Here is a 72,089-nt window from a genome sequence, read left to right on the forward strand (position 1 = left end):
TGTCCCTGTCCCCTGATTAAGATGTGCTCAGTGGTGTTCTTGAAAAGAGAGGTAAATACTTCTGAGCACTCACCTTCTGCTCAGGATGTAAAGCTGGTGTAGAAATCAGCTGATACACAGGCAGTTGATGATTTACACACAGTTCACTGTGAGAAGAAAAACACACAATCATACATATTATAAGGAGTATAAACATACATTTAATGACTTTAATGACTAGAATAGATAGAACCTGAACAAAAGCCCCTTTTCTTGACTGTTACATACATTGTGTAAGCACATAACTAACTATTCAGAAGATCTCTAGCTATGATAAAACCACTACATTATACAGCAGTATACATTATATGGCACTCAGGAGCTCCAATAAACTACATACAACAATTCGTTAACCATCTGTAACATTTAGCACATAACAGGAGCAGCTCAGGGATAATTAGCAATAGTTGATAGGCAACAGTTAATAGTCTGCTATCTTAGCTCTTTTAGTAAGCTAGTGCTAAGCATAGTTATATTAACTTGCTTATAGATTCATATTTGGACAGGCATTTTACAGAAACAATGGAGCTAACTGTTAAGATCATGTATATGTGTCCAAATACACTATTAACCTAATGTATGTTAATGAACAAGCTAGTTTCTGTGTGCTAAGCCCTAGCGGTTAGCATAGTGATATTAGCTTGCTAATTCACTATGTGGATGTATATTACAGAAATGCCATGGAGCTGATGGTTTACATCAGTGTTTAATGGTCTAAATGAGATGATATTCACTTTAATTATCACCATTTACACTCGGCTCGGCATTTCCCCAGAATCCTCCAATAATATTATTTATGCTAAGGTTAAATTGGATGTGGTTTTTGTGTGAATATGCTGCTCATATCCCCAGCCATTGCATTGGGCAGCATTTTAGCTAACTCGTCTCTCCAACATCTTTTTCCCGCGGATATACATTATTAAAACGCTACAGTATTAACACTGCTACAAAGTTATCGTTAGTGCCTAACACAGTAACATCTGATTAATTTTATATATAAACATTACCTGGTAAGTGTGTGCATTTGAAAATTTGTGAAAATTATAACGTTATCACGCTATAATTCACTGTACACTCCATAATGTTGAGTCCTGGTGCTGATACTCAGAAAGGTTCCGTGTTCAGTTGTGTTTTTACCTCACTCCCATAGTCCTTTGCGCATTAGCTTTTAGCTTGCAAAATACGCAAGTGGGGATAACTCCAGGCTTTAGCAATAAGGCGTGCCGAAAGTTGGGGCATGCCAAAGGGTAGAGGGAATGTCAAAAGAAACTGGTGGGTGAATGGAGCTTTTGCTTTGTCCAATCACCATGCCGAAAGGTAGGGGGCATGTCAAAAGGTAGGGGGCGTGCCGAAAGGTATGGGCGTGCCGAAAGGTTTCTCATTGGTGAATGGAGTTCTGCGTTGGACAATCAGCGTGCCGAAAGGTAGGGGGCATGTCGAAAGCTTTCTCATTGGTGAAAGGAGCTTCTGTGTTAGCCAATCAGCGGTAATCCTATTTATATCCAAGTACCTTTATTTTAGCTTGGAAGAACATGGCGGCAGTAAGGCTTGGTGTGGTTAGTCAATATACAGTGGTGTGAAAAACTATTTTTTCCCCCCTTCCTGATTTCTTCTTCTTTTGCATGTTTGTTACACAAAATGTTTCTGATCATCAAACACATTTAACTATTAGATAAAGATAACACAAGTAAAAACAAAATGTTATTAAATGTTTTTAAATTATGGTTTTTATTATTTAGGGAGAAAAAATAATCCAAACCTACATGGCCCTGTGTGAAAAAGTAATTTCCCCCTAAACCTAATAACTGGTTGGGCCACCCTTAGCAGCAATAACTGCAATCAAGAGTTTGCGATAACTTGCAACGAGTCTTTTACAGCGCTCTGAAGGAATTTTGGCTCACTCATCTTTGCAGAATTGTTGTAATTCAGCTTTATTTGAGGGTTTTCTAGCATAAACTGCCTTTTTAAGGTCATGCCACAACATCTCAATAGGATTCAGGTCAGGACTTTGACTAGGCCACTCCAAAGTCTTCATGTTGTTTTTCTTCAGCCATTCAGAGGTGGATTTGCTGGTGTGTTTTGGGTCTTTGTCCTGCCGCAGCACCCAAGATCGCTTTAGCTTGAGTTGACGAACAGATGGCCAGACATTCTCCTTCAGGATTTTTTGGTAGACAGTAGAATTCATGGTTCCATCTATCACAGCAAGCCTTCCAGGTCCTGAAGCAGCAAAATAACCCCAGATCATCACACTACCACCACCATATTTTACTGTTGGTATGATGTTCTTTTTCTGAAATGCTGTGTTACTTTTACGCCAGATGTAACTGGACACGCTCCTTCCAAAAAGTTCAACTTTTGTCTCGTCGGTCCACAAGGTATTTTCCCAAAAGTCTTGGCAATCATTGAGATGTTTTTTTAGCAAAATTGAGACGAGCCTTAATGTTCTCTTTGCTTAAAAGTGGTTTGCGCCTTGGAAATCTGCCATGCAGGCCGTTTTTGCCCAGTCTCTTTCTTATGGTGGAGTCGTGAACACTGACCTTAATTGAGGCAAGTGAGGCCTGCAGTTCTTTAGATGTTGTCCTGGGGTCTTTTGTGGCCTCTCGGATGAGTTGTCTCTGCGCTCTTGGGGTAATTTTGGTCGGCCGGCCACTACTGGGAAGGTTCACCACTGTTCCATGTTTTTGCCATTTGTGGATAATGGCTCTCACTGTGGTTCGCTGGAGTCCCAAAGCTTTAAAAATGGCTTTATAACCTTTACTAGACTGATAGATCTCAATTACTTTTGTTCTCATTTGTTCCTGAATTTCTTTGGATCTTGGCATGATGTCTAGCTTTTGAGGTGCTTTTGGTCTACTTTTCTGTGTCAGGTAGCTCCTATTTAAGGGATTTCTTGATTGAAACAGGTGTGGCAGTAATCAGGCCTGGGGGTGACTACAGAAATTGAACTCAGGTGTGATACTTTTTCACACAGGGCCATGTAGATTTGGAGTTTTTTTTCTCCCTTAATAACGTAAACCTTCATTTAAAAACTGCATTTTGTGTTTACTTGTGTTATCTTTGACTAATAGTTAACGGTTTTTGATGAGCAGAAACATTTAAGTGTGACAAACATGCAAAAGAATAAGAAATCAGGAAGGGGGCAAATAGTTTTTCACACCACTGTATATATTTAAATTCTAATGTCTTCAAATGTAATTTCCTTTATAATAACAATAGACTGATACAATCAGAAGCTATATAACAGTTCATTCTTTGCTGGTGAAATTTTTTAACTAAATTACCTAGTTAATTATTATTATTATTTTTTTTACAAGCCTTTGAGCTGTTGTTAGTGCTTGTTTGGCCAGTCAGTTTTCTTGCTTTTTTCCATGATGCATTCATAATTATTAGTTTACTTTTGCTGGTGCAGTGTTTCTTAACCCCAGCCCCGTTAAAACGGCGTATTCAGGGGCTCGCCCACGAGAGGTTGTGCGCCCGCGGTCCACTACACAACAAAAACATGTTAGTATATTACAGGTATAACTGAAATAAAGCGTCTCACATCGGCGTGCGTTTCGCGAACATTTTACATTTACTAAAAGCCTTATTCATAACCACATTTCAGCTATTCACACACATGCATTGTGCCATGTTGTTGTTACACACCTTCATTTTTAATTTCCCCTTTGATAAAAATGCTCCCGATATGAGCCAATAATATCAATCATAAAGAGAAGCGACATATACTTGCTGATTAAACTTTACTTATATATATATATATATATATATATATATATATATATTTTTTTTTTTTTTTGTTAATATATATTTGCTGATTAAAATTATTATTATTATTATTATTATGTTCTTTTGCTGTTTGGGTTCAGCGTTAATTAAAAAGTCGCATGTGCAACTCACTTTCACTTTGCACAAGGCAGTGTTTATTGTTAAAGGTGTAAATTTAAAGCGCATAAACACAATAAAACAATAATGTTTTAGGCTAACATATACATCTTTGTAGTCTTTTTGCACACACGTGCGTTACAATAATAATAACAATAATAACAATAATAAATTTAGAGCACTACTACTAATAATAATAATAATACTGAATTGAGAAAGCGCAGTTAAAGAAGTATCATTATAGAAGGAGAGAAGAAAATGAAGAATAAATACATATCAGTATTTACAGTTTGAGCTCGATACGTTTATGAGATCTGCTGCTTGCTGTCAATAGGGGCCTAAGAGAGAGAACACATTTTTGGCTCCATAGACACACAATACTTCAGACTGAAACACGACTGCCCCCTACAGGTAATAAAGGGCATTTTCACAGCTTGCCGCGCGATCCCTTTACTCGAAACGTGCGTTTTTAATGGCGACATCTGTATAACCTGCTGGTGAAGACAGGGCTATATCCTTGGTGCCAGAAGGTGCTGCTAGGCTAGGTGTTTGGCTAAAACAGTGGAGAGTACAATTAGGGCATAACAATGCATAACTTGCAGAACAGGTCACATGTTCATTTTAGTATGGGCACAACCTGACACAAAACAGGGCATGATTCAGAACAGGGCACAGGTGACGCAGAACAGGACCTACAGTAGGTAAGGTAAGACCTTTCTCTGAGTTAATTTATGGGTCAACAAAACTAACAGGAAAAATCTCTTGACTATCGGGAAACAATCCTTGTGCTATTAGGAAATATCTCTGGGCATTACATAACAGGGTATGATTCTGGAGAAAGTAATCTTTTGTTGAAACTCATTGTGGGAAATCTCCTATTGATCTCTGCCTAATTTTGGGCAAGATGAGCAGCAAGTAATGCCCCTGCTCTTATGATCCTACAGTCACTGAAGAGCATGTCCAGGTATTATATTTGATTGATGATGTCACACAATTGTTGTCAATGGCCAGTGTTGTTTGCCCTTTGTTGACGTGGCATGAGTACAGTGTAGATTTGTGTTAAAGGAAGAGGCAAAATTTTAAATTTTAACCCCATCGGAACTTGAGAGGCTGCTGTGAGGGCCTTAGAGGAAGACTTGATACCAACACAATATTAATGGGTGGCACTGAAATTCTTGAAGTTAGATTGCAAAGCAAGCAGTATTAATTCAAACATCAGCAAAGTTAAGATGCCTTATATGTCTTTCACTCAGCTGCGGGCCTTACAGATAGATAGATATTGTATGTAGCATAGTCTGTATATTGTATTGTGGTTGTTTCTTTTTACAGATTTTATTCAGATTTTATTTAGATTTATACTATTTTATTTACTTTTATCTAATATTGTTTTTGTGTCTCTGTGTCTTTGTGTGTTATGGCAGTCATCAAATAAGCAATTTCCTGCGGGATCAATAAAGTTTTCTGATTCTGATTCTGATACATAATGTTCTGGAAATCCTGTTGGTCCTCCAGCATGATACTCTCAAAGCTGGAATGTGCTGTAGGCATAAACTATTGGAAAAAAAAAAAAAAACTGGTGTGGCTCCAGTATACGACTCTCAATATCTCTGTAACTGTCTCCACCCTGTAAAAAAATCCAGAAGTGAAAGTGAACTAGAATAACTATTCGAGAGTGCAGATTTGTGATAAAGGAGAAATAGTTTTAATTATTGTAAACTGCTTTTACAAAGCATAAAAAAAGGTAAGAGGTGAAGAACAAAACGTTGAACTCGTTGAATAACGTTGAATATTTGTTGAATATTTGTTGAATATTTGAAAACGTTGAATATTTGTAATTGAGCCAGGAAGCAGGTCAAAATGAATGATTGACAGAGCACAAAGTCTGAGAATAAGAAAGTATTATTCATATATATATATATATGCAGAGCATGGAATAATCTGACAATGAAGTAAAGTTCATAAAGAGTGTTTAATATTGAAAATGAGTAGGGTCAGGTGTCCAGAGAATTATCAGTATCAGAGAAGGTGAAGAACCGGATCTGCAATATGGGTATGGAAGGCCAGTAAAATGATAGGGTATGGAAGGAGTTGGGTGATTTGTGACAAGGGTCACCCCCCGGTATATATATATAGTAGCGTTTTACCGCCGGAAAGGATGTTGAAGAGACGAGTAAGCTAATTGCTGCCCAATGCAATGGCTGGGAGTACTTTATTCACACAGCACTGTATCGCATGAGCAACACATTCACACGAGAACCCATCCAATTCATCCTTAACATAAACTCAAGCACATTCAACACACACTCCTTAACACACACCCCTGGCCGAAGCCACTAACCCAAACACCCTTCCCTAACAGGGTGAACACATTGAAAACCCCCCGCAATAAATGATGAATGACAGCCACCGCTCCGCCCACGCCACACTGCCCCCACCCGAGCTGTGACCGTCCCCGGTCACCATGACTCTCTCAGTCTCGGAGGTGTGAAGGCGGTCGGCGCTGGCACTGTGAACGCTGGGGTGTTTTTGTGGGGGAGGGAGGAGCGCAAACATTGTCCTGAGGCGATCCGGCCTCCGCAGAGCACGAAGTTTCCCCTGCGTGTGTCCATGCCCATACGCTCAATAGGTGCCCCCACCCAAAGTCCTGCAGCGGTGCCTGCGGGCGCTGGATGGGGCCCTTTTTTGCCATGCAGAGGTCGCATTGGGTGACAAAGAGTATACTGTCGGTATTACAGCCCAGCCCGTAAAAACGAACGCGCAAACTCAGCAGAGTTTTATTTACCCCGAAATGTCCCGAACCGGAATGTCCATGCACGAAACCCAGTACACATGACCGCAAAGCCCTTGGTACCAGCAGCTGGAAGCATTTGCCCACGCCGCGCGGCTGTTCCTAGCGGCGGTAGAGTAACCCTTCATGCAACGTTAGGTGAGTGAACTGGGAGCGAAGAGGTTTTACCTCTTGCCCTAGATGAGCAACTGTCGTGTAATCGGGTCTCACGCTCGCTGAATCTAGCACCCTATGCAGAACCAGATCCTTCTCCTGCTTGGCAATGAGCTGATCATGGTCCAGCTGTGATACAGGCAAAGCGACTACGGGTGATGCTCTAGGTGAGGCAGTAACTCGGCTGCACGCCGGCTCGGACGGCTGATTACTGCCGGTATGTGGCACGCACGACTGCACGGGGAGAATGTTCGGAGTTGAGGGTTCTACATTGCAACGGCGCTCAACTAGCTTGCAGTACCGACCACGCGCTTTGCTGCCCGGCCATCGGGATAAAGCGCCGGTGTTAGCGTGTAGGTTTCCCGCTCGGTCTGCTACCGAAGTTCCGCCCCCCGGGTGTGTGCTACTAACATATCCGGCTGTGGTTGGGGTATTAGCAACCTGGCGACCCCGAAGTTACCACGCAGAGTTCCGTTATTTAAGTCTAGCACCGCACCCTATCTTTCTAAAATGTCCAACCCCAAAATGCACTCCTCCTCGATATTACCTACAAATTCGGACCGCGCAACACGCCTGTACCTTCACATAGCTCCCAGTAACGGTGCGGATGTTCAAGGCGGGATCAGTCTGCAAACGTGCTCGCATTTCCCCAGTAATCCACAGCGCAGTAGCGAAACAGTGGAGCCGGTGTCCACGAGCGCCAGTAGTAAGACGCCGTCCAGGACACAGTTTACATAGATCCCAGCGCGGCTTCCCAAACGTCCCGACCGGAAACGTGTTCGCATTCCCCGGAGCTAGTTTACCGGCTGCTGGGGTACACTGTCTCTCAGGACTGAGATTGTTGCAACGGTAGTTTTGAGGTCCTGTGCCTCGGCATCGCCGCGAAACCTCAGGGACTTGTTTCTTGTCTAGCCGCAATGGGTAGCCCTGTCCCCGGCTAGGTTCACCTTCACATTCATGAGGTCACACACACTTCTTAACACACACCCCTGGCCGAAGCCACTAACCCAAACACCCTTCCCTAACAGAGTGAACACATTGAAAACCCCCCGCAATGCATGATGGATGTCAGTCGCCGCTCCGCTTACGTCACAAAAAAAAAAAAAATATATATATATATATATATATATATATATATATATATATATTATTTGGAGTTGAGGCACAACATAAGTGCAACATAACTTAATTAAGGAGAATTTGAATTATTAAAAAGAAAAACTTAAAACTTTTGATGTAAGACACCAACTAAGGAAAAAATAGGGAGTTTACATAATGACTGCTATAAAATTTATTTACACATGTGAGGCACAAAAGTCCACCAACTTGAATTGTCTTTAAAAGTTATGTCTGTTATGCTCAGAGGACGATGACTCTGGTTATACTGCAAATAGGTTTCCTTCATTGCTACAGCTACAAAAATAATACAGCATACAGTATATTATTATTATTATTATTATTATTATTATTATTATTATGAAGTATCTAGTTAAAAAGTTGTAAATCTAGTTTCACTGAACTTGTACAATAACAAAGATATTCTATTACAGCTCAGGTTTTTATTCATTAATATAACCGATAATAGTCCAAAAAGCTAAAAGTGAAACTAAACTAAACTTAACTGAAACTAATCTTGACATGAAACATAAGTTAACAAGTGCTACAACATGTGGCCAAAATATAAAAGTAACCCACACTATAGACACTCTCTCTCTCTCTCTCTCTCTCTCTCTGTCTGTAAGAACATAGGAAGTGGTAAACCCCTGCTCTGTCAGTCAGTCATTATAGAGACAGGATGGAGTTCAGTCCTCTCCCTGTGATGTTCTGTGAGTAAATGTTCTCTTTGTGTCTTCATTAGAGTGAGTGTTGGGTATAAAGTTGTTCATCTGCAGTCTGAATGTCCTGAGTGATGAGCTTATTGTGTGATTAGGACATTGTGTGTACTTCAGCATGACTGCTCAGGTGGATCAGTGGATCCATATCTGTTATGAGAAGGGTTTAGTTTGATGTGTAACTACTCTCAGTAACTATGATAGTTCAACAGGTACGAGTACAAGTAGAGCGAGTTTAAAACACAAGGTTTAAATAATCTAATGAGTGTAAATGAGTCTGTATTGTTGGAATCTGTAGCTGATCTTCTGTGTCCTGCTGCTCAGTGACAACCTCTCATCATCATTTGATCTGCTGAAAGAAAATGACTGGATGGTGTTTGTACTTTGACCAATGAAGGTTGTGGTTGTGTCTAACTGAAATTTACTGTATTTAGCTGCTGTGGTGGTGGAGCCTCTGATTGTGTTTCCTGTGGGTTTAACAAAATCATGGTAACATTAACAAGACTGTTACAGTACTAAAAGAAATCCTTCATAACCTATGTTTCTACTTTTGTTACATTCTTGTGTTTCTAGTGTTGTTATGGTCCAAACAGAGAAACATTTCAGTACAGTGTAATACATATTAATACCGAACTGTACACAATAAGTTTTTATTTTGATCACTAATTATCATTTAACGGTGTTATTATTCATCTGTATTAAAAATAAAACAAAAATGTGTAAATATTTCTCATTAGTCCTGTACAGACAGAAGAGTGAGAGTAGAGACAAGGCCATGGACGTGGTTTCCTCTTCTGCTTTTTTTGTAGAGCTGCAATGTGAAGGCGTGGTGCAGCAATGAAGGTGTGAAAGTAAAAGAAATTTACATTTAAAGTAAAAATTAAATTCCACTGACGCTCACTGAAGCTTTTTAAAGCCAAAGTTGTTGAAGCTGAATCGTTTATTAAAGATAAAGTCTCCACATCAGGGCCAGTTGGCGATTAAAAAGACTATTCAGATTGGATAGATTTCTGAATAGAGTCTGAATACATTTCTGAGACTGAATTAGAAACACTACACTATTTTTATAAATCAGTTGGGAAATAAAAATCACTTCACATTTTTAGGGTAGCACTCACTCCATTAACTTAAAAAATCAACAGATGTGTAAAGTCTATATATACTGTACATACATATATATATGTGCATGCTGAAAGATTACACGAAAACACAATGTGCATACAATATTTGCATCCTCTCTCTCTCTCTCTCTTTAAATGTTCTCACACACAATGTACTGTATAATGTCTGTAAAATACATCATTTCTCTGTCACTTAGTCAGTCATTAGAGGGACAGGATGGAGCTCAGTCCTCTCCCCGTGATGCTCTGTAAATAAACATTCTCTTTGTGTCCTCTGTACCTGATCTTCTGTGTTCGCTGTCATCTGCTGCTCAGTGAGAACCTCTCATGATCATTTGATTGCTAAAAGAAAATGACTGGATGATGTTTGTACTTTCACCAGTGGAAGTCATGGGTGCTACTAACTGAAATGTAATTGCCTGCTGTGGTGGAGTCTTTGGTGGTGTTTCCTATGAACAGAAAGCAAAACCCTTAACTATGCCTTCTTGAGAAAACTATTTAAAGACGTACATCACCATTTCTATTATTATGGTCTGCGAAACATCTTAGCACAGAAAGTTTACTTTGAGGACAATATCCCACATTTCCTAACGTTACCAGACCACACTGAAATGTCCTGAATGGAAATTCTTCATGGTTCTTCATTGCTTGACTTTATGACCTGCCTTTAATTAACCTATGAACTGGATACACATTACCAAAAAAGAAATGTTTTTAGAATTTAAAAGTAATCACCTATAACTCTACTATAACTCTACTGTCAAAAGACTTACACACACTAGTGTTTGACCTACAAACAGGAGTACCTACTACACCACAAGATTTGCTACAATTAGGCAAAACTTGTTAAAAATGCTGTGATTACTTTTTACAGCGACCTGGATACCTGTGTTTTGAATACCTGAAATTCTGTAAACATCACCACACACCATGTTGGATCCACTAAAACATGGTGTTTCTTAGTTTAGTGCAAAGGATTGGATTTAGCCGTTTTATCAGGTTTGCTTCACCCCTATGTGAGAGGTTTTTAAAATGGCTCCAATAGTAAATGCTCAAAGCTGACCATGTCAAAACTACAAATCTGGCACATGTTTGGACTCTATGATCCATTATGTAAATTACAATTTACTACAATCCAGCCACAGCCACAGCCAGATGGCCCTATATGTGGATTATGGATGCTTTGTAGGGCCCCACAAATTACCCAAGGCCCCGTTTACTTCTCATCTCAAAGCTCATTTCAGTATTGACATTTTGGGTGAGATGATGAAATGGGACTAGTTCTTTCTTAACACCTACCCACAAACACACACACACACACACACACACACACACACACACACACACACACACATTTTAAAAGATAATGTCTGGCAGTTAAATAAAGAAAAATAAAATTAAATGCATTTAAAATTAAAGCCAGAAAAGCAAGTAGTTAAGTGATCTATTAAGAAGCACAATTATTGAACATGCTGTATTTACTTAAATAGCTGAAATAACACAGACTTTTTAAAATGCAAACATTTACACTTACTGTAGAAAATTTTCCATGTCTGTTTATTAGACCTACTTCACTGGATTTCCCTAAAGTACATAAATTCTATCTGTAACCGGTTAAGTATTCATTTGTATTGGGTTAACCGCTTTGGGGTTTCCTTTTTTGGGGGGTTTTCTCTTTGTTAGTATTTAACCCGTGGAAAGACATGTCTGATGGCATGGAGCAGCATCAGAAAATGAGCGCACATGAGCACAATTATTCTAAATAAAAGTGTTTTTAGTAGCGTACAGCACTTCTCTTACCGATGTTCCTGTTCTATCACCAGCAATAGTAGTTTCCAAGATGGCGCCAGTAAGGCCTCAAGGGAAACGAGTCGGCGTCAGAAACAGGCTGAGAGCCCGTGCAAACCACACACCTCTGTCTAGCATCCTGCTCGCCAACGTCCAGTCACTGGAAAACAATCTCGATGACCTCAGAGCCAGGGTAAAGTTTCAGAGAGACATTCGGGACTGCAATCTCCTCTGCTTCACCGAGACATGGCTGAACCCAGCAGTGCCGGACCACGCCATTCAGCCGGCCGAGTTCTTCTCGGTTCACCGCATGGACAAGACACGGGACTCGGGGAAGTCAAGGGGAGGCGGCGTGTGTTTAATGGTTAACAACAGCTGGTGCAACAGCGCGAGCATTGTTCCTCTCACACACTCCTGCACACACAACCTGGAACTACTGTCCATCATGTGTCGTCCTTTTTATCTACCTCGGGAGTTCACACGGACACTGCCTTATGCGAGCTGCATGAGGCACTCACACAGCACCAGACACAACATCGGGACGCCTCGCTTATTGTGGCGGGGGACGTTAACAGTGCCAACCTCAAACGCGCATCGCTGAACTTTTATCAGCATATCACCTGCCCCACCAGGGGTGAAAGGACACTGGACCACTGCTATACAACGGTTAAGGATGGCTACAAGGCACAATCTCGCCCTCCGTTTGGTAAATTCGACCACGCCGCCATCTTCCTCATGCCAAAATACAAACAAAGACTGAAACAGGAAGTTCCGGTTCAGAGGGAGGTCGCGCGCTGGACAATCCAATAGGTGGCCGCGTTGCAGGACACACCTGATCACTGGGACATGTTCTGAAACAGCTCCGATGACGTCAGCGTGTTCACGGAAGCGGTTGTGAGATTCACTGGGAAACCAGCGGATGATACCATGGAAAAAAAGACTATTAAAATGTTTCCCAACCAGAAGCCGTGGGTGGATAAAACCATCCGCGACGCTCTGAGATCTCGCACCGCTGCCTACAACACGGGACTTGCGTCGGGGGACATGGAACCATACAAGGCTGCGTCATACAACGTCCGGAAGGTGGTAAAAGAGGCGAAGCAGCGCTACGGGAGAGAACTAGAGTCACAACTCCAACAGAGTGACTCTAGGAGCCTGTGGCAGGGATTAAGGACAATAACGAACTATAAAACACCAACAACCGGTATAACGAACGCGGACGTGACTCTGGCAGACGAGCTGAACAATTTCTATACTCGCTTCGAGGCTGCAGCTAAAGACACTAGCGATGCTAATGCTAGCAGTGCTAACAGCTGCAGACAGGAAGACACTGACACAGACACTGCCAGCACCGGAAACGTGTTTATCATCACCGAGCATGAAGTGAGGAGAGCTTTCAAGAGAGTGAACACCAGGAAAGCAGCAGGACCAGACGACATCTCAGGACGTATCCTCAGAGCCTGTGCAGACCAGCTAGCACCTGGGTTCACTGAGATATTCAACATCTCTTTATCTCAGTCGGTGATCCCCACATGCTTCCATCATTGTTCCTGTCCCGAAGAAACCTCATCCTGCTTCACTCAATGACTATCGCCCTGAAGGCCTCACCTCAGTAGTGATGAAGTGCTTTAAACGCCTGGTCAGAGACTTCATCATTTCTTTACTACCTGACACACTAGACCCACTACAGTTCGCTTACCGTTCAAATCGTTCCACAGACGATGCCATCTCTCATCTTCTCCACACATCACTCACTCACCTGGACACTAGAAGGGGGAATTATGTTAAAATGCTCTTCATCGACTACAGCTATGCATTCAATACCATAATTCCCTCCACACTCACCACCAAGCTGGAGCACCTGGGACTCAGCTCATCTCTGTGTCAGTGGATCTCCAACTCCCTACCTGGCAAACCACAGGCAGTAATGATGGGCGGACACATCTCAGCCTCAATCACTCTTAGCACTGGAGCCCCCCAGGGTTGTGTTCTGAGCCCCGTGCTGTACTCTTTGTACACATATGACTGTGTGGCCACTACCAGCTCCACCACCATCATTAAGTTTGCTGACCACACCATCGTGGTGGGCCTGATCTCTGATAACAACGAGACGGCCTACCTGAAGGAGATTAGGTATCTGGAGAACTGGTGCCAGAGGAAGAACCTCCTTCTAAACATCAGTAAAACAAAGGAGTTGGTAGTGGACTTTAGCACCAAGCGGGGGAGGAACTACCAGACCTCCGTCATCAATGAGAGCCCAGTGGAGAGAGTGGACAGCTTCAAATACTTCGGTGTTCACATCACGCAGGACCTGTCATGGTCCTGTCACATCAACAGCGTGGTGAAAAGACCACGGACATTTGTTTACACTATTGGCCACTGCACAACTACACTTCGTGGTCATCAAATCGAATCACATCAACTCACTCCATCACAAGTCACTTTAAACAAATCACTTTAAGCATATTTGCACTGCATAAGTCACTTTTAATATGTGAATTGCACAACCATGGTCATTACTATTCTTTTATTACCATTTATTCGGCTGCTCTTATTGTTTTACATTTTTTTTCATATATTCTCCTTATATTTTCTATATTGTGTTACAGTTATTTTATTTTTAACTTTTATTTGTATATTTTTATTTTATTCTTCCCTAGTTAAACTTTGGTCCCAGCTCTCTGCAGGTCATTCACAAGGCCCCCCTGTGTGGTTTTGGGATTTTTGCTCACAGTTTTTGTGATCATTTTGACCCCACAGGGTGAGATCTTGCATGGAGCCCCAGATCGAGGGAGATTATCAGTGGTCTTGTATGTCATCCATTTTCTAATAATCGCTTCCACAGTTGATGCGTGAAACACTGAGCTACCTGAGACTTAAAGCAATAAAATACTTGTAAATAAGTGTAAATCAAGATCCAAGAAGCAAGGCAGGAAATGTTGCTGAAGGATTAGGCATTGAGGCACACAAGAATCTGGATATTTTTATTTATTTATTTATTGTTATTTAAATACAGCAGAGTGATGAATGAGATAAGGAACAGGTGTGCTCGAGCCGGTGACTGAGGTGGAAAAAAAGGAGCAACGAACTGAAATGTGAAATGAAGTCGCGTGTGATCATGGCTCGGTTTGACAAGTGCTTGTGATATGGCATGCCGTGACATCCGGTCTACCTCCGATAGGAGCACCTCCAATTCACATTCTGTGAAATTTCTCTTCTTGCTTGCTTTTGCCATTGCTTTTTCGTTTGGTTTTGCCAAAGTGGAGTCATTAACATATTTATACGGAGAAGGAGGCAGGGAGGGGTTTTGCACTCGTGCACGTGCGCTCAATTTCACGTTAATTCGGATGTACAAAGAGAATATGCGTGGGAATTAACAGCTTTGTCCGTACGCAATGTTTTAGTATGAAATCAACACAAGTCTTTGTACATGAGGCCCCTGGAGAGCTGTCGTGCCTTTTACTGAGGAGTGGCTTCTGTCTGGCCACGCTACCATACAGGCCTGATTGGAGGAGTGCAGCAGAGATGGTTGTTCTTCTGAAAGGTCCTCTCTTCACAGAGAAACACAGGAACTCTTTCAGAGTGACCATCGAGTGCTAAGATAACCTCACATTAATAATAATCTTTGCTACATATTTGGTTGCAGGGCAAAAATTTGTATTTCTTACATGTGGAAGGTTAGATTTTTAAAATGAAAAAAAAAAATGTATTTTGTGAGATTCTGGTGGCTACAGTGTGATGTTTTCATTAACAGACTAAACATTTTTTGTTCTTTTTCTGTTTCCTTTTAGTGCTGATTTCACTTATACCAGTGGCCCATGCTCAAGGTGATTTATTTATAGTTTATCTTTCATATTCTCTGCATGTTTGATTTGCATTGGGGCTGACAAATTTTCGTCAGTTTGTTACTACTTCATTAATGCAGCTTTTTTTTTTACTTTAAACAAAGGAAGTGACATTAACCCAGTTATTAATATTATTTGTTATTTTGCCGTCTCTTGTCTAGATTCACTATTTTCTCTCTGCGGGTTCTTTATTAACTGATGAAATGCCTTAATATTAAATATAGAACTATTAATTTCTAAGATTAATGACAATAAAACATGAAAGCAAGTAACACAAATAATTCAATTCAATTCTTTTTTTTTTCTAATGCATTTAACAATGGTCATTATTGCAAAGCATTCTTACAGAACAAAAAAAAAAAATAGAAAAATGTGTATGAAAATATGTATACTGGGACGGCAATAGGAAGAAACCTTAAGAGGAACCAGACTCCAGAACCTATCCTAATTTGGATTCTCTTTGGGTATTTGGTACATTTGATGCTAAATCACCATAACTGGGCAAAGTGCAATTTAAAACATTTAGAATATTACTGTAAATGCCTGTCATTCACTCTCTGTATGTATACATATATTCATTGAGTACAAACATTACTTAGTCAACTGTGTTTACTTATAGTCTAAATATATATTCAAGTAAATATTTTTTACTACACAGATGTCCATATTTTATAGCCAGAGTGTATAGTATACATTTATACAATTAGTATTTGTTATTTTATTTGATTTCCCTTATTTTTTATCTTATTTTACTTTGTACTGTCCACTTGCTGCCGTAGCAAAACAAATTTCCCACTTGTGGGACTAATAAAGGTTTATCTTATCTTATCTTATTTTATCTTATCTTATCTTAAACAAAATATTCCCTGATTCACCTGATCTCTAAATTAAATTGATGCTCCCTGTGACTGTGCATGCAGCCTTTTGCTGTCATCTGTTTTGCGTGTTTCTAAACCTTTTAATAACCCCTGCACTTATATGCTACATTTTGTGTTCTGGAAGATGAGTCACCTAAACTGGACTTCTTTCCTGTTAGGTTTCATTACTTATCCAATTAGAGTAAGATCTCCAACTCCGATGAGAGAAGGATTTTCCATTTACACATGGCTGGCATCTTTTTTACCCCTCTCTCTCGAACCATCTATCCTCTCTGTCTAAAATTCTATTTAAGACAACCTGTGTCCTATCTGTCATGTTCCCTTTTCATCCATCCATTCATCCCCAGGAAGATCAAAACCTCGAAGATCAAGACCACAAAGAAAGCCACACCAAAGCCCACCCCCTCTCCCAGCTCTCTAATGACTTTTCCTCCTACAGTCCCCTTTTCCATTGGACATGTAACAAGTCTTTTCAGACATGGGAGGATGATTTCACCTTGGAGGACTCAAATATAAGAAACTAAACAATTTACCTCAGACTGGAAAAGCTACTTTAATGAGTAGTGTAACGTTTGTACCTAAAAAGAAAGAAGTCCAGGTGACATGGCTTAACTTCCAGATAACCTCACCTGGATTCTGAGTATCTGCACAGATTTACATTTTGCCCTCAGTAAAAATTCAGGCTCGTTCCTCGTTTCATAGTGGGACTGGATCAGCTAGATGGATCTGAAAATATTATTCAAAAAATATCTATGTTCAGATGATGTTGTAGGATTTGGGTATGAGCCATAAAAATATTTAGTTAATGCAGTGTTTTATATGTCAATCCAATCACAGATTTTGTCACATGACAAGTATATTAAATATCAGTACGCAAAATAAATTAACTGGAAAAACAGCAAGAGCAACACACAAACCAACTCTGAGAGTGAATCCTTAGAGCTTTATCTATACTGGAGACACCGTCGCTCTGACCTGTGAGCTGGAGCTCGGCACAGGATGGCTGTTTATCTGGTACACAAATAATCAGCTTCTGAACAGTGAAAAGGCAACACAGACAGACTTAAAACAACAGTCGATAATGCAGGAGAAACAGAGTACCAGTGTTAAGCACACAGCGAATGCACTATACTGGGAATTGATTTTAGGCCTTCTGCATGGCAGGCAATAAGCATAACACTTTAAACGTCCTGAACATAATTACTTCCATGGGTCCAGAGCGCCCTCCAGTGGATCTTCCTGACAAACACCACATGCATACAGTATACCTGAGTATTCCAGTATATCTGAAATTCTGAATTGTTGTAAAGTCATAAGGCGCCAGTCCATCTAATCTGTATGTCTTTGGACTGTGGGAGAGACAGAACCTGGAGGAAACTTACTAGGCCAAGGGAGAACATGCAAACTCCATACACACAGAGACGGGAATTAAACCTGGTCAGGAATTTAACCCGGACCCTGGGGATGCAAGGCAACAGTGCTAACTACACCACTGTGCTGCCTTTATTATTATTATTATTATTATTATGTTTTACAGAAGGGCCTAAAGCTGTGATGACCATAACGCCAGATACACATGTGTTTATTGGGGAGCGTGCTGCATCAATGCATGATGCATCAAAATCCTTTAGAATTAGTGATCATATCTACATTTAAATAATCTTTAATAAAGTTATAAGGGGGGGAAGCTATAAATGAACAGTAAACATACTGAATTACAGACAGAATTCTATTACCAACCAGATTGTAAAAAGTTTCATAAATTTCATGCAGTCTAATACAATGATTCTTGCATCTTACTGTATCTACACCTCGCGCTGCAACAGCTGTCTACAATGTATAATTGTACTACAGACACAGATTATTTAAATGTAGATATGATCACTAATTATATTTAATAATTCAATAGTTAATTAAAATGCAACTGTGGTTTGGTATAACTGTATTCCCCTACAGGGCTCTATCCTAAAGATAGTGGAGTGTTAATATGTCTGACTGTCTGGATATATAATGGACACCTCAAAACTGTTCCCCACTCATATTCCTCTGGGACATAAGGGTAAACCATATAAACACGTTGTTTGAGGTCTCGGGAGAATAGAGTAAATTGACCGATAGCGCCATCTGCTGTTTTGGAAGAGGAAGTTGCTCCATTGCATTTGTGAGAAAATACGGTGGGTGCATTTGTGAGAAAATACGGAGGGTGCATTTGTAAGAAAATACGTTCGGCGCATTTCTGAGAAAGCAGATTGTGTTGTTTGCAAAATGCTGCATTTGTGAGAAAGTGGATTTTTTTTTCTTTGCAAAGTAGATTGTGTTTGTTTGTTAAATTTTGGCACATAATTGACTCCATATTGTGTGTGCTTAGTGACTGGAATGAGAGAGTGGGGAAGCCTCCAGGGACGATTGAGAGGGGGCGGGGCTATCACATGAGGGAATCTCCACAAATCCGGGAATCCTCTCCGGTTAGGTAAGCGTTTTTTCGCTGGTGAGCGGCGTAGCGCGCTGTGGGTGAACAGTGGAATGCAGCAGCTTGATTTCCCCGGTCGAAACAGGGGTCGGCTCGCAACGCGTGCGATCTCCACGGAGTGCTTGTCTCACGGGATGAAAAGCTGGCTTGTGGGGAAGTATACTTAGAGGAATCGTCTTACCAGGCGGGGTTCAGTATCCAGTAATCCAGCAGCGAGAGTACTATTTTATAACAAAGTCCAGAGAGCATGCGGGGTCGTAAACGTTAATCAGTCCGATAATAGCCGAGGTACCAGGGGGCGAAGACGAGAGAAAAATCCAGAGTACAGGCAGGGTCGAAACCGGGCTAGAGGAAACAGGGAAACCGGGCTAGAGTAAACAGGGAAACCGGGCTAGAGTAAACAGGGAAACCGGGCTAGAGTAAACAGAGAAACCGGGCTAGAGTAAACAGGAAAACAGGCTAGAGTAAACAGGGAAACCGGGCTAGAGTAAACAGGGAAACAGGCTAGAGTAAACAGAGAAACCGGGCTAGAGTAAACAGGGAAACAGGCTAGAGTAAACAGAGAAACCGGGCTAGAGTAAACAGGGAAACAGGCTAGAGTAAACAGGGAAACGGGCTAGGGTAAACAGGGAGCCTGTTTACAGACAAGACGCGAGACACTGCGGCGCTGAGTGGTTCTTTCAGTGTGCTTATAAACCTAAGAAATGATTGACAGATAGGGTTCAGGTGTGTCTGAGCGACAGGTGAGCCAGTAAGGAGAAAAATCCGGAGAGGAATTTAGGATCTGGAGGTGCTGGGTTGAGCTAGGTGGGTCGTTACAGATCCAACATTATTACGTAGCACAAAAAATAATAATAAAAAAAATCATTATACTTTTTGTACAATATATTAATATATTTGTAATCATGTATTTTTTTAGACAAATGTCTACTACTAGGAAAATTTATATAAACTGTATATATGTAAAACTCATCTTTTAATCCAAACCGGATTAGGCAAAGCACATGTTAAAATACAGTGCAAATACATGTTTTATTGTGAAGCTAAAAGCAGCTCTGACTCCTCCATCATTTCACACCAACAGTAAAACCCAAACCGACTCTGAGAGTGAATCCTCCGCACTCAGTCTACACTGGAGACACCGTCACTCTGACCTGTGATCTGCAGCAGGGCACTGGATGGAAGTTTATCTGGTACAAAATTGAACAACCTCCACGTCGTGAACAAGAATTCACAAACACACTGACAGTAACAGTTGATAAAGCAGGAGAAATAGAGTACGATTGTTGTGCATACAAAGGAAACTACTACACATACTACAGTGACCGTGTCAAGATTACAGTGAAAGGTACATCATGATTTTCTCCATTTTTTATCATGTTTGTGTGTGTGTTCTTTTGTATGTGTAAGAAAGTCAGTTGTCCAACACAGTAACCCCACAGTAAAGGTAAAGTGATGGTTAAGTGTAAAAGAATCCTGTTGACTTAACATAATCTTTATCATTTACTGTAATAGCAATTGATTGTGTAATTGTAATGTAATTGAATTATGTCTATGATACTTCATTATCATTGAAAAGTCTAACAATTTCTTAGTGCTTACATTATTCAAATTTTTAATGTAATTTTGATTAAAAAATAATCAGTCAAATTAATTTTATCAGGTTCATTTAACTTATTTACTACAACTGCATCCAACATAATTTAATGCTGTTAACATAAATAAATAGCGTTGGTACAACTCAAGTAAATTAAAAGCCTTGGTCAACAGAATTCTGTGAAGGAAGGAAGCATAAGACAAATGAGATAAAACGGAGATTTTTTTTTTACACCAGCAGCAACTTACAAATGAGGTCTCAATTTAAAAAGATGTACAAAACATAAAACACCACTAATAAGTATTAATCATAGAAAAAACTATTTAACACCAACAGAAAGTTTTGTACTTTATAACTGTCCGTTATGACTTTTAAATATGACCGTTAGAGACGGTTGGTCAGGAAACTCCTGAAGTCAGATGCAGACGGGACACTTTCACTCACAAACTCCTGTGAAAAAATACAGAGATAGATTCAATTAAAATTCATGATACTTAATTTATCAAATGAACAATATTTATACTTTCTTCCTCTCGCTTCACAACTCATGAGAACAGACCGAAACCAGAACCGAACCGCAGATTAAGCACGCGCATATAACCGTCGGTATTTTAAGTGTGATTAAAAATACAAGAAATAGCTTAAACCAAAATAACGTGACTAAACATCGCTAAACAGCAGGTGACATTTATGTTCAGTATTTCGTTTCTATTTAGAAAGACGGGAATTAATTCCTGCTTACCTTTTCCACATGCCCACCAAACGTTTGTCTTCTCAACAAACTGTGTTATCTTCTCGCGATGTTTGATCTGATATCTCGGTTTTCATAGTGACAAGATCTCTTTGGTTTATCTCAACATGATTGAATCTAATACATGTTAAGTTGTTAAATTTCATGCAAATACAACATAATTTATTCATGTTCATCTTGGAAACATGAAATTATTATGTACAAAACACATATTACATTTTAGTAGATGTAACAGGTTCATTTTTTTCAGTGCATTATTATTTCTTAATAGGGAATTTTTTTTATATATATATACACGAGTGTTTTGATATACAAACACACTTCCAAAATAAATTATGCTCCAAATCCAAGGTTTAACTGTAGATGAATAAAATCCACACTAAGATAAAATTAATGTCACGCTGCGTCAAAAAAAAATATAATTTTGTGTTTGAGTTAAATTTTTCATGCAGTCTAAATACCAAATACTTTTGGCCTAATTCACTAAATCCAGCCACAATCATGTGGAAGTCAGAGGTAACTACACCTTTACAGGAGCAGAGAGGAAGCTCACACTCACACTCTTCAGTGATGCTCTTATGTAACAGGTCATTGTGGAGGTCTTTTTAAGACACATAAAATGTGACATTAGACGTTTATGAAGAGCTATGTTCTATGTTCCATAGCGACAGTCATGTTCCATGATGCCCAAGTTTTAAATTATTAAGTAGATTAAACATCCATATCAAAAACTAACAACAATGTGTACTCATATTTGGTATAGTAACATAAATTTTAATAAACATAATAACATCAGTTTTTTCATTTTTTACAGAGAGACCTAAAGCTGTGGTGTCCATAAAGCCTGATACACATGTGTTTATTGGGGAGAGAGTTACTGTCAGATGTGACATACAGGGAGGAGGAAGAGGCACTCAGTGGACATACAGCTGGTATAAAGATAAACGCTACACAGGCAACATGAATCAGGAGTTCACAATCTCATCTGTTACTGACGGTGGTGTCTACACCTGCACAGGACAAAACAGTAACTCTCAGAACTCAGAGATCAGTGACGCTGTTACACTGACTGTATCAGGTGAGTCTGTAAAAGATGGAGATCAGGATCATTAGACATTTTCTATTTTTTTTTTATTTTATTCATCACACACACAACCATACACAGTATGCCATGCAGTGAAAAGCCTGTTATAACTGTCTGTGACCAAATAAACAAAACAAACACACCAAGAGACTTAAATAAAATTACACTAAACAATAACATTGAAATTTCATTTTAAGGCCGAAGTTTACAGAAAGTAATAAAAAATATACAGAAATAAAATGTACACAAACTTACAGTAAACTTTATATATATAAAGCATCTACTTTTTAATTAAAACCTGACTGTACCAAATATTACAAATAAATAATAAAAGAAAAAGTAAAATAATAGTTCATAGACAGATGACTGACTCCTTCATTTCACACCAACAGTAAAACCCAAACCGACTGTGAGAGTGACTGTGAGAAACTGACCTGTGATCTGCAGCAGGGCACTGGATGGAAGTTTCTCTGTTACAAATATAATCAGCCTGGTGGTGAACAGAAATTCACAAAGACACTAACAGGAACAGTTTATAAAGCAGGAGAAATAAAGTCCAGGTGTTAGGCATACAGAGGAGACTACTACACAGAGTACAGTGATTTTGTCAAGATTACAGTGAAAGGCACGTCATGGTTTACTCCACTTTTCACCAGAAATTTGATAGAAAAATAAATAAATAAATAAAAAATAAAAATAAAAATAAAAAAAAATATATATAATTTTTTATCCATAATGTTGATGAAGGTCTGCATGTTTAAAAGTGTTGTACATGTGTGATTGGTGTGATACTAGAAATTGGCTAAAAACCATAATATTTACCAAAAAATATAAAAAAAAAAGGGGGAAATCTACAACTTTGTTTTTGAGAAATAACACACAGGGAGTGCTGTACTGCTGGATATAGCAGGGCTGTGATGCTGTCATCTGTAGAAAATGTATAAACTCTCCTCTCTGTTATGATCAAAATCAAAGTGGCTTTTCTTTCCATTTCACTCATACAGTAGGTTCAGTACACAGTGAAATGAAGCAACACTCCTCACAGTGCTGCAAAAAACCAAAGAGAACTACATGACATGACACATCTAAAGTCATTATACTGTACTTCAAGGACCTTAAACTACGTAAACTGCACCAGTGCTAGAATGTGTAAAGCGTGTAGGACAATACACAGGACAATGTGAAAGACAGAGATGATGAGATTGCCCCCGGAACATCATAGACATTTTCAAATTTAAATTTAAATGTTATGTATCACACACACACACACACGCACGCACACACACACACACACACACACACACACACACAAATACATACGTACAAACATAAATAAACAGATAAATACAATCAACACTAAGATAAAATTAATGTCACGCTGCATCAAAAAAAATATAATTTTGTGTTTGAGTTAAACTATTCATGCAGTCTAAATACCAAATACTCTTGGCCTAGTTCACTAAATACAGCCACAATCATGTGGGAGTCAGAGGTAACTACACCTTAACAGGAGCAGAGAGGAAGCTCACACTCACACTCTTCAGTGATGCTCTTATGTAACAGGTCATTGTGGAGGTCTTTTTAAGACACATGGAATTGTGCAATTAGACGTTTATAGAAAGCTTCTTACTGTCTATTAAATATAAAAACAGATGTTCCATGATGCCTTGTTTTAAATTATTAAGTAGATTAAACATCCATATCAAAAACTAACAACAATGTGAACTTATATTTGGTATAGTAACATAAATTTAATAAATATCAATAACACCAGCTTTTTTTTTTACAGAGAGACCTAAAGCTGTGGTGTCCATAAAGCCTGATACACATGTGTTTATTGGGGAGAGAGTTACTGTCAGATGTGACATACAGGGAGGAGGAGACACTCAGTGGACATACAGCTGGAATAGATATAAACGCTACAAAGGCAACATGAATCAGGAGTTCACAATCTCATCTGTTAGCGACTCTCACCGTGGTGACTACACCTGCACAGGACAGAACAGTAACTCTCAGAACTTAGTGATCAGTGACGCTGTTACACTGACTGTATCAGGTGAGTCTGTAACAGATGGAGATCAGGATCATTAGACATTTTCTAATTTTTGTATTTTTTTTTTTATTTTATTCATCACACAAACAAATTTAAAAGAAAGGGGAAAAATATATATACACACAGTATATATACAGTATATATAAAGATATTAAAAGTGTTGTGTGATTGGTGTGATACTAGGAATTGGTTAAAAACATGTGATTAATTGAAGAATATAAAAAAAAAGGGGGGGGGGGGTCATTCCTAGTATTATATAAAAGTAAAATAATAGTTCATAGACTGATTTTTGTTCTTAAGCTAAAAGCAGCTCTGACTCCTCAATCATTTCACACCAACAGTAAAACCCAGACCGACTGTGAGAGTGAATCCTCAGCACCCAGTCTACACTGGAGACACCGTCACTCTGACCTGTGATCTGCAGCAGGGCACTGGATGGAAGTTTATCTGGTACAAATATAATCAGCCTCTAAGTGGTGAACAAAAATCCACAAACACACTGAATGTAACGGTTGATAAAGCAGGAGAAATAGAGTACGATTGTTGTGCACACAGAGGAGACTACTACACAGACTACAGTGAACCTGTCAAGATTACAGTGAAAGGTACATGATTCACTCATTTTTTTTACTATATGTTTGATAGAAAGGGTAAAACAATATATATATTATTTGTTAATCCAGAATGTTGAAAAAGGTCCACATGTTTAACAGTGTTGTACATGTGTGATTGGTGTGATACTAGGAATTAGTTAAAAACATGTGATTTACCAAAGAATATTTTAAAAAAGGGGTAAAATCTACAACTTTGTTTTTGGGCATGGGAAGTCACTCCCAGTAATATATAAATTGTTACTTTCTTTATTAAATAAAATAAATTGAGAAAGACTGCTGAAAAAAAAAAAAAAACTTTTATATCTTCTATAATGTGAGTGAGGGCAGGAAATAACTTGTTCTGCAGACATTCCACAAGAATTAATGTAACTATAAATGGGTGAAATTATAATGTTTCAATTATTAATAAATTAAATCTAAGTAATCACTGGCAAACTGCTGTAGTTTATTAAGAATGAACAGATACAGACATGCTCTTATAAGTGAACAGTCTGTACTTTAGGGTGAAAAAAGTAACTTGGGTTCAAACCACTAGAGCTGTGAATCACCGGTGGACACAATTTAATATCATTTTTCTGATCCACACTCCAGTCCAGTAGGTGGCGGTACAGTAGGTACAGTACAAACCACACATAGGGTCAAATAGTATTTCTAGAAATTGGAAGCAGTGGGTATCCATTTTAGATAATTTAATGTTTAAAAGTTTACCTAAATTATTTAAAATGTGTGAATTGAGTCTAAAATAAAAAGTAATCAATGGTAGATCCTATAAAATTTAAATGTTATGCATCTCTCTCTCTCTCTCTCTCTCTCTCACACACACACACATACACACAAATACACAGTTATTACTGAGAGAATAAATGAGTGATCAGAATAATTTCTGATCCTTCAGGAAGAAATAAGGAAAGGACGGACAAACATAATAAACAGATAAATAAAATCCACACTAGCATAAAATTGATGTCATGGTCCATCACAAAAAATATAATTTTAAATTTCGTTAAACTATTCATGCAGTCTAAATACCAAATACTCTTGGCCTAGTTCACTAAATACAGCCACAATCATGTGGGAGTCAGAGGTAACTACACCTTAACAGGAGCAGAGAGGAAGCTCACACTCACACTCTTCAGTGATGCTCTTATGTAACAGGTCATTGTGGAGGTCTTTTTAAGACACATGGAATTGTGCAATTAGACGTTTATAGAAAGCTTCTTACTGTCTATTAAATATAAAAACAGATGTTCCATGATGCCTTGTTTTAAATTATTAAGTAGATTAAACATCCATATCAAAAACTAACAACAATGTGTACTCATATTTGGTATAGTAACATAAATTTAATAAATATCAATAACACCTGCTTTTTTTTTTTTTTTTTACAGAGAGACCTAAAGCTGTGGTGACTATAAAGCCTGATACACATGTGTTTATTGGGGAGAGAGTTACTGTCAGATGTGACATACAGGGAGGAGGAGACACTCAGTGGACATACAGCTGGTATAAAGATAAACGCTACAGAGGCAACATGAATCAGGAGTTCACAATCTCATCTGTTAGAGACTCTGACGGTGGTGGCTACACCTGCACAGGACAGAACAGTAACTCTCAGAACTCAGAGACCAGTGACGCTGTTACACTGACTGTATCAGGTGAGTCTGTAACAGATGGAGATCAGGATCATTAGACATTTTCTAATTTTTTAATTTTTTAATTTTACTCATCATACAATCAAATTTGAAAGAAAGGGAAATATATATATATATATATATATATATATATATATATATATATATATATATATATACAGTGGCTTGCAAAAGTATTCGGCCCCCTTGAACTTTTCCACATTTTGTCACATTACAGCCACAAACATGAATCAATTTTATTGGAATTCCACGTGAAAGACCAATACAAAGTGGTGTACACGTGAGAAGTGGAACAAAAATCATACATAATTCCAAACATTTTTTACAAATAAATAACTGAAAAGTGGTGTGTGCGTAATTATTCAGCCCCCTTTGGTCTGAGTGCAGTCAGTTGCCCATAGACATTGCCTGATGAGTGCTAATGTCTAAATAGAGTGCACCTGTGTTATCTAATGTCAGTACAAATACAGCTGCTCTGTGACGGCCTCAGAGGTTGTCTAAGAAAATATTGGGAGCAACACCACCAAATTCCAAAGAACACACCAGACAGGTCAGGGATAAAGTTATTGAGAAATTTAAAGCAGGCTTAGGCTACAAAAAGATTTCCAAAGCCTTGAACATCCCACGGAGCACTGTTCAAGCGATCATTTAGAAATGGAAGGAGTATGGCACAACTGTAAACCTACCAAGACAAGGCCGTCCACCTAAACTCACAGGCCGAACAAGGAGAGTGCTGATCAGAAATGCAGCCAAGAGGCCCATGGTGACTCTGGATGAGCTGCAGAGATCTACAGCTCAGGTGGGGGAATCTGTCCATAGGACAACTACAGTATTAGTCGTGCACTGCACAAAGTTGGCCTTTATGGAAGAGTGGCAAGAAGAAAGCCATTGTTAACAGAAAACCATAAGAAGTCCCGTTTGCAGTTTGCCACAAGCCATGTGGGGGACACAGCAAACATGTGGAAGAAGGTGCTTTGTTCAGATGAGACCAAAATGGAACTTTTTTTTTTTTCAAAATTTTTATTGAACAATTGTCGAACATAAACATTACAGAAGCAACTAATTAAATGTATTATTATTATCAAATGAAAAGAAAAATGAAAAACTCCCCACCCACCCAACCCCCAACACACACACACACATACATCCTGGCATCCTTCGGCTCAAACCAATCTGTGTGAATTAGATTGGTCATACATCCAGTCCAATGCTTGACCCAGTCCGGATAATCATTCAGGCAGTACCTGTAAACTTGCGAAATAAGCAATAAATGTTTGCCATTTGTGAAAAAACATATTATTAGAACCTCTCAGTGTATATTTTATCTTTTCTAGCTTAAGAAAAAATAATAAATCTTTAATCACCTGAGAGATTGAGGGACAATTAACGGACTTCCAGTGTAAAAGTATTGTACGTCTGGCCAACAAAGATGAGAAGGCGACGACGTCTTTTTGTGCAGAACTTAATGGAACTGAAACATCTGTCATGCCAAATATAGCAGTTAATGGACATGGCCTCAACTGTACCCCAAGTATAGTGGACATGAGATTAAAAAAACCTGTCCAAAAGTTGTGCAGGTTTGTGCACAAAAAGAACATGTGACTTAAGTTACAGGGAGAGGCGTGGCACCTGTCACATCTGTCCTCAACATCAGGGAATATTTCAGCCAGCCTTGATTTGGAATAATGGACTTTGTGCAAAACCTTAAACTGAATAAGACTGAGACGGGCACAGGAAGAGCTGGAGCGTATTCTGTCTATAGCCTTCTCCTAACATTCCTCACTCAACTGCAATCCCAGTTCATTTTCCCAAGCAGCTCTGGTTTTAGCGATTTTACAATCACCATAAGATAAAATAAAATTATAGATTCTTGATATCACACCTTGCTGATATGGATTAAATGTAATCAGATTTTCCCAGGGCTGCCTGGGAGGTATAGAAGGAAAATTTGGAAAACGCTTGGATACAAAGTTGCGAACTTGCAGGTAACGGAAAAAATGAGATGCAGGCAGCTCATACTCCGAGGACAGACTAGCAAAACTTTTAAATACTCCATCTTCATACAAATTATAAAAATTTGTGATGACTTTGTCGTGCCATGATAAAAATGCTGAGTCTAAAAGTGACGGGGGAAACAAATGATTTTTATGCAATGGACCCATTGCTGATGCAGATCCAAATTTAAAGTGGCGTCTAAACTGATACCAAATCTTAAGTGTATTAAGCGGGTTTGATTGAAAATGAAGTGCAAAGTAGAGCTAATATACAGGATGGTTTACAAGACAGTAACTCCAATTTGCACCATGGGGATTCAAATGAGTGTATCCAAAAATTTAATTTTTGAATATGTGCAGCTCAGTAGTAAATTTGAAAATTAGGCAGAGCTAGTCCACCATCTCTGTAGTAAGAACTTACGGATTCTAGGAGGTTTCCCAGCCCAGAGAAAAGGGATTATGATTTTATCTAAGGAATCAAAAAAATACTTAGGAAGAAATATAGGAAGTGATTGAAAAAAATAAAGAAATTTAGGAAGAATGGTCATTTTAACTGCATTGATTTTTCCGGTTAAAGAAAGAGGCGGATTGCTCCATCTCTGAATATCAGATTTAACATCAGCAATAAGAGAGGAGAAGTTGGCATGAGAAAGGTCAGACAGAGAATGAGTCACTGTAATACCAAGTTATTTAAAGCCTGAACAATTGAATTTACAAGGCAGGTTTAGATGCTGAAGTTGTAAAGCACTATTGTTAACCGGGTAGTGTTCACTTTTATGCAAATTTAGTTTATACCCAGAGAAAGAACCAAAATTATCCAAAATGGTTAAAATAACAGGAATAGAGGCTGCAGAATCAGTCACATAACAAGTCATCGGCATATAGGGATAATTTATGTTCCAACCCATTACGAATAATACCTTTAAAAGCAAGAGAAGATCTAAGCTTAATAGACAATGGTTCAATAGCAAGGGCGAAAAGCAGTGGTGACAGTGGGCACCCCTGCCGGGTACCACGCCCAAGAGTGAAATAATCAGAGCTTATATCATTTGTATGAACACTAGCTTGTATTAAAAAACAAATGCCGTCCTTTTATGAAACCGGTTTGCTCCTCAGATATAGCATGTGGTAAAACATCTTCTAAACGGGATGCAATTACTTTAGCCAAAACTTTCACATCAGCATTTAGCAATGATAATGGCCTATATGATCCACACTGAAGGAGATCCTTTCCCTTTTTAAGAAGAAGAGCAATTGAGGCTTGGTTAAAGGTAGATGGTAATAGCCCTGATCGAAGGATTCATTGAACACACCAAGAAGCAATGGTGCCAATTTATCTATAAATTTTTTATAAAATTCAATTGGAAAACCGTCTGGACCTGGAGCTTTATTAGACTGCATTGCCTTAATTGAAACTATGATTTCTTCAAGAGATAATGGAGTATCCAAGTCCCTTACAGATATAGTATCAATAACAGGAATATCAATACTTCGAAGGAAATCATTTGAATTTTATATAATCTTTAAGGCATTCAGATTTATAAAGGGAGGAGTAATATGATTTAAAAACTGCATTGATCTCTATAGGATCAGCAGTGATAATATTTAAGTCATTTTTAATTTGTGGTATTAGGCGTGAGGCATGCTGTCGTTTTAGCTGATGTGCTAACAATCTACTTGATTTATCGCCATATTCATAATACGTTCCCCGAGTCTGTAACAACATACGTTCTGTTTCTTTTGATCAAATTCTGATTGTAAGTCAATGCATTGCTTGTACAACTCGGGAGAAGGATTAGATGCATAATAATGGTCGAGTTTGCTAATAGCTGATGTGAGTTCATTGAGCCTAGTCTTGCGACTTCGATTTAAAAAAGCAGAGTATGAGATGATTTGCCCTCTAAGATAAGCCTTGAGAGTTTCCCATAATACTAAATAAGAAGTGGTCTCAAGATGGTTAAACAACAAAAAATCATCAATAGTGTTAGAAATGAATGTACAAAACTCTTTGTCCGCTAAAAGAAGTGAATTAAACTGCCAAGACGATGGGGTCTGTTTATGCGTAGATAATTGGATATCCAGTGATAAGGGAGCATGGTCAGAAATCATAATACTTAAATAATCTGAAGAAACAACAGAAGAATTAAGATGACTGTCAATAAAAAAAAATTATCAATTCTACAGTATGAATGATACACCTGAGAAAAAAATGAGAATTTTTTATCTACAGATTACGGAATCTCCATGGGTCTACAAGGCCATTCTGTGACATGAAATCAAAAAAATATTTTAGACATGGCAGACTGGGATACAACACGAGAGCTAGAGCGATCCAAAACTGGATCAGAAACGCAGTTTAAATCTCCCCCAAAAATGATCAAGTGGGTGTTTAAGCAGGGAAGACTACTAAGTAATTTATTCGCAAAATCTGGATCATCGAAGTTTGGGGCATATACATTTACCATCAAAACCTTGGTCTGAAATAGTGTGCCTGCAACAATAAGATACCTGCCATTTCTGTCAGCAATTATATGGCTAGGTGAAAACTGTATCTTTTTGTTAACTATTATGGCCACACCCCGTGACTTAGAATTAAAATTAGAATGAAAAATTTGACCTACCCAGGGACGGAGAAGCCTATTATGATCATTATCTTGAAGATGTGTTTCTTGTAAAAACACTATATCAGTATGTAAACGTTTCAGGTGATTAAATACCCTAGATCTTTTAATTGGGTTACCCATACCTCTAATGTTCCAGCTAAGAAAACGGATAGGTGTACTACTCCCAACTAAACTTGGGCCTACATAGGAATTAGCCATTTATCCAAAAAATGTGAAAATGATAGAGATTCGCAGAGCCAGAAGGATGACACCCCCTCCCCCCACATGCACACACGCACACAACTCACAAACACAAATCAAAAGCCTCCATCCTAACAAACCCTAGGAGACAGCAAATTAAACTAACTAAAAAAAAAAGTCGCTCTCACAGTAACTGTGACCACGACTCGGAGAGTGATCCTGATGTAGAAGGGAAAAGAAGAAAGAGAAAAAAAAAAATAAGGAAAACAAAAAGGCTCCCACAGATTTAATACAGTAGAACAAAAATAATGCGGAAATGGAAGTATCCTCATCTCCAGCTTATAATAGTGTATAGGTAAATAATAACCATCTTGAATGAAAAAGAAGAAAATAAAAAAAAGAAGATGGAAAAAAACAGCAACAACAACAAAAAAAAAAAACCTAGAGGCGAATGAATACAATATATTAATCAAAAACACTAACTTTGCAAAATAAGACGCTTGTATAGAGGTAGCATCAGAAAATGTAAACAGATCACACATTTAGCTTTTTTTAAAAAAAGTAGAAAGAAAAGAAAACCCCTACTCAACAATAAAACAGAATTACTATTTAAAACACTACGAGTGTAGATCACGCAGTTTGGATAGTTTTAACGTAGTCCTTTGCTTCATCGGCCGAAAGAAAATCTTTCCCTACATCATTGTAGGTTATCCAGCCGCGCTGGATAGAACAGACCGTAGCGCACGCCCTCAATGCCACGGAGTTGTCATCGGACCTCATTAAAAGAAGCACGCGCTTTTGCAATTTTTGCTGTGTGGTCGGGACAAACAGAAATACTAAATTCCTTTAATTTAATCTGCCCTAACTCTCTGGCACGCCGTAAAACATCAAGGCATTCACTGTGGTGGTGAAATCTGGCCACTACAGCTCGAGGTCGTTCACCAGGCTTTGGTACAGGCTGTAGAGTGCGGTGAGATCAGTCTAAAGTCGGCTCCTTCTCCAGGCTGAGGTCCACTTTAAGCAACGCAGCGATGCTAGAGGTAGTGCAGCTGTTAGGACCCTCAGGAACACCGATTATGCGAACATTATTACGACGTGATCTTGCGTTCAAATCTTCGCATTTGTTATCCAGTTTAATTAAATCTGCTGTAAGACGTTGTATCTTACTTTGCATTGCAGTAATATCATCAGTACAACTGGAGAGCGAGCGCTCCATCTTACCTACGGTACCCTTTAGCGCAGACAGTCCGGCATCAATGGCGGCCTTGTCATTAGCCAGTTGTGTCTTTACAGCCTGTAATTCCGATTTAATTGTAGCCAAGTCATCACCCAACGCAGCATGCAGTTCCGCCTTAAAAATATCCGCGATTTCGTTTCTTAATGAGGACAATATCTTGAGCTTCAGCGCACTTGTGTCAATCACAGAGACTGCCTGGTGAACCGTGGGATCAGCGTGCGGTGGCGAATCACGCGAAGGTGAGGCCGTGACCTGTGGGTTAAGCCTCAGTTGTGACTGCGTTGTGCTACGGGTTTTAGTGTTTTTATCGGACATTGAAACCACCTTTAGAGACAAATGTACAAATAAAACTGTTAATGGGGATGAATGACAGTAAAATTAAAACTGGAAAGCGCAATTTAATAACAATTTTAACAATAATCCTCCGGAGCCTCCCAAAACACGTCCTACTCCATCACGAGCTCAACAGCGCCCCCAAATGGAACTTTTTGGGGAAAATGCAATACACTATGTGTGGCGGAAAACTAACACTGCACATAGCTCTGAACACACCATCCCCACTGTCAAATATGGTGGTGGCAGCATCATGCTCTGGGAGTGCTTGTCTTCAGCAGGGACAGGGAAGCTGGTCAGAGTTGATGGGAAGATGGATGGAGCCAAATACAGGGCAATCTTGGAAGAAAACCTCTTGGAGTCTGCAAAAGACTTGAGACTGTGGCGGAGGTTCACCTTCCAGCAGGACAACGACTTAAAACATAAAGCCAGGGCAACAATGGAATGGTTTAAAACAAAACATATCCATGTGTTAGAATGGCCCAGTCAAAGTCCAGATCTAAATCCAATCGAGAATCTGTGGCCAGATCTGAAAACTGCTGTTGGTGTGATACTAGGAATTAGTTAAAAACGTGATTAATTAAAGAATATAAAAAAGGGGGGTTGGGGAATCTACAACTTTGTTTTTGAGCATGGGAAGTCATTCCTAGTATTATATAAACTATCATTATTTTTTCATTTATTAAATAAAATAAATTGAAAAAGACTGCTGAGAAAAACAAACTTTTATATCTTCTATAATGTGAGTGAGAACAGGAAATAAAAAAAGTGAATGCTAATTTACTATTTGCTCACTCTACACCATTCTTTTCTTGTGGAGACACTTATATGGACATAAGAAGCTTTAATGCCATCAAACAGAACTCAGCACAAGAAGCAACACAGAAACAGTAAGAGAGACCAGAGGAAACAGAAACAGTAAATATCACAATCAGCTAGAGACACACAAAGTCCAGGTTCTCTTCCTCACATACTGTATCTGGTAAATATACTCAGTGTTTGCTGTTCCATACCTGTGGAAGTGAGCAAAATTCATGGAACATAGAATAATACGTAGCTACTAATACTGTATATTAAAATACTTTCAAAATACTTATATTACAGTTACACTGACTCTATAGGGTGTGTGTTTGACAGTTTTGGAAGAAAATGTGTGATTAGTCATTCATAAAAAATCTTCCTATTATGTATTAAATAAACCTAGAAAAAATATTTTGTATTTGTTGTGTAACAGAGAGACCTGCAGTACTGAGTGTATCTCCACAGAGCTGGCTGACTGAAGGAGACTCAGTGACTCTAAACTGTGAGATTACAAACTCCTCTACAAACTGGACATTCAGCTGGTACAATGTGGTTCCATCCAGACATGGCGCGACTCAAATAATAACCAATCATAGCTCTATCATGTATGTGGAGCTCCTCTCAGACAGCAGCAGAGGATCTGGAGGCTCCTACACTCTCAGTCCTGCTGCTCTTAAACACACAGGAGTTTATGTGTGTAGAGGAGAGAGAGGAAAACCAGCCTTACACACACAGTACAGCAATCTACAGACACTATGGATCACTGGTGAGGAATATTAATTATTTTGTTTTAAGTATAAGTATAGAATAACAAATTGTAAATGTAAGATCAGAATAATGCATAATCTATATCTATCTATCTATCTATCTATCTATCTATCTATCTATCTATCGATCGATCTATGAATCAGTAAATATTTAAAAGTGTTATTGGTTTATTGTTATAATTTTCCCTTAAGTTCCCATATATTAGATGCATACAGATGCAAGAAAAAGTATGTAAATGTAGAGAAGATGTGTGTATGTATGTATATATGGATGGATGTATGGAAGATGTAAGGAATTTCACGATTTTCTGTATTATTTTGTCATAAAATGGGATCTGATTTTCATCTACAGTAAGTCAAGAACATTGACAAATATCATGTAAATAAATATTTTATGCATACTGTATAAGTATAAGAAAAAACAAGAGGCACAATTCCTTCATGCCTCTGTCACAGTATGCCAGCAAAGGGCGCCAGGCGCAGAGACGCCATTTTGTATTTCCTTTATTTTCTTTCGAACTCAATTTCCCAATGTGCACATCGGTCAGGTGATTGGAGCGCTCACCTGAACCGAGGCAGATAATTAGAAGGGACTAATTATGTTGGTAATAAATAGTCTTGTCCTTAGTTTCCCCTTGTCGTGCATTTGTTGAAGTTACCCTTGTTGAATGACCGTGTTGCAATTCCTTTATAAATCCTCCATGTCTCTGTGTCATGCCATTTCCCCCTTGATTCCTGGTTTGTTTAGCTCCTTTTCTGTTACTTTTTATTTCAGTTGTTTGTGTATTTCCTGTTTTAGGTTTCTTGTGTTTTGGTTTACCCTTGGTTATGTTTATCTTCTAGCCAGTGTTCTCCCCTTGCCTGTTTAATCCACTAGCCCGTTTAATCCTCTAGCCTATGTACGGAAGTCGACTAGCCTGTTCAGTCTACTAGTCTGGTTTAGCCCCGTGTCCAGTTTTATGTTATTCAGTTCAATGTCATGTATCGTTTGTAGTTTAGCTCCTGGTTTAAGTTTAACTCCTAGTCTTGTTTAGTTTAGCATTTATGTTCAGTTGTTTATGTTTATCCTTTTGCCATGTAAGCTCTTGTGCTTAGTTCCTTATGATGTTTAGCTCCTTGTCTGGTGTAATTCTTAGTCCTGTATAATTCCTAGTGTTGTATTAACTCCATGTTTAATTCTCTGTCATACCTAGATTTATGTTATAGTTAGCACCGTGTTGAGGCCTGTTCCTGAAGCTGCTCGGTCAGGATAGTTTAAGGTAGAGTTTTGTTTGCTGTCTGTTTATGTTTTGGTTTTCCAATTAAAGACTCATTCTCAGCATACACCTCTGCCACTATGCCTCATATCAAGCCCACACCCCCATTCCGTAACAGCCTCATGCCTACTGTAGCGGCAGTGTTATTTAGTTCTGTAGTTTCTCCCATTGGTCAGGTTTAGGTTCAGCAATGTTATATGACCAAAAATTGGGGTCAGACATGTGAATATACTGAATGACCAGGTTTTTCAATCAATAGCTTTTGTTCCCCTGGTGGCATGGGTGTTTTCCAAGATGACAATGCCAGGATTAATCGTGCTCAATTGTCAAAGAGCGGTTCAGGAAGCATGAGACATCATTTTCTCACAAGGATTGGCCACCACAGAGTCTAGACTTTACCTTTTAATTAAATTTTATTCATATAGCGCTTTTAACAATCGTCATTATGGTCTTAATCCCTTTGAGAATATTTTGGATGTGCTGGAAATAACTTTATTTAATGGTTCAACAATAATCCAATACAAGATCTCTGGAGGGAAATTAACAAAACTCTGAAGGGAAATAAATCTTGAGAAATTACAGAAGTTTATTGAAATGATGCCTTGGTAAATATGTGTCACATTGAAACCAAAAGGAGTTGCTGCAAAATATTAGTGTGTATTAGTGTGTCAGTGTGTTTTGGCTGCCTTATACAGTGTGTATTAAAATGTGCGCCCAGGAATATAATGTAAATTATGCAAGTAAAAAATACTTGTACATGTACTTATATGATAAAAGTATATTTTCTTATTTCTCTGATGCAGTATCCAACTGAACTGAATTTTAAGGCTTTAAGGAATCAGGCTATTCAGTGCTTGGATTTGGACAAACAAACAATCTTGTGATCTGTATCTAAAAGCCTGAAACACTTTATCTCAAGGCTTATAAGAAGACAAATGTTTTTCATCATTCTCACCCCTGCCAAAAAAAAAAAAAAAAAAAAATATATATATATATATATATATATATATATATATATATATATATATATATATATATATATGGATATATCCATATAAAAATCACAGTTGTAATTGCCGACTTGTTTACAGGGCAATCCTGTAAAATTATAAACCAGTATGCTGATGTAAAAAATAAACATCAAATTTACAGCAATTGACGTGTGTTCGGCATCATTATGTTGCACAATTATTCCTTTTTTATTTACATGACCCATTTCTGTGTTTAAGGTGAATCTCCACCAGTCAACATGATCATCAATCCCAGCAGAACTCAACACTTTACTAAAAACTCTCTCTCACTGAGCTGTGAGGACCAGAGACACTCTACGGGATGGACAGTGAGACGATACACACACAGTGAGAGAGTGTCAGATTGTTCACAGTGGGGATCAGTCACAGGATCTACATGTAAAATCAGCTCCCTGAACACATCCCACACTGGAGTTTACTGGTGTGAGTCTGAATCTGGAGAAAGCAGTAATCCTGTCAACATCACAGTGCATGGTTAGTGCTACATGTAATGTGTTCATTGTTAAAAAATATATTAATAATTATAAAATATTTAAAGTTTACACCTAGGGGGAAAAAAATGTTAAGTAAGACAAAGACAAACATTTTCCAGGTCCCGGTCTGGTGTGATGGACATCCAATAAAGTTTTGTGCTTTTGTTATTTGTTATTTTGTTATTTGTGTCGCAGTCCTTGGCTTCTTAATACAAGGCAGAGAGTCTCTAACGGGTGCAACTGATTTTATTATTCTGCAACTAGCGTAAGCACCATGTAAACTAAAAATAAACACACAAATGGCTGGTTAAATAAGCCTTTGACATAAAACAAATTTACAAATAAATCCCTTACATCTTTACAGTACATCATGCATTTATACATACTGTATGCTATGCACATTAAATGACCCTTAAAGCTATTTAAACAATATAAACCCACAAACTTTCCTTGTAAGAGAGACACAACAAAACAAAACAAAATTCCAGAAACAGTGTAGAAATTTTGCATCATTAAAGATTTTCTCTGTCTTAAACATGGAATCAAAAAAAAAAAAAAAACACCACGCTCTGCTTACCAAGGGTGCAGACTTTTAGATGTTAGCTTTAAAGTCTCTGGGATAAACAGCACACAAATGGGGACATGAGGCAGACAATTTTACAATGCACAGCACTAGAATTACACAAACTAAGTTTACTTGCATTTGTGTTGAGCTTCTTGGACAAAGGAAACAGGTTTCTGGGGTTATAATCACAGCCCCATCACATGAATAAACTGACTCTGAAAGAATTATTTATAGTGACCTCTAGAGGCCACTTACAATTTGTGTCAAATGATTTAAAGTGTTCATCTAAAATAATATTTATGTCATTCCTTCTTGTACTTTGTAAATGTATACATTACTCCACCTTTATTTGGTGGCATGTAGCCGAAATACTCCCAGGTTTGCATCATTTGCTAATAAGACTCACTAGTTTTAAATAATAAATTAGAGTTGTGTCATGGACTAACCCGAGGTGACCAGAAAACTTAGCTTTAGCGGTTAGCCCTTTGTAGCGTGAATAGTAACCCAAACGCGGAGAGACACGAATAGGCAGGATAATCACGTGATTTAGTATAAGGACTCTCACAAATGGGGAGCAAGGGAAAGACACAATCTAACCTGCGTCCTACAAACACACACTCAATCTGAAAGCAAACCCAAGAAAGTGAGTACTCACGAATCGACGAACGAATCCGAAGTGGCATGGGCAAACTCAATGACTGAGCAATGTGCGGCGCCATCTTCTTTCCTTTTATGCTTTCTGGTTTGCGACCGTATTACTTCCGGGTTCCAGTGCCAGTCGCGGGCCGAGTGTGCATGACAGTACCCCTCTGTCCAGGACCAGCTCCAGACGGTCTTGGGGTGGAGGATACCCAGTGACGGTAGTCCCGGATGAGCTCGGGGTCGAGGTCGTGCTGGGATCCAAGGTCATTCCTTGAGGCCGTAGCCTTCCTAATCAACTAGGTATTGAGTGCCTCTACCCTGAGGGTGCGAGTCGAGAATCCTTCGCACAGTGTAAGCGGGACCGCCATCAATGATTCGAGGAGGAGGACTGGGGGGTGGGATGGGGCGTCTTGGGTGGAATCATGGGTGAAGTGATAAAGGGTTTTTAGTTGGGATGTGTGGAAGACTGGATGGATCCGGAGCGCCGCAGGCAGCTGGAGCCGGTAGGTGACAGGTTTAATCCGTAAAGTGATGCGGTATGGTCCGATGAATCTTGGTGAAAGCTTCCGAGATTCGGTGTGCAGATGCAAGTTTTTGGTTGATAGCCATACCTTGTCACAAACGTGGTACAATCGTCCCGGAGGGTGTCGACACCTACGGACCAACTGTTGGGCCAATGGTACGTCAACCTCTGGTTCTTAATGGTCAAACATAAGAGGTTGGAAATCATGGCAAACCTCAAATGAACTTAGGTTGGTGGCTGAGGAGACGTGGAGGTTGTGGGACAACTCAGCCTATTTGAGGTAGCGGGCCCAGGAGCGCTGGCGATCCGAAACAAAACACCTTAGGTAACGCTCTAGTTGTTGGTTGGTCTGTTCCGTCTGACCGTTAGTCTGGGGGTGGTAGCCAGAGGACAGACTACAGGTAGAATTTAACAGACGGCAGAAGGCCTTCCAAAACCGGGTGATGAACTGAAGCCCTGAAACGATGTTCTTTGGGAAGTTCCAATATCAGCTCGGCGGTGTTTTTTGCTGATGGGAGTCCGGCGAGCGAGCGTCACGTGATCACAACTGAGCCAACGGTTTTTCTCTTTCTTGCACTGTGAAATTCTAGGTAATCGCTTTCCCTGCTGGGTCTTAGTGCTCGTCTCTCACTGAATATAAACAACATCCATGAACAAGTGTACTGTTTACTATAACACTGTGACCACATTTGTGCGTGTAAAACATATTTTATTTTGTGTTTGTAAGCGCATGTGTACAGCGTAGGTGTGCTGTTAATTATAACACGTGTGAGCGTGTGTTTAAATAAAAAAAAAATCTCATTAGAGGGTTAAAATTCAATTTTTTCTCTCAGCCTGCCGTCATGTGTGTGTGCGCGTATCATTTAGACACCGTGCCCCTTCACACACACCCTCCTCCTCTCTCCTTCCCACACACACACACACACACACACACACACACACTGTGCTATACACAGAAACACTGCTCTGTCACAATTCTTTTTAAAGGTACTTTAAAGCAGTGATTTTATTAGTATGTGCTCATGTGAGAGTTATTAGCGATGTTCCTTGATAATTTTCTGATAAAACAGTCTTTCCATTAATATGTGTGTGTGTGTGTGTGTGTGTGTGTGTGTAACTTAAATAAGAGAGGAGGAAGTTTTACTATGAAAGATGAGAAGGTGGGGGGGGGGGCAAATCCTCTGCTCTTCTTACTTTAGCTTCGCACACACACACACACACACACACACACACAGCGCCTGCACGCATAAACGGGAACACTTATCTATCGGGATTTATTTTTACTTTTTGTTAAGGTGAAGTGCAGGTTAATTTGTTTTATTTTTATTTTATATTAATTATTTTTATGCATTTTTTTGGGCTGTGGAACGAATAGTTAGAGTATAAATTATTTCCTATGGGAAAATTCGATTTAGTTTACGAGTGTTTTGAAATACGAGCCCGCTTCCGGAACAAATTGCGTTCGTAATCTGAGGTTCCACTGTATATTTTACTGCAAACTTAAAATTAATATCTAAGGACTCTTCAGGGTTTGTGTGTTTAAAGTTACATACAGATAAAATAAATAATTTCATTATATCATATATTGTACCCACATAATCTGTTTCTTCTGTCTGAAGCCATATTAAATTTTAATCGTGATTTCCTGTGTTATAGATGGTGATGTGATCCTGGAGAGTCCTGTCCATCCTGTGACTGAGGGACATCCTCTGACTCTACGCTGTTTATATCGCTACACAAATCCCTCAAACCTCCGAGCTGATTTCTATAAAAATGAATCAGTTGTCCAGAACCAGACTACAGGAGAGATGATCATCCATAATGTCTCAAAGTCAGATGAAGGTTTCTACCACTGTAAACACCCAGAGAGAGGAGAGTCACCGAAAAGCTGGGTCTCAGTCAGAGGTGAGAAACTTTGAAAGATTATTATTATTATTATTATTACCATCATCATCAATAATAATAATAATAATAATAATAATAATAATAATAATTATTATTATTATTATTGTTATTATAATTACAGTGCATCCGGAAAGTATTCACGGCGCATCACTTTTTCCACATTTTGTTATGCCACAGCCTTATTCTAAAATGGACCCCCCCCCTCCACTTCAGAATTCTACACACAACACTCCATAATGACAACATGAAAAAAGTTTTCTTCGAGATTTTTGCAAATGTATTAAAATTTTTAAAAATGAACTATTTGAGAAAATATTTCAAAAGAAACAATAAAGGACTAAATATGTGCAAATAAAAAGTGTAAAAATAATTCACAATCCCTGTCTTTAGCTCACCCTTATTATTATTATTATTATTTCAAATAAAAATATACATATAACATGCTGTAAAGTTTCAGAAATTAAAAATAAATGTTAGGAGACCTTAAATTATATTACTGGTTCAATTCACCAAAATAGGATCCATTTACATTTAATGTTGGTAACACACTGGTGGTAGAAATTGTGGTATTGATTGGTGCAGTGAACTACATTAAGCAATGCTTAGTGTGGAACCTATTTGACAAAAAGAGAACCTGCCACCCATGGACGATGTAAGAGGACAAGATTGTAATAGGAAAAGTCTGTGTTGTATGTGTGTGTGTGTGTGTGTGTGTGTGTGTGTGTATTTCCATTACAATTATACAGATTATATTATTTGCACAGTAAGCATGCTTCTTTTACATTGAAACAGTCAAAATTGTCCAAATTAAAACTAATAAAAAGGTAGATAAAGAAGATAACTTGTGATTAAAAAGTGATAGATATAAATCGTATTTGCTCTTCATTGAAATAAAGTGCTGGACAATTGGTTTCCTTCTAAAAAATTAAACCTATTGATTGTTAAAATAACTCTCGAGTTGCAGAACAAAGTCATATTATCTGGAGACCACAAGTTTGAATCCCATTTGAGCAGGTTGGCCATGCTCTCTTAGGGTGGCACACTTGCATCAGTCCTAGCAGCACCAGCCAATCATGGGTGTCAGTGAGCTCTTGCATCCAGAAGTGAGTGAATAGCTCTATCCTCTGAGTAAGTCATGCTGCCCCCTAATGGTTCATCAAAGGATGCACTCACCTGGCATCACATTTTTTAAAGGATTTTTAAAATCAAGAAAGAAAGTTTGTTATTATCATGAAAGATAAATTACTTGAACAAAATATATTTTGTTTAAATATGGGAAATTTACATAAAAATTTAAAGTTTGAGTTGGCCTTAAAATCTAATTCAGGGAGCTGCCTAATACATTTAAATAATAAAAAAAAGTTTTTTCTATTTTTACAGTATATATACTGTACGTAATGTTTTTATTGTTTCTTTATTTTCTTTCTGCTCTGTTTCTGTTTTCAGCCTCAGTCTCAGGTTCTAGATCCAGTGGTGGAAAAGTAGGACTTGCTGTGGGTTTGGTATTTTTGTTCATCGCTTTACTGATCTTAATGATCCTGCTGTGGTTCTACAAAAGAAGAAAAGGTCTGATCTCATAATTGTTTTTAATGTTTTGAATGTTTAACACTTATTTTATTATTAATATCTGTGTGTCTGATATTTTCCTAAAATTCCCTGATTACAGGGAAAGGTATAGTTACAATATATATAAAGGTATAGATACAATATAGCTTATTAAATAAATACAAAATAGTTGCACACACTATAGAAATACTAAATGTTATGTGTTAAATACTATATATTATTATTTCATGATAACAGTCATGTTTACAGCTGAATTACAGTGCATCCGGAAAGAATTTTCAGCGCATCACTTTTTCCACATTTTGTTATGCCACAGCCTTATTCTAAAATGGACCCCCCCCCCACTAGAATTCTACACACAACACCCCATAATGACAACATTAAAAAAAAAAGTTTTCTTCGAGATTTTTGCAAATGTATTAAAAAATTAAAAAATAAACTATTTGAGAAAATATTTCAAAAGAAACAATAAAGGACTAAATATGTGCAAATAAAAAGTGTAAAAAATAATTCACAGTCCCTGTCTTTAGCTCACCCTTTTTTCAGTTCTGAAAATCCTCACAAATGATTTTCAAGATTAGTATAATAATAATAATAATAATAATAATAATAATAATTATTATTATTATTATTATTATTATTATTATTATTATTATTATTATTTATTACTTTTATTACCTTTTCTTAGTTAACAACTGTAGGCACCTGTAACCGAGCATAAGCAATTTCCCTCTGGGATTAATAAAGTTATTTGAATCATGAATCTTGAATCTTTACTAAGAGTTGCGCAGGTCAGACATTAAGTTACACTCATCTAACCACATAGCGTTATTACAATTACATCCAAAATGAATATTTATTTCTATTCCTACTTTACTGTTCCTGCCTACTGTATCTTTTGTAGACACTCAGCAGAAAAACAATCAGACATCAGAGCAGAATCAGAGCCGGTCAGGAGCTGAAGACTCTCAGGCAGCGTATACACCACTTCAGCCTGGTCAGACCCTGTCTCAGTTACTTCTTATTGTCAGATTTAATAACAGAATCTTTTATCTTATCATCTTTTTAAAACATAAAAAAACTGTTCTAATAAATACCAATGTTATTTTATGTTGTTTAAATAAAATCTTCTCTGTTTTGTAATTCACAGTCACATTTATAAGAAATAGTTATTTTTTTGTTTTTGTTTTTTTACTGCAGGAAGTGAAAACATTTATTCCACTGTGGATCAGACAGGTACAAGTGGAACTGGTAGCGTTACCACATTTCAGACATTTCTTCTTGCATTAGCAGACTTACCTAGTGAATAACTCCATAGAGTAAAGTACAGATGTGACTAAGACTGCACTGTGTTCAGGTGAAGCTGCAGCTGAGAGCAATGAAGCCACTTACTCACTGGTCATGATGGGGAAGGAGACAAACACAAACAAGGGTAAAGTATTTTTACTTATTTTTAATAATTATATGCATGCCAAATGCCTAAATTTTAAATATACATGAATCTGATGTCTAAAGTTACAATTTTCTTCCAGATCAAACAAGGCTCTGTTTTAAAAGCAGTGATGTTTTGTAAAATTTTGTAAAATGATCAAATATCAAAAAGATGCCACATGTTGAGTGATAAAACCTTCATGATATTGTTTATGTTAATGACTTATGTGGGTATGTGAGAGTTATAAGTTATGATTGATGTATTACAAGGTTAAAGATTATAAGAATGATTTTTTTTTTCTGCTACTGCAGGTCCTGATGCTTATGTGACTTATGCTGAGATCGAACTAGAACCTGTGAAAAAATCAGAGAGAGCAAAAGGTAGTAAAATAAAGACAATGAGTTTATTACCTGCACTGCAAATACTAATTGTCAGGATGAACTAACCTGGGCGACCAGATGACTTAGCTTTAGCGATTAGCCCAATGTAGCGTGGATGGTGAACCCAAACGCGAATGAAAGCGAATAGGCAGGATAACCCGCGATTTAGTTTAAGGACTCTCACAAAAGGGGAGCAAGGGAAAAACACAAATTTAACCCGCGTCCTATAAACACACACTCAAAATCAGAAAGTGAAACCCAATAAAGTGAGTACTCACGAATCGATGGATGGAAAGCCAGAACCGACATGGGCTGAACTCAATGACTGAGCGCTGAGCCGTGGTTTGTTTACTCCTCTTATACTTCCTGGTTTACGACCGCCTTACTTCCGGGTCCTAGTGCCGGTCGTGTATTGAGTGTGCATGACAGTACCCCCCCGTCCAGGACCGGCTCCTGACGGTCCTGGGGTGGAGGATACCCTGCGACGGTAGTCTTGGATTAGTTCGGGGTCGAGAATGAACCTGGCCGGAATCCAAGACCGTTCCTCGGGGTCGTAGCCCTCCCAATCGACCAGGTACTGGGTGCCTCTGCCCCGAGGTCAGGAGTCAAGGATCCGACGCACCGTGTAGGCGGGACCACCGTCGATGATACGGGGAGGAGGAGCAGGGGGGGTGGGTGGAACCATGGGAGAGGTAGTGAAGGGTTTTAGTTGCGAGACGTAAAATACAGGGTGGATCCGGAGCGCCGCAGGCAGCTGGAGCCGGTAGGTGACTGGATTTATCCGGAGAGTGATGCGGTATGGTCCGATGAATCGAGGTGATAGTTTCTTCGACTCAGTGTGAAGATGGAGATGTTTAGTGGAAAGCCATACCTTGTCACCTACGTGGTACAATCGTCCCGGAGGGTGTCGACGGCGATATTGGGTGGTATAACGGCTGTTGGCCTGGTGGATGGATCGATTTGGCTGGTTCCATAGCCGTCGACACCGGCGGACCAACTGTTGGGCTGACGGCACATCAACCTCCGGTTCTTGATGGTTGAACATCGAAGGTTGGTAGCCGTAGCACACCTCAAATGGGCTTAGCTTCGTGGCTGAAGATACGTGAAGATTGTGTGAAAGTTCGGCCCAGATGAGGTAGCGAGCCCAGGAGCGCTGACGGTCGGCGATAAAACATCTCAGGTAGCGCTCCAGTTGTTGGTTGGTCCGCTCCGTCTAACCGTTAGTCTGTGGATGGTATCCGGATGATAGACTGCAGGTGGTGTTGATTAGACGGCAGAAGGCCTTCCAGAATTTGGCAGTGAATTGGGGCCCTCTGTCCGAGACGATGTCCTTAGGGAACCCATGCAGACGGACTACGTGCTCTAATATCAGCTCGGCTGTATGTTTGGCTGACGGGAGTCCGGCGAGGGCCACCAGATGCACGGCCTTAGAGAACCGATCAACGATGGTCATGATGGTGTCTTTTCCTTTGGATACCGGCAGGCCCACGACGAAGTCGACGGCAATGTGCGTCCAGGGTCGGCGGGGAACCGGAAGGGGTTGAAGGTCTCCCGGCGTAGGTTGGTTGGTGTTCTTGGCCCTGGCGCACACTGGACACGCCTGAACGAACTCTTTGACGTCCCGAGCCATAGATGGCCACCAGAAGTCTCGTTGGAGAAATTGAAGTGAGCGTCTTGAGCCGGGGTGTCCTGAGAGGGGGGAGGAGTGTGCCCATTGGAGAACCTCGGATCTCACGGTTTCGGGTACGTAGAGTCGTCCAGGCGGTACACCTGCCGGTTCGGTCTCTGTGGCCTGCGCCTGGCGGACCCTCGTTTCCAAGTCCAGTTGAAGTGGTGCGACGATCTTGGATGAAGGTAGAACAGGCGCGGGGTCCGCCTGGGGAAGGTCCAGCTCGAGTTGCCGAGAGAGCGCATCAGCCTTAGTGTTCTTGGACCCCGGGCGGTATGAGAGATGAAAGTTATAGTTTTCAAAAAACAACGCCCACCGCGCCTGTCGGGGGTTCAGCTGTTTCAGGTTCCTGATGGAGATGAGATTTTGATGATCCGTCCAGATGATGAATGGCTCTCTGGCGCCCTGGAGCCAGTGACGCCATTCCTCCAAAGCCCACTTTATGGCCAGCAGCTCGCGGTCCCCTACCCCGTATCGCTGCTGAGTGGGGTCAAATTTTTTGGAGAAGAAACTGCATGGATGTAGTTTCTGATCTGGACCTCGTTGAGAGAGAACAGCTCCAGCGCCCACATCTGAAGCGTCCACCTCCACAACGAATGGTTTACTGACGTCAGGATGAAGAAGAATGGGGGCTGTGGTGAACCGGTGGCAGAGTCTTCTAAAGGCGGAGATGGCAGTGGGGTTGAGGTGGAAAGGGAGAGATGAGGGACGGGTCAGGGCGGTTAGGGGCGCAGCAACTGTACTGTAGTCCCGGATAAAGCGACGATAGAAGTTCGCAAACCCGAGAAACCGTTGAAGTTGTTTAAGAGTCTTGGGTAGGGGCCAATGACGCACAACCTCTAGCTTCTGCGGGTCCATGGCCACACCCTGGGGCGAGATGACAAAACCCAGGAACGTGGTGGAGCGCTCGTGAAAAGCGCACTTTTCCAACTTACAGTACAGCTGATGGGCGAGTAGTCTCTTTAGGACCGCCCTGACGTGCTGGGTGTGTTCCTCAGCGGTACGGGAGTAGATAAGGATATCATCTAGATATGCAAATGCCCACCGTCCCAGCATGTCCCGGAGAACATCATTGATGAGGTGTTGAAAAGCGGCGGGGGCATTGCATAGTCCAAATGGAATCACCAGGCTTTCATAATGTCCTGTCGGGGTGATGAAGGCCGTCTTCCACTCATCGCCCTCTCTGATGCGCACCAAGTTGTAGGCGCTCCGAAGGTCCAACTTTGTAAAGATGGTGGCACCAGAGAGGGCGTCCAGGGCTGAGTTGGTAAGAGGCAACGGGTGTCGGTTCTTGATGGTGATGTTATTTAGCCCCCGATAGTCGACACATGGACGAAGTTCGCCTCCCTTCTTCTTCACGAAGAAGAACCCCGCGGCGGCAGGTGAGGAGGAGGGCCTGATGGTACCTTGGCGAAGAGCGTTGGTTACATATTCCTCCATCGCCTGCGTCTCTGTGGGTGTCAGCGAGTAGAGATGGCCGCGGGGTGGAGTCGTGCCTGGTTGGAGGTCAATGGCGAGGTCGTACGTGCGACGTGGAGGCAGGTGGGTGGCTCGTCGTTTGCAGAAAACTTCTGCTAGGTCTCGATATGCCTCTGGAATGGCGTTGGTGTCGACGTCGGGGGCCTCGGACTCCCTAGAGCACGTCCCAGCCGACGCCCTTAGGCATAGTTCGGTGCAGGTCGCGCCCCACTGTAAAATCCGGTTTTGTGTCCAGGAGATAAGGGGGTCATGTTGAAGGAGCCACGGATGTCCAAGGATGATGGGAGGAGAGGAGATGGTGGTGACATAAAAACTGATCTGTTCGTGATGTTGGTCGATGAGAAGTGTGATGGGTTGAGTTTGGGTGGTGATGGGACTGGTAGATAGGGGCCGACCGTCGACAGATGTAATGCGAACGGGCTGGGATAACGCCTCAAACTTTACCCCCAATTTTTCTGGCATAAGAAGAGTCAATGAAGTTACCTGCTGCCCCGGAGTCGATGAATGCAGTACTTCTGACCCTTTTGTGGCCAAATTGGAGGATTACCTGAACCGTAAGTCGAGAGGTGGTGGTGTCGGTCGTGGTGGAGATATGGAGGGGGCCCGGTGAGTCTCTCCTCAGCCTCACCGGGGCTGGGCGTTTCCCGGACGAACAGGACAGATCGCCCGGTGGTGTGCCGCGGACCCACAGTAAGTACACAACCCCTCTCGATACCGGCGCTCACGTTCGGTGGCGGTCAGGGAGGCGCGTCCTAATTGCATGGGTTCCCCGGCTCCGGTGTCAACCACGGCAGGAGGTGGAGATCCGACAGGTCCAGTAGTGGCGGTGGTGAAAGTGGTCGGCGGTGAGGGTGCAGAACGGTGATAGGTGGGAGCAGGCGGCAGGGTCCTCGGGGTGGCTTCAGACGAGAGAGGAGACGTTGATCGATGCGGAGGGCCAGTTGTATCAGTCCCTCCAACGTGGCTGGAAGCTCTCGTCCGGCAAGCTCGTCTTTTATACGTGACGCCAGCCCCTCGTAATAGGATGTCCGGAGCGCGGCGTCTCCCCAAGATGTCTGCACGGCGAGGGTCCTAAACTCCGCGGTGTAGCGACTCACGGACAATCCACCCTGCCGCAGGTGATACAGCTTGGTGTCGGTCTCCACCTCGCCCGCAGGGTGTTCAAAGGTAAGTCTGAGTTGACGTGTAAACTCGTTGTATGAATGGGCGGTGTCCGAGTCTGATTTCAGTACTGCCGTGGCCCACTCTGCTGCCTGCCCAGATAGCAACGAGACGAGGAGAGCAATGCGTAGCCGATCGGTGGAGTATTTGGTGGAATTAAACTCAAACACCAGATCGAGCGCTGTTAGAAACACACTACACTTCCCGTCCGTGCCATTCCATTTCTCTGGTAGTGAAAGAAAAACATCAGAAGGAGAGGGAGGGGCGGGGTGATGCGGCGCCGCGACCGCCGCGGCGGGAGGCCGGCTCGCCGCGCTAGCAACAGCCGCCCGGAGATCCGCGTTCTCCTGCCTGAGCTCCGCCACCTCGCGGCGCAAGGCCGCGACGTCTTGGAGGCCCTGGCGCAGAGTAGCAATCTCCCCGGTTAGCTTATTGATTAGCCCGGCATGCTGGTCAACCACGCCGCAGAGGTGCGCGTAATCCGCTGGGTTCACCGCTTTTGGCTCAGTCATTCTGTCAGGATGAACTAACCTGGGCGACCAGATGACTTAGCTTTAGCGATTAGCCCAATGTAGCGTGGATGGTGAACCCAAACGCGAATGAAAGCGAATAGGCAGGATAACCCGCGATTTAGTTTTAGGACTCTCACAAAAGGGGAGCAAGGGAAAAACACAAATTTAACCCGCGTCCTATAAACACACACTCAAAATCAGAAAGTGAAACCCAATAAAGTGAGTACTCACGAATCGATGGATGGAAAGCCAGAACCGACATGGGCTGAACTCAATGACTGAGCGCTGAGCCGTGGTTTGTTTACTCCTCTTATACTTCCTGGTTTACGACCGCCTTACTTCCGGGTCCTAGTGCCGGTCGTGTATTGAGTGTGCATGACACTAATACATACATTAATACATACATGTGAAAAATAAAACACTCTGATGTGCGGTTATAGATAAAGAATCAATGACTGTGTGGTGTGATAAAGCGGATTTACTCCTTCAGTGTTGTGACCCTGAGGGTGATATTATTTTTCCCATACAGCACGTCCTTTTCTTAACAGTTTCTATCTTTTTGTCTTAAAGTAAAAGCAATCTGTCATGTGACCATGTCTTTTTTTTCTTGAAGACTTTCAGATGTCATAAAGTGTTTCTTCCACATGGTTAAATAACATGACATGCCTTAATCTATTTTATCTCGTGTGTCATGTACATCATGCTGTTATAGAAAATCAATCAACACAATAAGAGTCCAGACTTTAGCAGTGCTGTGGTGTATTTTAATTATACATGACCTGCTATTTAAATCATTTTCGAAGTGATAATTTAGATGAATTGTAATTTTTGGGAAGATTAATTCAGAATATTTTTTCTGTGTGTTAGAAAAGCCCAGGGTGGCTGATGATACTGTCTACTCAGTGCTGCAGTAGAACAAGGAGGTAAGACTCATGACATTTACATAAGGAAAGACACTAGAAAAAGTTTATTGTTTGACAGGAAATGTATTTATAAATGTAATTATTGTAATGTCTTTCTTTCTTTCTGCAGTGAGCCACAAGTCTGTGTAGACTGATGGAGCTACTGATATAAACACAGAAGAATTAGATAACTCGTGTCAGTGTCCAAATAATTGTGGACCCAACAATAGACAGTGTTTGCAGCCTTATATATATATATATTATATATTATGTATGTTTATTTGTTTGCTTGTCTTCCATATAGATTTTTCTGATTTATAAGCATTTATTTTGCTAAATTATATTTTATGTATTTTATAAATTATATAATTTTAAAGTGTTTGTTACTGAGGTGTATTGATGGTGTCCTCTTTAAGATACATTTATTTTAGTATAAAATACACAGTGTAATATTGTACAGTGTACTGTAGGTTTGTATTTCCTGTAAAGCTGACTACAGTTAGAGCGATTGGTGAAAAGCCCAGTTAAAGCACGCTTTGTATATATGCAATATAAGAAAAAGTGAATTGACTGTTATCTGATATATTTTGGAGACAAATATTACTTTTTGAATTATGAGGAATAGACTTACAATCTTACAACTTTAATTTTATAAATTCATTAAATTATTAAACCTGGTAGCAATAATGTACCATGTGAGGTAGATGTAATACACTGAGAAGAATATTGTGCCTTTGTCAACATTGTGCTTTATTTTAGGTTTGGAATGTTTACTACATGCCAGGGTAATAAAACTCGCTTAAAATAAATCAGTTTATAAATAAATAAATAATTTTGTTAGAATTATTTTATATATAAAGGAGTTATTTCTACTCTCTTGCTCTTTTCCTCATAGATCTGATATTAACATGTTAAATCTTTCCTGCCGCTGTCTTTATGTCTCCACTTGCATCTGTTCTTAAAGGTGTGAACGCTCCCACGCTCACCTTCCCATTCCCATTCTCTCTCTCTCTCTCTCTCTCTCTCTCTCTGCGCATGCGTGAGCGTTTGCTGAGCGTGTGAGTGGGTGAACGGAGTGTGGTGAGTGTGTGAAATTTCTTTTTGGCCGTAGTGCCAAAATCTTTTCACTTGTGTTAGGCAACTGTTTCTTTGGACCGAACCTGTGCAGGTCGTGTACCTGCCAGTTCTTTACTGGTAGGATGGCCTCAGGCGTGAGGAATTTAGACTTCCTCACACGGCATCATGGTGTAAAGATTGTGTCGAAAGCAAGTGTAGAGGATTGTAGTTTAGCAGTAGGAGAAGTGGTTGGATGTGAGAATGTGGTTTCCGCTTCGAGAATGAACAACGCGATTGTTGTTTTTTTGAAAACTACCGAATTAGCGAATATTGTGGTTGAGAGTGGTGTTGTGGTCGACAATGCGTTCGTTCCAGTGTTGCCGTTGTCTTTACCGTCTAAGAAAGTCATACTTTCAAATGTGCCGCCTTCATTAAAAATTATGTACTTGCACCAGTGTTAGAGAGATTTGGGAAGCTGGTTTCACCAATAAAGATGATTCAAATCGGTTGTAAATCACCTTTATTGAAGCATGTAGTGTCGTTCAGACGCTTCGTGTATATGGTTTTAAATGAAAGCCAGGAGGATTTAGATCTGACGTTTAATCTCAAACATGATGATTTTAACTACGTGATTTTTTCCTACAACAAATAATATGAAGTGTCTGAGTTGCGGTGAGTTAGGGCATCTTGTAAGAGCTTGCCCAAGGAAGGACGATAAGTCCAAACAGAATGCCGTACCTGTATTAGCCGAGAAAACAGGTGTGATTGAAGGGGAGACTGTTAGAATGGAGCTACCTTCAGTATCTGATGCTGTTGAGGAGAACAGTGCAAATACATCCAAAAATGTTAACCCAGCGGTTGCATCAGGTGACACAGCAGCCTCAAAACAAATGGATAGTGAAGGGACTGCAGTAGTGGCTATGGAGGAAGCTCTTGTAACAAATAAGATACAGTCAAGGGGACATGCAGAGTTCCGATAAGAGTCAGGACATGGAGCTGGAAGGAGATCAAGACTTAAAGGAACAGGATGAGTGTGTTTTTAAGACACAAAAGAGGAGAATGAAACAACGACACTATAGCAAATTAAAAAAAGGGGAAAATGTCAATCCAAGTCAAACTGACACGGAGAGCGAAACTGACCTTTCTGAATGCAGTGTCTCCTTTGACCTTTCCCAAGATGATTCTTTAAATCAATCTTACACTGTAGATGACATTAAAATCTTTTTGAGAAAAACTAAGAGTGCAAGAAATGTGCGCATTTCTAAATATTTTCCGGATTTGGCACAATTCGCTGAGAAAGCAAGAATTTTTAAGAGTGAGGGTCTTTTTTCTGATCAAGAGGTCTTTAGGTTGAAAAAGATCCTCACTAAGGTTAGTTCTCAACTAGGCATTAATGTTGATGAGGATAAGAAATAAATCTATAATTTCTTGATGTATTTCTTTTTTTGTTTTGGTGTTTCCTGTGCTGCTTTTTCATTTTGATGAGAAGTTTTCATGTTGCTTCTTTAAATCTAAATGGAGCACGAGAGGAAAAGAAAAGGTTTGAATTATATGAATTAATAAAGATTAAGAAAATTGACATATTACTTGCACAAGAAACACATAGTGACACTTTGAATGAAGCTAAATGGGCAAGGGAATTTGATGGTTTATCTGTTTGTAGTCATAACACATCTCTAAGTGGAGGCGTGGCTATTCTGTTTTCAAAGAGCTTTATAACAATCTCCTATCAGGTAGAAGAAATCGTAGAAGGAAGGTGTTTAAAGATAAGAGCTCAATTTGAAAATCAATTTTATGTCTTTGTATGTGTTTATGCTCCTACTAATGCAGTTGAAAGAATGTGCTTTTTAAACACATTATGGAAGGTAATAAATGATTGTAATGCTGAAGATCTGTTCTTGTTGGGAGGAGATTTTAATTGTACAGGGAATGAAGCCGATAGAAATCATATCGAACCTCATATGGCTTCTCGAAAGAGGTTAAACCAATTAATTGAAACACATGATTTAGTGGATATCTGGAAAAAGACACACAGACAATATACTTGGGCCCATTCTTATAACAACATGTTGTCCTTAGCAAGACTGGACAGATTCTATGGTTTTAGTCACTAACTGAGTATTTTTAGTGATTGTTACATCATTCCAGTTAGTTTTTCAGATCATAGTTTAATTCAGTGTTCCCTAACTTTGAAATCCATTAAGCCTAAGAGTGCGTTGTGGCATTTTAATAATAATTTATTAACTGATTCAAAGTTTAGAGATATTTTTTTCCTTTTTTTGGAAGAATTTTAGAACCCAAAAATCTGATTTTCAGTCCTTGCAGCAATGGTGGGACTTTGGGAAGGTACAAATCAAACAACTGAGTCAACAGTATTCTTACAACATCACTAGAGATCTAAATGATTCAATGGTACATTTAGAAGAAGATATAAAGAAGCTTCAAGAATCTATTGATACTGAACAAAATCTAGAGCTTTTTAAGATCTTAACTGAAAAAAAGAAAGTTTTGTCTAAACTTTTAAATTGGAAAGCACAAGGGGCCCTGATCAGATCTCGGTTTCAAAATATAGAGTGGATGGATATACCCACAAAATTCTTTTTTAATTTGGAGAAAAGAAATGGTCAAAAAAGATGCATTCATGGCTTACGTTCTAAGGAGGGTGCACTTTTGTCTGACCATATTGGAATCCGTAGACGAGCAGTAGAGTTTTATGAAGAACTGTATAGCAGTGAGCTTGCATACAGGTCACACAGTGATATGGGGTTCTTGGAGGGTCTACCTCAGGTATCAGATGATGCCAATGGAGAGCTCAGTAGAGCATTGTCCTTGGAGGAGCTACAAATAGCTCTTCAGAGCATGGAAAGTGGCAGAGTACCAGGTATAGATGGCCTATCTGTAGACTTTTATAAGTCTTTTTGGCCTGAGATTGGTACGGACCTGCTCGCTGTCATCAATGAGAGCCTGAATTGTGGAAGACTTCCACTGAGCTGCCGCAGAGCAGTTCTCACACTACTGCCGAAAAAAGGCGACCTGAATGATATCAAGAACTGGAGACCGGTCTCATTGCTGTGCAGTGATTATAAAATTCTCTCTAAAATGTTAGCAGATAGATTAAGTAAAGTTTTAGATGAAATTATTCACTCTGATCAGACCTATTGTGTTCCAGGTAGGCAAATCTTTGATAATGTTGCGTTCGTTAGAGATTTTCTTGACATTGGTAAGCTATTAGATATAGACTTTGGTTTAATATCAATAGATCAAGAAAAAGCTTTTGATAGAGTAGAACACTGTTATTTATGGGATGTTTTAAAAGCTTTTGGCTTTAATGAGGACTTTATTGATAAGTTAAAAGTTTTATATTGTGATGTTGAAAGTCTACTGAAGGTTAATGGTGACTTATGTGCTCCCTTTAGAGTTTGTAAAGGGATTAGGCAGGGGTGTGCTTTGTCCGGTATGCTATACAGTTTAGCAATCGAACCTTTATTAAAAAAATTTAGAGCTGAATTAAAAGGTGTCAGTATCCCTAATTGTGAGAGTGTGTTTAAATTATCTGCCTATGCTGATGACATTGTTATTTTTATTGATGGGCAAGGAGATTTACTGAAAATAACAGACATTTTAAGAGATTTTATGTCAATTTCTTCAGCCAAGGTAAACTGGGACAAGAGCGAGGCTTTTTTATTTGGTAAGTGGACAAATGGTCACCCTACTCTCCCTGGGGGGTTAAAATGGAGTAAAACTGGGTTTAAATACCTTGGTGTTTACCTAGGGGATGATTTAACTGTTAGAAAAATTTTTGAAGGTGTAGAAGAAAAGATTGTAGGTCGTCTGAATAAGTGGAAGTTTTTAATCTCTTACATGTCTTATAGAGGACGGGTTTTAATTATCAATAATCTAGCAGCATCCACTCTTTGGCATTGGCTAAATTGTATTGATCCCCCACCACTTCTTTTAAAAAAAGTCCAATCCATTCTTGTTAACTTTTTTTGGGACAATCTGCACTGGGTCCCACAAAGTGTATTGTTTTTATCCAAAGATGAAGGGGGGCAAGGCCTGATTTATTTACAGAGTTAAGCGGCAGCTTTTAGGATTAATTTTGCACAAAGGTTTATCAACACGTCTATAAATGAAAATTGGAGCCGGGCTGCTGCTGTTATTTTAAGGCAATATGAAGGGTTGGGCCTAGACAAGTCTTTGTTTTGGATGGACCCCAAAAAATTGGATCGTTTTAAATCACCTGTTTATTATTGTAATTTGTTTAAGGTTTGGTCGCATTTTAGAGTATTGAGAAGTGGAAAGACTGACTCCTTGTACTGGACTCTTCAAGAACCACTGATTTTTGGTTCTCGCCTAGATGTGTCAAATGAAAAGTTTCTTCCTGTTTTGACAGACTTATTAATCAAGTGCCGGGTTGTCAACCTTGAAAGTTTAATTTCTATTGTTGGACCTGACTTTTCCAACTGCAATGCAATGGCGGAAAGATTAAATCTGAAGTCATTAAGGATAATAACTCAGTTGTTGGCAAAATGGAAGGGAATCATCACGGAAGGGGAGTCTAAGATGCTCAAAGACTTTACAGAAGGGCGGATTCTGCCCCGGAAGGAGGACTGTTTTCCAAACCTGTGTTTGGTTCCTGACCTGGAGTTGTGTAATGGTTTCTTTTTAAGGACTACCAATTTATTATTGTCGGGAGAGAAAAGAGCTTCTAGCAAAATGTTGTACAAGAGTTCTGTGAAAGTCTTTAATATGAAGAGTCTCGATGGAAAAATAGATACACCTTGGCGCAATGTTTTGCATTTAAGTGTGGTTGATAAACCTGAGTGGGGAGCACTATATAAGTCACCATTAAGTAAGAAAACAGGTGATTTACAATGGAGAGTTCTACATGGTATTGTTGCAGTCATGCATTTGTCTCAATAATGAACCATGAAGTTAGTCAAGAATGTCTTTTCTGTTCACAACGAGAAACTGTGTTTCATGCTTTTATGTTTTGTAGTAGGTTGAGTCCTCTGTTTTCCTTGATGCAAGGTTTATTCATATGTTTTGATGAGTTGTTTTCTATGAAAACTTTTATTTGTGGTTTTAAGTACTCAAGAAAACGTTCCTTTGAATGTCAATTAATTAATTTTTTGCTGGGTCAGGCAAAAATGGCAATTTATTTAAGCAGAAAAAGGGAAAATGGAAGGAAATGTGAGGAGATGTGATAATGATCTTTTCAATTTTGGTTAAATCTAGAATTTTAATTGATTTTCGTTATTACAAAGCAACAAATAATGTATTTTTTTTAAAAAAGATGGTGTGTTAAAAATGTTGTTTGTAACATCATTGAAGATGTTTTGACTTTTAATAGTCTGTTGTAAACCCCCCCCCATTGTGTTTCTTTGTTTTTATGTTTTTGTTTGCATTGTACTAAAATGGAGTTTTAAAATTCAATTCTCTCTCTCTATCTCCCCCTAACTCGAACCAACATCTTGTGATCTGTCTCTGGACGGACACCTCTCTGTCTCCCTGTCTTTTGATTCTTCAGGATCTCACCAGGACATTTACAATGTTTTTTTTTTTTTTTTTTTTTTATATATATATAGTAATGTGTAGTAATATGTCAGTGGCAATCACCCCATCTTTTTATATTGTCTCTTGTCTCCTGCTGTGGAATTTCCCACATGCGATTAATAAAGTGTCGCATGTCACTATCTTGATAAATAGAAACACTTAATGAAATCTGAAAGGCAGACACTGGATCCTGCAGTACTATTCAGTGTAAGTGACGAATCTCGATGTAATTCAGGAGTAAATGAGGAATCAGACAGAAGTGTTAATACACTCACTGCTTGTCTACATATTGGTACATATTTTATTGATTAGAGTTACTGATTTCATTTTACAGTACTACAATTCTATGATTTCATATAATGTTTATAATCTTGAAATAAATAAGAGTCGAGTGTGTGTTTATCAGGGAGACATTCAGACTTATGTGAGATACAAAGTGGTGAAGTAGTACTAAAGTATTAGTGAAGACATGTAAGGGTTAATCCCTAGAGGGCACCAAAGCGCCCAAAGACTATGCTTCTTTGTTGTGTTTTTTTTGTTAGTTTGTGTGAAGGGAACTTCATTTCCCATAGGGCACCTGGGTCAGGTGATGGAAGCATGCACCTGATCCAGGTCAGTCATTAGTTGAATTATAAATAGCATGTGTAGCATTTGTTATGGTTACTTTGTGTTGGTTGTTTTCAGTAAGACGTTCTATTAAAGATTTCTAAGTGCTCTTTGAAAAGACCTTTTGTTTTTGCTTGAATATATCAATAAAAAGAGTTTATCTGGAAGTTCTCGTCTCAGCCTCTGCATCTATGCCACAACGCCGACACAGACAACCAGATCGTGACAAGACAGATCATTAACCTTATTTGGCAAAACAATGTCAAGAGGAACAATAGTGGATACAGGTGTGAAATCTTATTTAGGGAAGAATAAAAAAACATCCAGTAACAATCAGAAGAGGACAAATTCTTCATCTCTGTATGGAAACATGGAGGTGAAGAAATATTCACTATAACATTACTACCTGATAATCTGCATTCTGATTGGTCAAGCTCTGTCAATACATTCACTTTAATATGTTTGACAGGTGTGCTGTTATAAAGAAATTATTTACAGTTGTTTCAGTACATTACATACAGTACATTAATTACATACAGTACACATTTCATCACACTACCTTATCACTCATTATTTCTGTGTCACAACATGATGTGTTTTATATATTTTTTTTACAGTATGGCTATAACCAAAAGTCTGTATATGAGAAATGTAGGAATTTGTTTTTCACTTGATTAGATAAAAATAAAACATATATTGTTTTATTAGCTATTAACTATTAGTTATAAATAATATACAGGCACATGGAAAATATACAGTACTGTTTATCATCATATTCTAGTGTTTATTATCATACAGTATGTGTTTACATGTGTAGAACTAAACATCTGATTACAGTTGTGTAAAGCCAATGTTATCTACCTTACTAAAAACAATTTGGTAGAAAAGGTGATGAGGGTAAAGTAGAAATTTGCAAACAGTGGCAAACTGGCCATACATATAAGGAGTACATAAGAAATACACATAAAGGTTTGTGTCCTTCATTTTTAACAAGTTAACATATGTCTCAGATGTCATCAAAGAATGCCTTTTAAAATCATTTTGATCACAGCTAAAAATCACAGCTACAATAACAAAGATGTTTTTACTTTAATTCTATAAAAACAACAAACACTCATATCCCACCCAAGGAACCATACTTCAAAATAGTGCTTTAAAACATCTGGGCGGTAGATACTCATAGTGTAATTACTTTTATATGACAAAACAGGCTAATCTAAGTAAGCTAAATGAGTAATGCACTGATATCTATGCAAAATAAACTGGGTAAGCTATTTACTTTTAGCTCTCTGCTAATGGCTAACCTGCTGTTCATTAGCTCATCTCATTTTCCATTTTTTCAAAACCTATGACCTGTCAGCCATAAATCACACCAAACAGAAGCTTGTGGGGATTTTATGTACTCAAAAGTGTTCTAATGGCAGAAACATAACAAATATGATTTCTCACCCCCTGATCTATAGCTGACAGGTAGCAGGGTTTGAAAATTAAACTGCAAAAGGCTCTGAATGCATTATGGCAAGGCCATTCTGACAGTAACTAGACTTCTGGTCTTATCTTGCGATTCCAGGATTCTGTAAGTTGGGGCCACTGGGGGACCATGAATCAGTCGGTCAATCAGTATCTGTTTACTATTTATGTGGTGGTATTTTTTTCTTAAGTCTTTAAATTTATTTGTAAACACGACTCTATTTCACAGTTTTTTAAAGTTAGTAGGACTGTTATTAGTGCTGTGTAAGATAAAATGTTTCTGTTACTATTTACACCCTGTTTAGATGTAGAATCTGTCTGCCTTTGTAGAAAAGCAGCAGAAAACCAATCAGACATCAGAGCAGAATCAGAACCAGTTAGGAGCAGAAGACTCTCAGTCAGCACACACACCTCTTCAGGCTGGTCAGACCCTGTCTCAATCACTGTTTATTTCTAGATTTAATCATTGAAATCAGAGTAACATTTATGACAAAATACATTTTTGTTTTCACTACCGAAAGGAAAAACATGTCTGTCTTAGTGGATCAGACAGGTACGAGTGGAACAGGTAGCGTTATCATATTTTAGACATTTTCTATTGCATTCGATGACTTAACTATTGGCTAACACTATGCAGTAAAGTACAGACATATCGTTTAATGACTAACACACTGCAGTGTGTTTAGATGAAGCTTCAGCTGAGAGCAGAAGAAAAATAAAACAAACAGGAACAGTGGTTAAGTATTTTAACACATAAAACACAAGCACCTGACGTCATGAGTTTAAATTTTCCTACAGATCAGACAAACCAGTTTTATCACAGGCTCTGCTAAGACAGAATGATGTGGCCTATTTAGAACTATCACATTAAAAAGATGCCACATATTAAATAATCTAAAAGATCTAAAGTTCATTCCAGATACACAATATTACCATTTCTCTCAAACATTGTTCACAAATCAATCTAAATGTGTGATAGTGAGCACTTCTGCTTTGCTGAGATAATCCATCCCACCTCACAGGTGTGCCACATTTACATTTGGGCATTTGGCAGACGCTCTTATCCAGAGCGACTTACATTTTTATCTCATTACACATCTGAGCAGTTGAGGGTTAAGGGCCTTGCTCAAGGGCCCAACAGTGGCAACTTGGTGGTTGTGGGGTTCGAACCTGGGATCTTCCAAACCGTAGTCCAATGCCTTAACCACTGAGCTACCCCTGGCCACATCAAGATGCTGATCTGACATCATGAGTAGTGCACAGGTGTACCTTATACTGCCCACAATAAAAGGCCACCCTGGAATGTGCAGTTTTTTTGCTTTATTGGGGGTCTGGGGAATCAGAACCTGTCAGTATCTGGTGTGACCACCATGTGCCTCATGCAGTCCAACACATCTTCTTCGTATAGAGTTTATCAGATTGTCAATTGTGGCCTGTGGAATGTTGGTCCACTCCTCTTCAATGGCTGTGCAAAGTTGTTGGATATTAGTGGGAACTGGTACATGCTGTCGTATACGCCGATCAAGCACATCCCAAACATGCTCAAAGGGTGACATGTCCGGTGAGTATGCTGGCCATGCAAGAACTGGGACATTTTCAGCTTCCAAGAACTGTGTACAGATCCTTGCAACATAGGGCCGTGCATTATCTTGCTGAAACATGAGGTGATGTTCATGGATGTATGGCACAACAATGGGCCTCAGGATCTCATCACGGTATCTCTGTGCATTCAAAATGGCATCAATAAAATGTACCTGTGTTCTTCGTCCATAACAGATGCCTGCCCATACCATAACCCCACCACCATGGGCCACTCGATCCACAACATTGACATCAGCAAAGCGCTCACCCACACGACGCCACACACGCTGTCTGCCATCTGCCCTGAACAATGTAAAGCGAGATTCATCCGTGAAGAGAACACCTCTCCAACGTGCCAGACGCCATCGAATGTGAGCATTTGCCCACTCAAGTCTGTTACGGCGACGAGCTGGTGTCAGGTCAAGCCCCCGATGAGGACGACGAGCATGCAGTTGAGCTTCCCTGAGACGGTTTCTGACAGTTTGTGCAGAAATTGTTTGGTTATGCAAACCAATTGTTTCAGCAGCTGTCTTAGTGGCTGGTCTCAGACGATCTTGGAGGTGAACCTGCTGGATGTGGAGGTCCTGGGCTGGTGTGGTTACACGTGGTCTGCGGTTGTGAGGCCGGTTGGATGTACTGCCATATTCTCTGAAACGCCTTTGGAGATGGCTTATGGTGGAGAAATGAACATTCAATGCACAAGCAACAGATCTGGTTGACATTCCTGCTGTCAGCATGCCAATTTAACGCTCCCTCAATGCTTGTGGCATCTGTGGCATTTTGCTGTGAGACAAAACTGCACATTCCAGGGTGGCCTTTTATTGTGGGCAGTATAAGGTACACCTGTGCACTACTCATGATGTCAGATCAGCATCTTGATGTGGCACACCTGTGAGGTGGGATGGATTATCTCAGCAAAGCAGAAGTGCTCACTATCACACATTTAGACTGATTTGTGAACAATGTTTGAGAGAAATGGTAATATTGTGTATCTGGAATTAATTTAAGATCTTTAAGTCCATCTCATGAAAAATCGGAGCAGAAACAAAGGTGTTGCGTTTATATTTTTGTTGAGTGTACATTATATACACTCACCTAAAGGACTATTAGGAACACCTGTTTAATTTCTCATTAATGCAATTATCTAATCAACCAATCACATGGCAGTTGCTTCAATGCATTTAGGGGTGTGGTCCTGGTCAAGACAATCTCCTGAACTCCTGAAAAATGGGAAAGAAAGGTGATTTAAGCAATGTTGAGCGTGGCATGGGGCCAGAAGGGCCAGTCTGAGTATTTCACAATCTGCTTACTTACTGGGATTTTCACGCACAACCATTTCTAGGGTTTACAAAGAATGGTGTGAAAAGGGAAAAACATCCAGTATGCGGCAGTCCTGTGGGCGAAAATGCCTTGTTAATGCTAGAGGTCAGAGCAACTTTGACTAAAATAACCACGCGTTACAACCAAGGTATGCAGCAAAATACTTGTGAAGCAACTACATGCACAATTTTGAGGCAGATGGGCTAAAACAGCAGAAGACCCCACCGGGTACCACTCATCTCCACTACAAATAGGGAAAAGGGGCTACAATTTGCACAAGCTTACCAAAATTGGACAGTTGAAAACTGGAAAAATGTTGCCTGGTCTGATGAGTCTTGATTATGTTGAGACATTAAAATGGTAGAGTCAGAATTTGGCGTGAATAGAATGAGAACATGGATCCATCATGCCTTGTTACCACTGTGCAGGCTGGTGGTGGTGTAATGGTGTGGGGGATGTTTTCTTGGCACACTTTAGGCCCCTTAGTGCCAATTGGGCATCGTTTAAATGCCACGGGCTACCTGAGCATTGTTTCTGACTATGTCCATCCCTTTATGACCACCATGTACCCATCCTCTGATGGCTACTTCCAGCCGGATAATGCACCATATCACAAAGGTTGAATCATTTCAAATTTATTTTTCTTGAACATGAGAATGAGTCCACTGTACTAAAATGGCCCCCATAGTCACTAAATCTCAACCCAATAGAGCATCTTTGGGATGTGGTGGAATGGGAGCTTCGTGTCCTGGATGTGCATTCCACAAATCTTTATCAACTGCAAGATGCTATCCTATCAATATGGGCCAACATTTCTAAAGAATGCTTTCAGCACCTTGTTGAATCAATACCATGTAGAATTAAGGCAGTTCTGAAGGTGAAAGGGGGTCAAACACCGTATTAGTATGGTGTTCCTAATAATCCTTTAGGTGAGTGTAAAACATACTATTAAAATTTGTATACGTTATTGATTAATAATAATACTTGATTAGAGATGTACAGAAATTTTTATATATTACTAGTCTATATAATACAAAAGATTTCTTGATTAAATGAAAATAGTAATTTTTGTGTCCTTTTAATCTTTTGTCGTCCTCAATAATAATGATACTATATATAGATGTTTCATGATGCCCCGGTTTTAAATGAATAAGTAGGGTAAACATCTATATCAACTAACGACAACATCTACTCGTATTTGGTATACTAACTTCTTCTTTGTCTTTCGGCTGTTCCTTTTCAGGGGTCGCCACAGCAAATCATTTGCCTCCATCTAACCCTATCCTCTGCATCCTCTTCTCTCACACCAACTAACTTCATGTCCTCTCTCACTGCATCCATAAATCTCCTCTTTGGTCTTCCTCTAGACCTCCTGCCTGGCAGTTCCAACCTCAGCATCCTTCTACTGATATATTTACAATTTCTTCTCTGAACATGTCCAAACCACCTACATCTAACGTGGGTTGTCCCTCTGATAAACTCATTCTTGATCCTATCCATCCTTGTCAGTCCCAAAGACAACCTCAACATTTTCAGCTCTGCTACCAACAACTCTGCCTCCTGTCTTTTCTTTAGCGCCACTGTCTTTAAGCCGTAGAGCATTGCTGGTCTCACCACTGTCCTGTACACCTTTCCTTTCATTCTCGCTGATACTCTTTTATCGCACAACACACCTGACACTTTTCTCCACCCATTCCAACCTGCCTGTACTAGCCTTTTCACCTCCTTTGAAAACTCTCCGTTGCTCTGGACCGTTGACCCTAAGTACTTAAAATCCTGCACCTTCTTTACCTCTGCCCCCTGTAGCCTCACCAATCCTCTTGGGTTCCTCTTGCTGCGGCTAACCTTTATTCCTCTGCTTTTTAGAGCATACCTCCACCTCTTCAAATTTTCCTCCACCTGTTCCCTGCTCTCGCTACAAAGCACAATGTCATCTGCCAACATCATAGTCCATGGAGACTCCTGTCTTACCTCATCTGTCATCCTGTCCATCAAGTTCAAGTTCAAGTAGGCTTTATTGTCATTACAACCATATACAGTTAGTACACAGTGAAACGAAACAACGTTCCTCCAGGACCAAGGTGCTGCAACATAAATTTACAGCATAAATTAACATAGACACTTAACTAGCTAACCAAGAGGCCTATTTAGCTGGCTAGCAGAGACAGGACAGAGAGACCTAACATAAATTACAACATAAATTAACAAAAACTAACTAGCTAAGTATAACATTTTTATAGACAACATAAAGTGCACGTGCAAATGTGCAAACAAGAGCAACAACAAAGTGACAGTGCGCAACCACGACATAACAGAACATAAAATATGGTGTTGAGGTAGTGGGTAAACATAAACATTCCTTAAAACAGCAGCAAGAATTGAGGAATTAGTGCAAAAAGTAGTCCAGTAATGATCATTGTGCAAAAGAGATAAACAGTGAAGCATTTACAGGTTGGTGTGTACGATAATTTGGTGGTGTAGGTCAGTGTGTCTGCACTTGTGTTGATTAGTCAGTCCAGTACCTATATTTTGAGGTAGTTGAGTTAAGCTGTGTGATAATGTTTGTGTGTGTGTGTGTGTGTGTGTGTTTGTGTTTATCAGTCCAGACCCTTTTTGTTGAGGAGACGGATGGCTTGTGGAAAAAAGCTGTTGCACAGTCTGGATGTGTGTGCCCAAATGCTTCTGTACCTTTTTCCAGATGGCAGGAGTGTGAAGTGTGTGTGAGAGGGGTGTGTCCAATCAGCCACAATGCTGGTGGCTTTGCGGATGCAGCTTGTGGTGTAGATGTCTTCAATAGAGGGGAGAGAGACCCCGATGATCTTCTCCGCTGTCCTCACTATCCGCTGTAGGGTTTTGCAGTCCGATATGGCACAATTCCCAAACCAGACAGTGATGCAGCCGCTCAGGATGCTCTCGATAGTTCCTCTATAGAAGGTGGTCAGGATCGGTGGTGGAAGCTGGGCCTTTCTCAGTCTTCTCAGAAAGAAGAGACGCTGTTGGGCTTTCTTGTGTAGGGAACTGGTGTTGAGGGACCAGCTGAGGTACTTCTCTAGGTGGACACCCAGGAATTTGGTGCTTTTGACGATTCCCTCAGACGAGCCGTTGATGCTCAGCGGAGAATGGTCGCCTCGTGTCCTCCTAAAGTCAACAACCATCTCCTTTGTCTTGTTAACATTTAGAGACAGGTTGTTGTCTTTACACCAGTCCGTTAGCCTCTGCACTTCCTCTCTGTACGCTGACTTGTCGTTCTTGCTAATGAGACCCACCACAGTCGTGTCATCAGCGAACTTAATGATGATCACCAGAGCAAACAAAAAGGGGCTTAGAGCCGATCCTTGATGCAGACCCACCTCCACCTTGAACTCTTCTGTCACATCATATTCAGTATACTAACATACATTTTATATAAAGAAATCCTTTTTCGACCTCTCTGTTTTATTCATGCTCCAGCGAGACGCAATGACTGATGGAAATTTTTTTTCTTCCCTTTTCTGGTGAAGTGAACTCCTGTCATTCACTTGTTCCCTACAATGTTTGCAGTTCCCTTCGAACTAAAATTTTTTGCTCCCTGAGGTTTGGAATCACACTTAACATGACTGAACACCCTGTGTAGTATACTTCGCAGGCTACTTCAGGCCATTTGGAACGCACCTAATGTTACGATCTAGTTGCTACACAAAATCTGTCCGCTAGATGGCAGTAAAATAGGCCCTTAAATGAAGCTTCATGAAAGACCCTGTTGCTGAAACTATTGGCTGGAAGCCTCAACACCCACATGAGGCTTCATCTGGCCATCACTACTTGTATACCTAGTTTCACTTTCAGCCTCATTAGATCGTTTAGGGTCGCGGTGGTGCTGGAGGCTTTTCCAGGACACTTAGGGTACACAAGGGTGGGTACACCCTGGATGGAGTGCCAATATCAGGTGTGCCTTTTATGCAGTCTTTTATGCATATTTAATTAGTTAATTTTTTTGCAGAATAATGCATAATACATACATCAAATACAAGAAAAAATAATTTAGACATCTGTAATATGCATTTTTTATGATAAATTTTATTTTATTTTCCAAATTTTCAATTCATAGGTTTGGGTTTATTCAAGTTTGTTTCATGCTAAATACACAACGTTTTCTGTAGAGATTTTTAAAAATGTGTCACCATAAACATAAGTTTTTCCAAATCTTCCAAATTTCCAAAAGATTTGATGTGTGTTTGAAACATAAAATCTTTTTTAAAGATTTTCTTAAGAGTTTAAATGACAGCATATGCAAATTGACTGATTGATCTGTAGCTTGACTGTAAAATCAAACTCAATAATTAATGGAACTGCACATAAATACCTATAAATATGAATATAAATAGAAATGCATAAACTAAAATTATGTGCTATCATTAATTATAATCTTAAAATAATTAATTTATGCTTGCTTAATGCAGCTGAAACAAAATAATAATAATAATAATAATAATAATAATAATAATAATAATAATTTTATTATTTTGATATACTTCAATCCCTGTTTTTTATTCTTTTTGTGTTTTAGGAAAAAATTTGAAGACAAATCAAAATTTTGAACAAAGATCTCCCATTATCATTAGAACAGAGTCTAAATGGTCAGAAATAAACTAAAATTTAAAAATGACCTGCTAAATGTCACTTTTCTTTTACTGTTTTTGTCCCAGTGTTACTGCCTATTACATACAGATAAATCTCATGTTGATTTAACACTTCCATGTTAATTTGAGTCCAATTGGACCTACATAAACACTGTATAGTGGTAGTTCTATGATTTGGGTGTTAGATTTATATTCAGACATTTAGCAGACGCTCTTCTACAGAGTGACTTACAAAAGTGCTTTGAAGTTTTCATCATTGAATGGATCCTTAAATTAGGTGACTAGGTTACTAACTAAGTACCATCAATCAAACAATGTTGGGAAGTTTGTTGTGTCATGTTTTTTTTTTTATCTTTTACATATAATAAAATAAAAATGTATTAATATATAAAATATAAATAAAAGTATAAAGCTACTAGAGGGAAGTAATTGGAAGTTACGAGAACTGAACATAGGTTTAAGTTCCCAGAGGCTAGATTTACCAAATGGTCCAAATTAGTGGGTCTGTAAAAATCTGCTTATTATTATTATTTTTATTATTATTTAAAAAAATATATATTTGGTGTAGTATAAAAAAAATTGTCATTCTTCAAGATTTAGAAAAATGTCTTTCAATGCACAATATGCCACGCAATGAAATGCATGAAAAGTGACCTTTAAATAGAAAGCTTACACTTGTATTAAGATTTATATTGTTAATATAGAAAATATAAAAATACATAATTTAAATTACACAGAAAATGGATGAACAAAATGAAAGTGTAAACTATAAAATATATAATAATATAAAAATACAAAAATATGAAAATATAGTAAAGTGACAATATAGTTTGGGTTTGAAACATAGAGTATAAAATGACATGAGGTGTGTAAGCAGTAGTAAAGGCAAAAGTTTTATTCATATTATTTAATTTTTCCTCATGCTTGTCACATTTGTAATATTACTCCAATTCTAGTTAACTCTTGCAATGTCTCCTGTCATTTTTTCTTAAGATTTTTTCCCTTGCAGATAGATACAGTGCATCCGAAAACTATTCACAGCACATCACTTTTTCCACATTTTGTTACGTGACAGCCTTATTCTAAAATGGATTCAATTAATATATTTTTCTCTGAATTCCACACACAAAACCCCATAATGACAACATGTAGATGGAAGCCACATGGCAGCCCGTCTGGTGTTTGCCAAAAGGCACCTGAAGGACTCTCAGAACATGAGAAACAAAATTCTCAGGTCTGATGAGACTCTCTGGCCACTCTACCGTATAGGCCTGATTGGTGGATTGCTGCAGAGATGTTTGTCCTTCTGGAAGGTTCTCCTCTCTCCACAGAGGACCTCTGGAGCTCTGACCATCAGGTTCTTGGTCACCTCCCTGATTAAGGCCCTTCTCCACTGATTGCTCAGTTTAGATGGCCGGCCAGTTCTAGGAAGAGTCCTGGGGCCTCATGTACAAAGACTTGCGTTGAATTCATACATTGCGTTCGGACAAAGCTGTAAATGTGCGTACGCAGTAAAAAAATCTGATGTATGAAACACTGCATACGTGGAATTCCACGCATAATCTCTTTGTACATCCGATTTAACGTGAAATTGAGCACACGTGCACGAGCGCAAAACCCCTCCCTGCCTCCTCCTCCGTATAAATATGTTAATGACTCCACTTTGGCAAAACCAAACGAAAAAGCAATGGCAAAAGCAAGCAAGACGAGAAATTCCACAGAATGTGAATTGGAGGTGCTCCTATCGGAGGTAGATCGGAGAAAAATTGGGTTATTTGCAAGTTTGTCCTCCGCAATTAATAACAAAATAAAATAAAAACTTAGCTGGAATAATATCTTTAAATACATCACTCACCAAGAAGCCACCCATCGCACACCCTGCCACCCTGGAGCCTTATCCCAACCATGCTGTTTGTGAGGATGAATAAATCATGGGTTGTCCCAGGCCACCTTGCCACAATATTTGTTAGGCGCATTTGAGCATCACATATTATTTGCACATTTATTAATTGGAAATGTTTCCGATTCATGTATGCAAATTCGTCTTCAGATGGCGCCTTTATAGCAATGTGCGTGCAGTCGATCGCTCCGATTACATTAGGAAAACCGGCGATCGCTGCAAATTGCGCTTTAACGTTTGGCTGGTCAACTGCATGGTATGGAAACCTTATATAGGCTACCTGCTAGACATGCGGATGATCCCGTCCCATACGTCCCATGGCATTGCACGGCTCAAGGACGACTGGCTTAACCCCGAGCGGTCTGCCAGTTCCCTTTGGAAAGAACCAGTTGCCAGGAAACCAAGCGTAAGGGAACAGGTAACGCGTGGCTCCTCGCTGTCTCTCTTTCCAAATTTGGACCCACCTCAGCACAGAGCTCCAAGAGGCTAGCTCTTGGAAATCTAAAACGGCTAATAAGCCAGTCATCATTGTGGGCCAGAAAATCACTGTGATCCCTAAAAACGCATTCCCTTCGGATTGACAATGTCCTCTAATAAGGCCAACACTGCCATTGCCATAGACTAAGGGTTGTATACATTTGCAAATGCTTTTATATGTTCTAAATCACATAATTGGTAGAAAAATATTGTGTTAATTAACCCATTTTATCAATTATAAATTAATATCAATGTTTTTAACATGTGTTGGTGTGATCCTTTGTAGTGTGCAATTTAACATAATTGCCTCTAGGAGTCGCCAACGGAACTAAAAAACACACACAAGAAATACGCGTACGTCATGAAGTTGGCGTGGAAGAACGCACATTCTCACGTTAATTTCACTGTTAGTAAATCCGACCATGAGCGTGAAAACTGGCGTAAGCAAAGTTTTTATGCGTACGCAGCGTTAATACATGAGGCACCTGGTGGTTTCGAACCTCTTCCACTTAAGTATGATGGAGGCCACTGTGCTCATTGGGACCTTTAAAGCAGCAGAAATTTTTCTGTAACCGATTTGTGCCTTGAGACAGTCCTGTCTCAGAGGTCTACAGACAATTCCTTTGACTTCATGCTTAGTTGGTGCTTTGACATGAACTGTCAACTGTGTGACCTTATATAGACAGGGGTCTGCCTTTCCAAATCATGTCCAATCAACTGAATTTACCAAATGTGGACTCCAATTAAGCTGCAGAAACATCTCAAGGATGATCAGGGGAAACAGGATGCGTCTGAGCTCAATTTTACGCTTCATGGCAAAGGCTGTGAATACTTATGTACATGTGCTTTCTCAATTTTTATTATTTTTAATAAATTTGCAAAAACCTCAAGTAAACTTTTTTCATGTTGTCATTATGGGGTGTTGTGTGAAAAAAATGAATTTAATTCATTTTAGAATAAGGCTGTGACATAAAATGTGGGAAAAGTGATGCGCTGTGAATACTTTCTGGATGCACTGTAGTATGTATGTATGTATGTATGTATGTGCGTATGTCAGTGAACTAACCTGAAGTGACCAGAAGACGTAGCTTTAGCGGTTAGCCCTTTGTAGCATGGTAAACCCAAACACGGAAGCAAGCAAGTAGGCAGGATAATCATGAGATTTGGTCTAAGGACCCTCACAGAAGGGGAGCAAGGGAAAAACACAAATTTAACCCGCGTCCTAAAACACACACTCAATTCAGAAAGCAAAACCCAAGAAAGTGAGTACTCACAAAATGGCAGACGAGCAGTCTGAACCAACATGGGCAAACTGTGTGTTCTCCTGTTGGATGGATTAATTAGCCTGGTTCCACAGCCGCCGACACCTGCGGACCAACTGTTGAGCTGACGGCACAACAACCTCCGGTTCCTGGTGGTTAAACATCGAAGGTTGGAAGCCGTAGCATACCTCAAATGGGCTTAGCTTCATGGCAGAAGATACGTGGAGATTATTTGAAAGTTCTGCCCCGATGAGGTAGCGAGCCCAGGAGCGCTGACGATCGACAATAAAACATCTCAGATAGCGCTCCAGTTGTTGGTTGGTCTGTTGTTGGTCTGACCGTTAGTCTGTGGGTGGTATCCAGATGACAGACTGCAGGTGGAATCGATCAGACGGCAGAAGGCCTTCCAGAATTTGCATCAAACTGGGGCCCTCTGTCCGAGACGATGTCCTTGGGCCCACAACAAAGTCGATGGCAATGTGCGTCCAGGGCCGACAAGGAACCGGAAGAGGTTGGAGTTCTCCTGATGTGGGTTGATAAGTGATTTTGGCCCTGGTGCACACTGGGCACAGCTGGACGAACTCTTTGTTGTCCTTCACTATTGATGGCCACCAGAAGTCCCGTTGGCATTAACTGAAGGGTGCGTCTTGTGCCTGGGTGTCCTGCGATGGGAGAGGAGTGACCCCACTGGAGAACCTCGGACTTCATGGTGTTGGGCACGTAGAGTCGTCCAGGTGGCACACCTGCCGTTTCTGCCTCTGTAATCTGCGCCTGGCAGACCCTCATTTCCAGGTCCAGTTGGAGTGGTGCGATAATCCTGGAAGATGGGAGGATAGGCGCGGGGTCCGACCGAGGAGAATCCATCTTGAGTTGGCGACTCACACTTACCCCGTCTCGCTGCCTTGTGGGGTCAAATTTTTTGGAGAAGAAACTATATGTCCAAAGGGGATCACGAGGCTCTCATAGTGTCCAGTAGGGGTAATAAAGGCCGTCTTCCACTCATCGACCTCTCTGATGCGCACCAAGTTGTAGGCGCTCCGGAAATCCAACTTTGTAAAGATGGTGGCACCAGAGAGGGCGTCCAGGGCTGAGTTGGTAAGAGGCAATGGGTGTTGGTTTTTGATGGTGATGTTATTGAGTCCCCGATAGTCGACACATAAGCGAGGTTCGCCGCCCCTCTTCTTCACAAAGAAGAACCCCGCGGAAGCAGGTAAGGAGGTGGGCGTGATGGTGCCATGGCGGAGGGTGCTGGTTACGTATTTCTCCATCGCCTGCGTCTCTGTGGATGTCAATGAATAGAGGTGGCTGCGGGGTAGTATTATGCCTGGCTGGTGGTCTTATGGCAAAATAATACAGCTGATGTGGAGAAAGGTGGGATGCTCACCGTTTGCAGAAGACTTCTGGTCTTCACAGGTCCAGTGGTGGCAGCGGTGAAGGTGGTCGGTGGTCGAGGTGCAGTGTGATGGTAGGTGGGAGCAGGCGGCAGGATCCTCAGGGCTGGCTTCGGACGAGAGAGGAGGCGCTGATTAATGCTGAGGGCCCTTTGTAGTAGGATGTCCGGAGCGCGGCGTCTTCCCATGATGTCTGCACAGCGAGGGTGCGAAATTCCGCTGTGTAATGGCTCACAGACAATCCTCCCTGCCGCAGGTGATAAAGCTTGGTGTCGGTCTACACCTTGCCCGCAGGGTGTTCAAAAGTCAGCTTGAGTTGGCGGGTGAGTTCTTTTTATGAATGGGCGGTGTCTGTATCTGCCTGGAAAACTGCCGTGGCCCACTCAGCTGCCTGGTTCGCGACCACATTGCTTTCTCAGCTGGAAATTGGGCCTTAATGTGGATTCAGAGCAGATTTTTTTCCGTCTTTGTGGGGAGGATCCTGAAAGCTGACTTTTGCGGGAGTGCAAGTTCCAAGGAAGCTTGTGCATTATTTACATGGTTGTCCTTCATGCTGTGATCCTCTGATTTCAGTTTTTCATGGTTGACTGAATGACTTCAAGGTGCTTACGTCATGTGGCTGCAGAACACCGGATGTCAGGAAGGATAAGGTATGCTGTAGACATGATGTCATCACTCCTGGCAGGCCTACCTCTGTCCACGATTTGTCCTCTGCAACTGATTCAGAATGCAGCAGCACGTCTCTTTTTTAACCTTCCCAAGTTCTCCCACATCACTCCACTCCTCCGCTCCCTGCACTGGCTTCCTGTAGCTGCCCGCATTAAATTCAAAACACTGTTGCTTGCCTACAAAGCTAAATATGGCCCAGCACC

At 39.9% G+C, this 72,089-nt stretch overlaps 1 protein-coding gene across 1 annotated transcript; it reads left to right on the forward strand.

The window, feature by feature from the left end:
* The first annotated feature begins 8,665 nt into the window (after nucleotides 1-8,665).
* Nucleotides 8,666-50,781, forward strand: LOC128530269 (Fc receptor-like protein 3). The gene is made up of 17 exons (XM_053504111.1): nucleotides 8,666-8,688; nucleotides 15,395-15,430; nucleotides 19,881-20,144; nucleotides 21,959-22,222; nucleotides 24,018-24,284; nucleotides 24,623-24,886; nucleotides 26,284-26,550; nucleotides 34,150-34,482; nucleotides 36,969-37,244; nucleotides 40,630-40,878; nucleotides 42,325-42,444; nucleotides 43,349-43,441; nucleotides 43,645-43,680; nucleotides 43,802-43,876; nucleotides 44,188-44,256; nucleotides 49,945-50,000; nucleotides 50,110-50,781. The coding sequence occupies exons 1-16, from the start codon at nucleotides 8,682-8,684 to the stop codon at nucleotides 49,989-49,991; spliced, it is 2,667 nt and encodes an 888-aa protein (XP_053360086.1). The 5' UTR covers nucleotides 8,666-8,681; the 3' UTR covers nucleotides 49,992-50,000; nucleotides 50,110-50,781.
* Nucleotides 50,782-72,089: the final 21,308 nt, after the last annotated feature.

This window comes from Clarias gariepinus, chromosome 1 (assembly GCF_024256425.1).
Source record: "Clarias gariepinus isolate MV-2021 ecotype Netherlands chromosome 1, CGAR_prim_01v2, whole genome shotgun sequence".
Taxonomy (NCBI): domain Eukaryota; kingdom Metazoa; phylum Chordata; class Actinopteri; order Siluriformes; family Clariidae; genus Clarias; species Clarias gariepinus.

Excerpts from the sequence above, each read along its gene's own strand:
- LOC128530269 (XM_053504111.1), top strand. Across the intron at positions 26,551-34,149 it reads TGTTACACTGACTGTATCAG|AGAGACCTGCAGTACTGAGT; the intron begins GTGAGTCTGTAA and ends GTTGTGTAACAG. Across the intron at positions 42,445-43,348 it reads GTTCTACAAAAGAAGAAAAG|ACACTCAGCAGAAAAACAAT; the intron begins GTCTGATCTCAT and ends TATCTTTTGTAG.